The sequence below is a fragment of the Anser cygnoides genome, chromosome 4, assembly GCF_040182565.1.
Source record: "Anser cygnoides isolate HZ-2024a breed goose chromosome 4, Taihu_goose_T2T_genome, whole genome shotgun sequence".
NCBI classification, from domain to species: Eukaryota; Metazoa; Chordata; class Aves; order Anseriformes; family Anatidae; genus Anser; species Anser cygnoides.
The window spans coordinates 11,107,471-11,179,559 of record NC_089876.1 but is presented as its reverse complement, the minus strand read 5'-3'; the positions used below and the strand labels follow the sequence as shown (position 1 = coordinate 11,179,559).

At 37.3% G+C, this 72,089-nt stretch overlaps 2 protein-coding genes across 11 annotated transcripts; one reads left to right on the top strand and one right to left on the bottom strand.

Moving 5' to 3' along the window:
* Window positions 1-13,999: 13,999 nt before the first annotated feature.
* On the bottom strand, window positions 14,000-48,678 carry ACOX3 (acyl-CoA oxidase 3, pristanoyl). 10 transcript variants are annotated; one of them, XM_048046882.2, is made up of 20 exons: window positions 48,452-48,592; window positions 46,256-46,329; window positions 45,269-45,452; window positions 42,942-43,175; window positions 41,701-41,772; window positions 40,420-40,509; window positions 39,648-39,791; window positions 38,842-38,930; window positions 30,765-30,861; window positions 30,148-30,330; window positions 28,627-28,749; window positions 27,129-27,249; window positions 26,519-26,638; window positions 25,728-25,841; window positions 23,947-24,062; window positions 21,046-21,220; window positions 20,423-20,490; window positions 19,708-19,794; window positions 18,282-18,345; window positions 14,000-15,683 (listed from the first exon to the last, which is right to left on the bottom strand). In XM_048046882.2, exons 3-20 carry the CDS (start codon window positions 45,434-45,436, stop codon window positions 15,601-15,603), a joined length of 2,148 nt encoding a protein of 715 aa, XP_047902839.2. In that variant the 5' UTR covers window positions 45,437-45,452; window positions 46,256-46,329; window positions 48,452-48,592; the 3' UTR covers window positions 14,000-15,600. The 10 variants fall into 10 exon arrangements, with proteins under 10 accessions (XP_047902839.2, XP_047902864.2, XP_066851718.1 ...); XM_048046907.2 differs by having other exon boundaries at window positions 42,942-43,170; XM_066995617.1 differs by lacking the exon at window positions 48,452-48,592 and adding an exon at window positions 47,368-48,296.
* Window positions 48,662-66,219, top strand: TRMT44 (tRNA methyltransferase 44 homolog). Its single transcript, XM_013176796.3, has 11 exons — window positions 48,662-49,091; window positions 51,101-51,218; window positions 52,067-52,286; window positions 53,530-53,598; window positions 55,920-56,027; window positions 56,954-57,025; window positions 60,261-60,367; window positions 60,951-61,134; window positions 62,258-62,648; window positions 63,602-63,718; window positions 65,775-66,219. Exons 1-11 carry the CDS (start codon window positions 48,707-48,709, stop codon window positions 66,005-66,007), a joined length of 2,004 nt encoding a protein of 667 aa, XP_013032250.3. The 5' UTR covers window positions 48,662-48,706; the 3' UTR covers window positions 66,008-66,219.
* Window positions 66,220-72,089: the final 5,870 nt, after the last annotated feature.

Below are 72,089 nucleotides of genomic sequence, written 5' to 3'. Positions count from 1 at the left end.
CATGGTGAAGCTTTATCACCAAGTGTTATCTTTTCATTGAATTAGTGGAAGAAATTGCAAGTTGATTTGACTCCTCTTTTCTCATTTTCTTTATATCTCTTTCCTTCCTTTGCCTGCCAAGGATGTAAAATTGCTGGTGACAAAAAGCAACTGCAACATCAGTTTCTCACTTACTCTAGTTCTAGGAATAAAGGCCATGCCTGATGCTGTCCTGCACCTCCTGCCTGCCCATTCACCCCAGCTGCTGCAAGTCGGTCCATTTTAATGCTTCTCTGCATTTAATAATCCTTTGCCAATTCTTAAGTGCTCAAGCAACACATTACTTTACAGGTGATCAGTGAAAATCACAAAATATCAGACTGAGGCTGTTCCAGATTTTCTGAAATACATGGAAAGTTTCTAGTCTAGAGGAAACGGATCATTCTTCAAACTGCAGTAGCTCTTGCAGACCCTGGTGGGAAGCGTAGCCTCACAGGAGATGTGATGCATTTACACAGCTGATGGCACTCCTCCTGCCAGGCTTCAGCCTGAGCATGGGGCCTGTTGGGAGAGTCTTCCTCGCTGCTGCCTGGGATATTCCTGATCTCTGACACACCAAACACTTAATTTTAGGCACTGATACTGGCTCTTTCCAGTGTCTCTGGATCTTTCCAGAGATCGCTCTGGATCTTTCCTTCTGGTCTTTCCTCTGCCATTTTTGGTTCCATTTTATATGTCCAGGCAGATGAGATGGTTCACCTTTTTGCTCAGATTTGGAATGCTGTTTCAAAAAGGGTGCTCCGCTAAGACAGCACCATCTCATTCCGATTTATAATAGATACATATATATTATAAAAGCACATTTACATGCTTATAATACTTATCTTTGTGCTTTTGCATATTATACTTTTTCCACCCATAGTTGTGCTAAGAGGTTTTGAGTAACATAACTACACTGAGTTAGATTAACACTTCAAAAATAAAGTCAGAATGAGCATTGGCATGTTCAAAAGGTGCAATGGACAGTGTAGGTTGGGACAGTAAACAGCTGTCCTATTTAAAGCAGATCCCATGCTACGGCTATGTCAAGGAAATATTTTTGTCTTGCTCTGTGAAATGGCTAAAAGGTTTTTGGGACCCTTTAAGTATATACAGTCCAAGGAGATAAACAGGACAACAGAAAAAAGAGCTCTTCAAAATTCAAGGAATTGTAGCATGCAGCAACGGTAATTTGGCACAGAGCTTGTACAATAGATTTCATTTTTTCTTAACAGAATTATAATTGAAAACTGACTTAGCCTCTTAAATAAACCAGTGACAGCTGGGAAAATCAGCAGATTGGCCCTTTGTGCCTGTTTATAGTAGATTTTGGCAGCGAGATAGTTGATGCAGTCTCTATAGGACACAGCCATTATGTCTTCCAGATGTGCTTGACCTTTATCTTGGATAAAAAAACATCTTGCCATAGAAACTATCAATTTATATACTCCTAGCCCAAGTCATCAGCTACTTTAAGATGCTTGAAAAAGCCCTCTTGTGATGGTTATTCTTCCATTGCCATTCAGTACAGGTGTCTAGTGTACACGTGAGTATTTAGGTTTTCAAATGTGGGGATATAGTTTCAGCTCGATGTGCCAGCAGAGCTCCTAATATGAGGAAGATCTGTAATATGATAGGAGTTGTTCAGTGCTTACAGGATATTCAGGAAGTTCTTCCTTGGTTAACTACTCACTGTGGGTGGAAGGAGAAAGAAAAATTGCGACAGCTTCTTCATGTCTTGTCCTTTTAGTATTTACTTATGTGTACAGGATGATGCTACTGTTCTGTCTGCCTCTTTGGGGAAACTATATCAAAGGCAGTTTCCAGCAAAGAGTTAAGGTACAGACAGCTGAATGCTACCATGCCAGGGAAGCTGCACTGAGGCATACGCAGTGTAGCTGAGGTGGCATGGGCACCACCTCATAGCTATTGACTCCAGGGGACTTCAGCAGGAATCCCACCAATGCCAAGCCTGCACCACTTTAAATGTCCTACTGGTAAAACCCCAGAGCCAGGAAACAAAGAAAAGGAGCCTTGAATTGAAAGAGGATTTTCAGTATATTCATTTTCAATTAGAGAGGGACAGGTTGAGAGGGTCACATCATAGAATCACAGAATGGCTCGGGTTGGAAGAGAGGACCTGCTGTGTTGGGAAATAAAACAAGGCAAAGTGTTAATTAAGTGGTTTGCACTCACTGCCACATGTCCATGTCTCTGGAATGGTAGCTGAAAAACCATGGTGCCCTGCTCCTACTGGAGAGTCCCATGGTTGTTCTGGCATCTGAGTAGCTTGGTTAACCTTATGGTGAATGAAATTCTTGCCTTTCCTTCTCATATAGGCCAGATGTGAGAATTCCTAAGGCAGAATACATGTTCAAAAACAAGAAAACAGAGTGAAACACTACTCTGAAGAGTCATGCAACCTGGTGAGGACATCCCAGACACCCTCATTGCAGCACTGCAGATATTCTACCACCCCCATATTCCCAGTGTAGTAGATCATAAATCTTTAGACTAACCAAATCTAGCTCTGCTTCCTAATGCAGGACCTAAGCATGTGTGGCAAGCTGGTTATGCACTCAGAGATGCCTACGGACGGCACCTATAACATTTTACTGCAGTCCTTCCACCATCACACGAGCCGTATCTCTTGGCCTCCTGTGATCAGACAGACTCAGAGATGTGTATCCAAGGCATAAAGCTCCCCCAGGGCCACCTCATTACATTAATTTGAATACAGATGCCTTGTGTTGGGAATTTGAAGGTCTGGAGCGGGCATGACAGGTTGGACTACAGTTATGGCAGAAGAAACCTGGCTTAACAAAGTAGAGCCAGGCTGCATGAGTGAGTGACCCACCGGTACGGCCCACAGATGGCAAATGTGGTTGTGACCCTTCCGTCTACAAGGCTCTGGGAGCTTATACAAAGCTAGAGTATAGAAATGCTGAGGAGAAAAGACAAGAGAGGGGCTGAGCAGCTTGCACTCGTGTCCACATTTTACCCAGAGATAAAGTTTTTTGAGATCTTGTGACACGAGAGTAGGCCAGTTTCAAAGGAGTAGGAGGATTCTGGAATGCAGTGTCTGGAAGACCACGTAACAGTGTTTCTGCAACTGATTTTCTGAGGAGTTGTTTGTGGGAAATAAGAAAAGAAAAAAACACATTGTAATTGTTCAAATTGGACCAAAATTGCATGCAAAACAGAAATCTTGCTTTTCAGCCTCCGTGGCTGTCTTCTGGCTTTTCTACTGAGACTAAAATGCTAGCTGGCAGCAGATGGACAGTGGTTTATCTGATGTTTTTTCCTGGAGATCGGAATATTTTTAGGCGAGGTGATAGGCAAGGCAGAGCCCTGCTCCATCGTACTAAGCCACTGGTGTAATGTCCTCGGAGGGCATGACTTACATTTGCAAAGTGGCAGCTCTGAGCAGGGCTTGCTCTCTGTATGTAGCAGAGCCCCCCCCAAGGATGAATTCTGTCTGTAAATCCTTGTTTCTTTCACAGTTGAGGAGGATGTAATGGTACACATGCTGACCTATCTATGTTTAAAACTTTAATCATTTCACAGTATCTTTAAATCAGGAGGGAAATCAGGAAAGTCATGAAAGCAGAAGGGCAGAGTATACTTAATCAAAATAATGATAATATTAATATAACCAAAAATAAAATTAACTTTCACAATGTGGGAGGAGAAAACAGCTGTGTCAGCTGTTGCACTGCTGTGTAAACAATTCAGAACAATTATAAAGCTGCTTCTGGTCATACTGCAGCACAAATAAGATTTTTTTTTTTTCATTTTTTTTCCCCATACTTTTTTCCTCTGTTTTCAGAAGCCCTCCTCCCAAATCACAGGCTCTTTCGGTAATTTGGTAACATTTGGTGAAATGTGTTTGCAGAGTGATGTGCAGACACTTCAGCCTGAGCCTCCGCAGATGTTGTTATTGTCTGGACCACTGGGGTGGGCAGGTGCAGCCACAGCATGCTGCCAGGGATGCTGCTCTCAGGCCATGTCTCAGCTTTGTGCTTGGGCTGAGGAAAACCACAGACTGCCTTCTCCGTACCCTTTCTGACTCTTCCAAAATCCATAATGTGGCTGCTCAGAATTAGCTTGTATATATGATTTTTGCCAGCTTTAACCAGTTTGAGAACAAAGAAACGACATTTCCCAAACTGTAAAATCCACCTGTAAGAGTCCATGGACACTGCCTAGCTGAAAACTTGGCTCTGGGACTAATGCCTGAATACAGATTATTCAGCACTTTTTAATTTTATTATTTTATATTATATTATTTTATTTTATTTTATTTATTTTATTTTATTTTATTTTATTTTATTTTATTTTTTATTTTATTTTATTTTATTTTATTTTATTTTATTTTATTTTTAATTTTTGTTTTGTCCTACTTTTGTTTTGTTTTGCTTTGTTGTTTAACTGTTGACTTGCTTGCTTTGCCACTCACAAGCACTGTAACATGTAAGAGACATCGCAACGTTTTTACTGGTGTATTTTTTACGGGTGTATTTTGACATTTTTTGTACATTTTGCAATGTACACTATTACTGGTGTACATTGCAGTGAAATTCATATACTTAGTAAGGAAGGCTTTTAGAATGAGTTTGCCTTTGAAGTGTGGAAATGGTAAAATGTAATTATTTACAATTAAATGTGCTTAAGTAATTAGGTGTGAATGCATTGAAATGAAGTTTGCATGAAAACTTCGAGCTTTTATAAGCATTCAGAATTTACATAGCTATATGTTAATCCACAGACATTATATAGTTTCTCGTAGCAACCGGAGAACAACAAATGATTTCCCTGGGTTATTTAGGCATACCTCTGCTATTAGGTCCTCTGATTTTTAATTAAAATAAAATAGCTCATTTCTGAGCCCTATCCATCTTGAGGTATTTAAAACTGTAATATCTTCTGTAGGATGCATTTGTAACTGTAATTCCCCTCTGTGACTTTATTACTTAAAAGTAAAACAGCAACTTTGTTGCACAAATGAGATTATTTGAATATTTTTCATAAACTTAAAATGTAAAATATGCTTGCAGTTCTGCTGCAGTTCTTGAATGTAATAAGAGAATTTCCTCTCCTATTTTTTATAGTATAATTCTTGAGATAATAATCTTGTTAACCTTCATTCTAATTTACAAGTAATATTCCATATCACAAATTGCTCCTTATTATCTCTCTGCCATTCATAATGCTTTTATAAGGAGTTAAATACTGTGCTAATGTTGTGACTCCTTGTTAAAAAAATATCTGATTCAAATCTACACACATACCTAGCTTTACACTTTCACTTCTGGCTGAATTCTGACAAGAAGAAATAACAGCCAGAGGGGAAACTGGCTAAGCCATTTTTGTACAAGCACTTAAAAATTGCTTACTTTTTTGTCTGTACACACATGCATGGATTGAGTTCTGTAAACGTGAGTGTGCGTCCATGTGTGTATGAAATCTGTATCTTTAAAGTAAAAATGTTGCGACATGCTGAAACAAACCACTGAATTTTTAGATGTTTTCAGAGAATAATATTATTCCAGGTGTTGCCTAGATACATATGGAAGCAAAGAATAACTGAAAAAAAAAAATGCCACAGATGCAATTACTTAAAGTAGCGGTTTAAAGAGAGACTTCCATTGTGGATGAAAACCTACTGTCAGATGGTCTGTTCCCTATGCCCAAGCTCTCAATCATTATTTTTTTAAGGAGTTTTCTGCAAAAACTGTTGACTTTACTCTCTCCCACATGTTAAAACTTAGTCTTTTCTGTACCCATTATTTCTTTTTGTCTGGCCTTGATAAAAGCAGCTCTGTCCACATCATTTCCATGCCAAATACAAGAGATTATCTGTACGTTCTCTTAGCACAGGAGCTTGGCACTCTTCCTTGTTCTCTGTGTCTTCCCTCTGTCTTCTGCACTAGATTAAACATATGTTCTTGGTCTTCACTCTCAAGACTCCTCATAGCCTAACCCTAATCTTGAAATCTTTCATCCACTGATAATATACTTACTCAAACATGATGCCATCCTTGTTGACAAGTTCTGGCTAACTATTTTCTCATAAACTTCCTTTCAAATCAGGAATTCTCATAAAATTTCCAGAGAAATCTCCCAGTATCTTCTTTTCCATCTCACATTTAAACTACCCTGACACTGAGTTTATAAAAAAATAAAAAATAAAAAAAGGCCAAAATAGGCAACTGGAACACTAAAATTGCTGTGTATATTGCTATCCCGTACTGACACTTATCTGCTCGTAATTAATTATTTCTTGTCTTCTTTTTAAATTGCAAGGGTTTGAAGATAAGGGAGCCTATATTTGTGAGAGCTTTGTACAGTACTTAGGATGGTGGGATCCTGGCCTGTGACCTCATCTCCCAAGCATTCCAGCAAGTCCTCTCCTCCAAGAATCCCACAAAAACATGTGAGGAAAAAAAACTAGGTTTCTAGAATAACAACCATGCTTGCTTGTTCCAGAATGTTAATTAGAATTTAACATTGAATCTATATTTGAGAATATGTCAGATTTAAGGAGTAACACAGATATAATTAATGCTGTCTTGAAGAACAGTTGAGCAGATGACATCTTGAGTCACCATAAGACTTATGGTGTAGGAACACCTATGTATGAGTCTGTACAGGACCTTTTAATAGTTTTTGTCCATCCATTATCTTATACCTGAATTAGAATTTGAATACAGAAACATTCTGGTCATTCTGAGGCAACGTGATGGTACTGAGACGTGGTATGACACACCCCATTACTAACGACAATGCTACCATGTCCCTCCCAGACAAAACAAACACTAATCCATCATGTTCTAAGCTGAAATCTCAGGAATGTACCTATTTGCAGAAGTTTTTGCTCTTGAACCTCAACTGGAGTAAAACTTTGCATGATTCTTTTTCAACTTTGAGCTTTCTTAGGTCAAAAAGAAAAAAATCAAGAAAGTTTTTTTTATTATTTTTCTCTAAATGTCTAATATCTTGTTTTGTGAGATTAGTTTGTGAATCAAGATTTGGATAATATTATTATGGGAGAAGTCAAGCAAACAGAAAGATGACTCAAACAGTTTAGTGCCAGGACTATTTCTTAACACACCGGAAAATCATCCTCTGGTTGCATATAGAATCCTCCCACAATGAACAGGGAGCCTGGCAACAGAAGTAAAACTGCACATTGCCCAAATTTTGCTGCAGAATTGGACTCACAGTGGAAGTATAATAAGAAGAAACCAGAAAAACATACACTGTCTGAGGACAAGAAACCATGACATGGCTAAGTAATGCTGTGCCTATTTTGTTGCTTGTCAAAACAGACAACCTAGTAGACAGAAAGGCAAAATTTTCTTTAATTCTTCCTCCCCCCTTCCTTCTCTCCTTCCTTCCCTCCCTACCAAACAAATCAACCAACCAACCAACCCCCCCAAAACCCCACAAATGAACCCCTAAATCCAAAAGTGAGCCAAAACCAGAGGGAAATAGCCTTAACTCATGCTCTCCCTGTCACCATGATGGACTACGTAGGCTAAGAGTGCAGAACAAGGGAGGACAGCACTGCTGCAGCTGGTGACTGTCGCTGGGCCACCCTGAGTGAGACTAAAAGGTGGCTCTGACTGCGTCCATACAGACGGATCATGCCTTGCATGAGCCACACTTGGCGCAAGAGACAATTGGGAAAACAAAGAAACAAACAAAAAAACAACAAAAAAAACTGTTTCCATCCGCTGTATTGCGTAGCTCAACTGAAGGAGTGCTTCTGCATTGAATGAAGAACTGGACTTCTTGTTGCTCAGTGTCTTATGCACTTCAATGTTTCGTCTATGTTCTTGTCAAAAATCAGATGGTGGTACCCTCCCTCAAGTGGTTAAGGAAGTCTTCCTACAGAAGTACTGTGTGAAAATTGCACTGCCACTGCCCCATGCTGCTAGCTGTGGGGTTTATGGAATAACAGCGTGGCTATGGATAAATAGCTTTGGACTGGAACAGAATATACAGTCTCTCTGAAGTTGGAACACATCCTTTCAACAAGAACTTGTAAAGAGATCAAAACAAGCACAAAAACCCAATTCCACCCTATATGTGTCAAAAATAAATTTACAAGTGGGAATACTCCCCAGGAGATATGTTTTTCCTGGCTCCTGCATCATGCTAGTAAAATACAGCCAGCACTCAGTTTTGAACTTTTCAAACAGTCATCATTGATAAACTAGATGGAAAAGCCAAGAGTTTGTGTGGGCTTAAAAAAAAATCATTATTTAATGACACTCAGAGAAGTACATTTGGGGAGGGCAGTTCAAATGGCACCAGCTGTTCTGAAAAGGAGATTTAAAAGATCTTTGTACAGCATATAACAGAACTATAGACCATTGTTTGGTTGTCCCAAATAATGTGTGTATAAGCACACACTTTCCTTCAAAGTAAACCATTTCCTTAAATCTCTCCCTAGTGATTGGACACAAATTAGATTTGTTTTGACATTCAACATTTTGTTCCAGTTTTGGACAAGCCAATAATACTGTAATCGCATCATATTTTAATCTCCTCTTTGACATGCTAAACATTGAGTTCCTCCAGTTTCCTGTTGTACCACACTTTTCTCCAGCTTTGAAGTCAATATTGTTGCTTTTTTTTTTTTTTTGCATCCTTTGCTAGTTTTTGAAAGGAGGAAGGAGTTGTCTGGAATCTGGTATCTGTGAGCACGGACAGACACAAAATGGCCCTCTTCCACCCTATTCTCCTAAGTTAAGCACATCTAAAAAGGGTTACATGAGTCTTTGTTACCACATCACGCTGGGTGATCACACACTAAGTTGCCTGTCTGCCTCGACCGCCTTAAGTTTCTCTTATAAATCTTTGTCTTCCACACTAGTTTCCATTCCCCAGGCAGGCCTGCATTTTTATGGGGTGAACTCTTGATGTGTTCAGGCAAGAAAAAACTTCCATTATGTCAAGGATGTTAGGATCTTTTGTCTTCTTACTCTTCTTCTGACACTCCTGTAACCTTTGAAAAATTGTAAAACACATCCTTCTCTCCCAAATACATCAAAGCAGGTCAGTTGTTGATGAGAGCAATCAGTTAATGTGGAGGGAAAAACATTCACCTTATCTCAGCCCCATCTGACTTAGAATGACAAAACACTTCTCTAGCCCTATATTTCTGAAGGAGCTCTTTGCATAGTAGAAATCAGGAAAAAAGACTGGTTTAAACTTAATAGCTATTTCAGACTATGCTGTATGTCAAGTCTGTTTTCAGCTCTATTTACCAGTCCACCAATTCTGCACATTTTAATAAAAGAGATTTTGCAATTATTTCCAGCTCACTTGTGAAAATAATGAGCACTGGCAGGTCTAGCATTATCCCTAATAACATCCCTAAAGCAACACAATAATTTCTTCACTGATAGCTTTCTAAGATCTTGTCAGTTTAGCAAATGCTTAATCCAATTCATGTATGTGCTACTGATAGATAGAATGCTGAATTTTTATAACACAACTGAACGTAACGCTAACTATAGTGTCTTAGACATGTGTGTGCACATTGTGTGTCACATATACTAAAAAGAAATAAAGAGTTTGGGAACACCTGGGAACTCCTCCAAGAATGAAATCATGTTAGTCTGAAAAAGCCTATTTTCTATGAACCTTTTCATTGATATTTATGGTACTGCTATATGCTACTTATTTTCTTAATTGAATTCTGTTTCAGATTTTACATTATTTTGCTTATGATAGCATCACATTCTCCACTTTTTTGTCCTTTTGAAATATTGATATCATATTCCGCAAACTCTAGTGGAATTTTGTTGATACGCTTAAATGTAACAGAAATCAGTAGGCCACTGATCCTCCTAGTCAAGTCTTCACAATCTTTTGTTGCTGGTTGCATTGGTCTGCTGATTTTGAAGTGTTCACCATAGCACACGTCGCTCAACATCCTCCCTCATTACTACTGGACTGGAAAGTACTCCACCACATCCCAGTGACAAAAGCATGTAAGCACAGTGCAGAATCACTTGAGTTCTTTTTTGCCCTTTTTGACTCATTATTAACAATTATATATATATATATTTATATAGCTCATTTTTGCTATAGGGAATGATGTCTGCATATAAATTCCTGTTTTGAATCTGACATTTTACAAAGATATTATTACATTGTTAAAAGGTTTCATGCGCCATTGCTAATGTACAGGCTGCCCCCAAACAGCTCACAGAGGTGGCAGGTTCAGTGTGCACTATATATTGGGAGGCATGCTAGTAGTAAGTTGCTGCTCTCTGGATGCCTTAGAAGGTGTCCTGGCCTATGGATCACCTGCTGAAAGCACGAGGCATGGCTCTATCACAGTCTGACCAAAGTAGAGCTCCATGTTGGTCCTTACACGGGCTATTTCAAACTCCTGCTTCTCTCTCTGCGGCAAATACACTGCAAGAAATTGCCCCTTTCAATGGAATTACCATTATCGATTGAGGCATTTTCTCTTCAAAGAACTTACTATTTAAAGATTTCTTTGCATAAAAGGAGGAATAGAAATGGGCATTTTAGGATTTGGCAAACCACGAGTTTTTAGCAAAGCTGTGAAAGCAGAGAAGATGAAAACCAGGTGACACGAGTTGGGGAGGGCACTCTGCAGGAGGATGGAAGAGCACAGGCAGACTGGGGGTGATCGACCACTGGCACTGTGTCTTTGGAGGCTTCTGCAAATCCCAGCAGATGCTGGGTACTGACGTCTACCATGGTCAATTTGCTGCAGGAAATCCACTGGAAATTGTTCCAGACACATACTCGCTGGACTGTTCTTTGACACGGTGAAAGAAGTTGTGATGGAAGTGGCATTTACTCAAGACAGATTCATGCTGAGGGCAGACCGAACAAGTGCAACCAGACTGCAAAACTTACGGAGAGAAAATGGCAAGGTGACCAGCAAAACTGTTGCTTTCAGCAAAAAATACATTCATCCCTTGTTCTGCCTCTGAAAAGAAAAGATGTGAAGTGCTCTGCTTGCATTTGATAAACCAGTGACCTGACTTGCTTGGGGAAGGGTGAAGCTTTGTGCTTCTGTTCCCACTGACAGCATTGCAGGCTGCCTGCTGTGCTCGCAGCTGACCCTCCCTGGCTGGAGCTGTCTGTCTCTGATTATGCTGTCACAAGGCTGTCTCATGTGGCGAGCTCCCCTCTGCTTATGGTGCTCCTTAGGCCAGTGAACCGAGCTAAAATGATCTGGAGCCTTACTCTGACCTCAGGCTAATGAGAATTGGGAACAACAAAACAGTACCAAGACCCGTGGAGTTATAATGCTCCGAGAGGAAACACGGGCCCTGGGATGTTCACGTTGTTGCATCTGAGAGGGAACGGTCACGCTGACAGCAGTGTGTGCTAGCATTAAATCACCACTCAGGTCTGAAAACACATTATGTCAGTAAGGAAAATACATGAATAAAAGCAAACAGAAGAGAAACTTGCTACATTGCAGAATGCATGGTAAAACATTTATTACAGTGGGAAAGAGGCTTACAGACAGAAATGGAAGAGCATGAGTCTACGGCTCTATGCAGAAAACAGGCACCTCTGGGAAAGCCATATCCCCAGATCTGAAGCTGTAAAGCTGGTAGGACTTCCATCTGACACCCTGATCCTTTCTTCTGACACCATCGCTCCTACCAAAGGTGATGTGAAATATCCACGTATGTATCTTGCCACACCAACAAGGGAAGTGTGTACATTCAGCGTCCTCATGCACAGGAACAATTTGATTTTTTTTTTTTCCTGATACAAAAAAGCCTTTTTGCTTTAATTGACTCACATCAGCAGAAATATCACATCACAGAGGACAGCAGTTTGAAATACCCTTGGTGGGGAGGCAGCATGACCAAGTCACAAGGAAGAAAAATGCCACTACCCAGGAGACAAGCCGCCCTGGGCACAGGGAAACCTTGTCGATCAGGGATCTTGCAGGCGTCTACTTGAATTCAAGTTTCTGGTGACAGACTTAGCTGCCTTCATGTGGCAGCTCGAAAGGACAGATTCCCATGGCCAAATTGTTTTGGGCTGAAGCTATTTGACAGCCTTTGACCCAGCTCCCTGCCCAAGCTAAAATGTCACATCCAACCTTATTTGGCTTTTGAACTGGGAAGGAAATGACTTTTCTGTTCAGCCAGAAGTCTCTTTTATTTAATGTCCTGTGAAGAGGAACAAACTGCATATAACAATGACATCTTGTGGTAAGTGTTGAATTATTGACCTATGATTTAGTAGAGAACTGGATGCCAAATTTCATTACATCTTTCTCCCTCCATGCTACTCTGCACACAACTTCTGCCCCTCTGACATACTGGATATAGAAGACCTCTAGAACCTCTGGCTTGTTGCTGACTTCAGAGGAAAATGATATTTCGCTTATTTGGTTGTGTTGTGTTGTTCTGGCTTAATATACAGACCAGAAGTTCATAGTGGTAACTGATTAAAGAACACTTATCCAGATATTCATGCAGAAAATATTAAGGCTTTGGTAATCATTGAGTGCAGAGTGCCTTGGAGCCACAGAGTGAGCCTGCTGCACTGTGGCTTTGCACTGTGTGTGAGAGTAAATGGACATAGCCTTTGCTGGCAGCACAGAAAGCCCAACAGCTGCCGAACACCAGGCAGAATTTGCAGAGTCTTGGTGAGCTGCCACCATCACCCCCTGGATGGGGTACAGAGATGTTGGGTGTTACAAACTCCCCACGGTCCCCCATACACCTGCTTCGTTTTTACTTATTTCAGCTTTGGCACTTTGTCATCCAAGGTGTGGTAAAATGTGCAGGTGGCCAACTCCTCCCGTGAATGTATGGATATTCAAAGATCCCACAAAGCTCTAAACTTGGAGCAAGCCGCATGAAAGACTTGCACAGTTCATATTAGCATCCATAAGCATGACATTTTACTGAGTATCCAATTCTGCCTGTCCAGAATCATATTCTTGCTGGCAGACTCTGCAGTGCTTGCTTTAGTCAAAGTTAGGAGGTTTTCAGTACAAACAGCACACTTCCCTGTCAGTTTGTAGTCCTTATCAGCACGGAGGGGCTCAGCTTTTATCAGGGATTTTGGATGTTGACTTAATAGTAGTCATAAATAAGATTAGCTGGAACTGTTTAGGGATATATTTCTACAGAAGTGATAGGATTATGTTTTTCCTGTCATGTTTGGTAGATAACTTTGGGGCTCAGCGTGTCTTCAGTTCAGTTCTAATGCAACACAGCTGATTTTTCAGGAGTGGGTTTTTTTAATGAAAAAAAAATGTGCAAAACACTCTTTTTCTTCTGGGCTGCAAAGGTCTCACAAATAAACTTCTAGTCTATACACAAGATTTAAATACAGCTCTGTTATGTTTCTTCTTCCCAGATGTGGATAGAGGCAGGAAAAGACTGCATCGCTCACAAAGAGCTGAGAGGTGACGGTGAAATCCCACACGTGTAAGACAGTAAGACATAACGTTGCTGTGATCAGTTGGTAGTAGTGAATGTGGAGTGGCAGATCAGTGCTGCTGCTTGCTCCATTTTGTGCAGCAGGGCATCTCTTCTCCCTTTTGCCCCTTTTGATACCAGAAATCCTGATGTTCACACCGGATATAAGGCACAATACGCTCTACCTACTACCATCAGGTCTGCACAAATGCAAGTAGTAGACAGCTGCTGGATTTCCCAGTGACACAAAAAATAGATGAAGATAATCATATGACTCCATAATTCTATACAATCTAATCTAGCTGTAGTGATCTAATATGTTCTATGGGATGATACCACCTATTGGACATCCTTAAAAGAAACAAAACAGTTCAAAGAAAATAAATACTTAATACTGATCTGTTTTTCAGCAAAGATGGCTAAACTTTTGACTGTTTCATACAGATCAATAGCTAGAAAAAGATCTTGTGTTGGGACATCCTGAACTGCGGTATTCATTAGAGAAGAATAAAGAACTGAGACAGAAGAAGAAAGAATAGTTCCAATGGAACTACACAAAATATATTTTTTTATTTGTTTTTTACTAAAGTATGTTGAGGGTGATCTTCTTATAGTTGCCCATGAATTGCTCTTAAAGCCTTAAAAAAATCTGTTTGGGAAATAAAGGTAAATAAATGTACCTTGAGGTCCTCTGAGAGATCTTGACACTGCCCTTTCACTGCATCCTCCAGCAATGAAATGTTTCCTGAACTCTGTGAGATTTGCATGGAACGGTAGAAGCCTCTACAGAACTACTTGATCATATTGTACCAGTCTGTGAAGACTTACTTTCAAATATTGACATTGCAGCTATTGAGGAAATTGTAAAACTCCACAAAGACAAGGGTCTGATTCCGCTCAAGTGGAATTCAACACTCAGGTATTGAATTCACATTCATTTAATAGCCTGAGTCAAAAATTATCCATAATTAGCCATAAATACTCAACTTTTGAACTGATAAATAATCTCTTTGGCTTGAAATGATTGTTCATAACAAAAAAAAAAGAAACAAGATTTAGGCGTAACAGTACTTCAGTTCATAGACACAATAAAGGAAAAATTAGTTTTTAACAACATATCTGAAACAAAATATTCTGAATTTTCAAAGCTCTGTTAGTCTTTTCCATTTCTGAAGAAAAATGACAGTTAAAAACATTTGACAGTTAATATAGCTGAAAGTGAAAAATACTAATACATTTAATAATGCCTATCACTGTTGTATGTACTTTTAATTCTTTATTTATAATAATTCGAATATGTTCTGACCTAAAACAGTGCAATTTCTGTGCATCAACATATACAAGACTTGATACTAGTTATGCAGCAGCGAAAATGTTATAATCAACAATGAAAATATATACAAGACTTTTGAGTTTGTACTACTACATCAAAAAAAGATGCATGAATCATGTTTGATTTGTCGTATGTACAGATATACACACAATTCAAAGGCAGATTATCTAAAAACCCAATCCTCTTCTTGCATTGGAAGAGCAATTAAGCAGTTTAACACAGAGGTGCATGAAGTAAATCAGAAGAGCTTCATGGTTGTCAGGAATGAATCCTATCTCTTATTGCAGGTTTACCACTGCTGATGTTCATGTCTTTTTCCTTTTCTTCTTCCGATTCTCTTTTATTTTGCTAATATTATCCTAGAACCTTGAAAAAAATAATTTGTTCGGTTTGTTCATATGCCCTGGAGGAAATGTTTTTTAACTATTTAACTTCTGTAATATGCCAGTGGTCAAGAGAGCAATTGGAACACTTCATTTACAGAAACTCTGCAAAGCAACGATCATTATGAACCTTCATTCTTTGTATTTAACTGAGTAAATATGAATAGTGTGCAGATGTGTTGCTCCCACTCCTGTCATTATTATGTTAAGAGTCCTTGAGACCAAGTTGGACCTGATTTCAAAGTTATTTTAAAACTTGGCACTTCTATATGAAAATCTTTCTTTTCAGTGTTTGACATATGGTCTCATTTCCTCCTGATGTTTGAAATATGGTATCCATCTCAGGCCTATCCGGCCTTTTACAAGTTGTTTGGTTTACAATCTTGACCTCAGCCTGCCTGTAACAGGTTTATTAATACAGAATTCTGCCCACCACGAAGGTCTGTTCAGAGCTTTGTTGCCTTGAAGGATCTCTGACCACATATTCTTGTATAACTGAAAAGAAAAAAGAAAAAAAATTACACAGAAAATAAAACCAGGAAAATTTCTACAAGATAAATTACCAAACTTACTGGTTGAAACAAGTCTGTGACTGAATTTTTAGGTAATGAATGTGAACAATTATGTAGATGTAAGAATAAATACAAAGACGAAGCTCAACATTTCAAAGTACTCTTAACATCAAATATCCATACAAATCATTTAGACCATCTTTGGCATAAGAACAGGGAAATAGTAATCTTTATGATTTTTTTGTTTTATATTTTACAGTAGTTGTATTACGAAAGGTAGAAATTTGGAAGCAAGCTAATTAAGCTAATCTTTGCTCTGTCCAAACCTGAAGACTGTCGGAAAGCTCTCATGCATGTCTGTTTTCACCTTTATTTCAACACATTTCTGAACAGTACTGCAACTTCTCTCCCAGATGTGCACTGTTCAGTCCGAGCATAAGAAAGTTCTCTCTTATAAGCAGATTGTTAATTTGTCACTCTTCATCAATTTGCAATTTAATGTGGAACAGTTAAAAAAGGTACATGAGAAGTAAATTCTGTAGAAGTGTAAGTTCAGAAACATTTGGCAGCTCATAATTAACTTAAGCTTAAACCTTTAAATAACATTATAGAAAGGTGAGGAGGGCTGTATCTTCAGCAGTAGAGCTGAATACAGCACAATACCATATTAATTTAGTATAACAGCGGTCTCATACAAAGTGAAAAGCCTTTCATCCACATCAAAAGAAGGCTTGACCCTATATATTTGTGGTGATTTAAATAAATACTGACATAAATCCTCTGAGTATTAAATATATTTTCACCTTGATTATGTTAACTATTTCACCCATTCCAAGCTTGGCTTAACATTGTCTAACAATTTTTAATTAACCTTGAAATAAACAGAGAGATAACTTCACATACTTAAACTGAGATTTTCAAAGTTTCTTTTAAATAAAACCTGAAATCTTAATCATTGCTTAAAGCTGCCCATAATAGATTTGGAAGCTTTTCTTCTGCTTATGAACTGTGGCTTGTGGTGAAAGCCACTCCACTTCAGTGCACCATAGGTAATCCTGAATTAAATTCATTTTCCTGTTATGCTTGGACAATCTATTCTGTATCATACTGTAATTTGTACTAAAATGATTGCATTGGTTTTGTTAAGTTGCAAAGATGGCACTGAACAAAGAATTAAATATAGACAGTCAGGAGACAGGGAGCTTTAAGTATTTTCTCTGAGTGCGGGATTGGCAGACTTTTTCAAACTAGAGTTGAAAATATATGCACAAGTTATAAACCACAGACTTTGAGGCAGTTCAGAAAACCTCCCTGAATTCTGTAGAACATGGGTTAGATATCACTGCTTGAAATTACTTTCCCAATATAACTCAATCATTTTAGAAAAAACTTAGCAAGCATTTAGTATACTAGGAAGTCAGTAGGGTTTACAGTCCTAATCTGCTTGTCTCACATTGTTCAAGGTCTGTACTGCAACTGATGCTGTGGGTTGTCTGATGGTTTCCAAAGTCTTAATTGCAGGGCTCTTGAGCTGAAGATACAAAGTTGCTGGAATAAACTGACATCATTCTTTTGTGATAGATTTTCTAAACAAAGGAAATTCTGTAAGAAGGGTGTAAACTGCATTGATTTCAGTGATGTATATGGAAATAAATCAGTTCCAAATTCCCAATATTCATCCTTAATAAGTCTACATGGCTTCTGTATTTGTGTGAGTAATCAATCCAAACTTCTTGTTAGAGTGCACAAAATAACCCAGGTTATTATAATAATAAATAACCCCAGGTTATAGCCAAATCCACCACATGACAGTTTTATCAGCTAGTGATAAGCAATCTCCAGCTGACTGGTAGAAAGGGAGTAGTATTCTAGGAACAGATCACTGTGTACTAGCCATGTATTCTTGGCTATGGCATCCACTGTCAGCTTCTGTTAGAGACAGAATATTGGGTACCAATGGGCTTTTGGCCAATACAGATATTTTTACAGTCTTAGAGATGATGTTCCTTCCCTTAGAATTACATTGGGAGGTTCCCTCCCATAACCTCTTTCATTAATTTAAGCCTCAAAAATCCACGGGAAGGAAAACAAAGCTTCCTATCACAATTACGGTCCTCTTGTTGAGGTGGCTTGATACATAGAGCAAGCCCTTCCTCCTTTATTTGTAGAGACTGTGTTACCAAAGTAATCATTCTGTGAGGTCAGCGTCTCTTTAGAAACATCTGGGCTGCCTTCTGTATTGCTTGATCACCATGGGAACGATGGACAACTTGAGACATAAAGACACAGACAAAGAATATTGAAAAGCATTGAGTACACTTGACTCAGCAATCCTGTCAAACTTCCTGGCACTCTCCCCAGGCTCTAGTGATTCTCTGCAGGGTCTCTCCACACTAAACCAAACTGCTGTATTGTGACACCAATCTCCACGTAATAGTTATCCCACAGCTTGGCTCTGCTGAGTAGGGCTGGCCAGTAAGCAAGAATTTTTGGTTTACTGAGGCTTTGGAATGAAATACAGCTCCTTAAATACGCCAAGAAAAAAAAAATAAAAGAAAAAAAATCAGAGAGGAACCATGACCTAGTAAAGCCAAATCCATGGTGCACCCACATCCTGCATCCTGCTTGTAGGTCTGGTGACACCTCTGAAAGGATATAGCAGATATAGGTGGATATATAATTTGTATTATATATATAATATATATAAATAATAATATATTCATTTAAGCAAGGAGAGGTGCTCACAAAACACTGTCCCTCACATTTGTATTGAGATCACTGAGACCCCTTGGGTAATGCTGTACCTTGTACTGGTTAGCAAGGGACCCAAACTGCTACATACTGCTTGGTACAACACTTGGGAAGCACTTCATGACAGGTTGTTCCTACATGCTCAAAGCAGAGTAGAAAGGTAAGAGTAAGGAGGAGATGCTGGCTTCTACGAATCTATCATAAATGAAGTAAACAAAACCAGAGTTTCGTAACAACTTATCTGTCACCTTGTGACAATTGCTGCATATATTCTACAATTCTAACAATCCTTAACCTTTGGGGCTTGTGTTTCCTAGGCTATGAATTATGTAAACACACACACTTACATTGAAAGGTTTCTAGGAGCTATGATTAAGTGGGATTTTTAATTATTCCGAGATTGCTAGATGAAAGACAGTGTAAAAGTACTTGGTGAGAATTATTGACTACACAACTGCCAAGGGTTAGAAACATACTGAGTAGATGAATTAATCTACTGAATGAATTAATCTAATTGCGGTGTGTGCCAAACTCCCCTGATTTACTAGGAGAATGATGGGAAACTTGAGCGTCAACTTCCTCGACCCTCCCATATATGCAAGAAATTCCAAACAGAGCTAATTTTGGCGTCAAAATGTGCTGGCTCTAATTGTACCTTGGAATATGTGACTTGTTGCTGGATGTATGATGCACTGCTGGTGATATCATACCAATTTATTTTTGTCTTGAAAAATACTTACATATTTGAATTTTCAATTTTCCTTTCTCCTATTAAAATTAGTATTTTATGAAAAATTAAGAGAAGGAACTGATTTCTACACCATTTATAGGTACATCACACAAAACTGGGAGTTAAGTGAATACCAATAAATGCAGCACAATCTTATAAAAAGTCCTAGGCAGAATACATCTTACTAGCTCTCTGAGGTATTAAGCTATATACTAAAGATATTTTACTTCCTAATTAATCTTAGAAGATGGTACAACTTTTTTTTTTTTTTTCCAGTTCAGCAGCACAGGTCCCCAAAAGAGCAAATTCAAACAATACTGTAAACCTTTCCGACTGAAGTGTATCTCCAGCAAATAAATTCAAAACGTCATGCTTTGCTGATGTCAATTTAACTAATATAATTTCTGCTAACAAAGGGTCATCTTTTCTTGCTTAGCTGTGAAGTGTTTTGAATATGTTACGGCTATTTACAGGACACATCATTCTTAGTGATTAGACTCACTAGTACTAAAACAGGTTTTCTTACCTCACCACTAGCTTTACCAATGGGAGAGTTGAGAATGAAGTCAGGAGGAGCAAAGACATCAACAAGGGCGACTGCATCATCTTTCAACTGTTTAAAAAAAAAAGACATACATTTGGCAACTTCTGCAGTTGTCTATGGCTATCAGTGAACTACAGAACAGCATAAAGATTATTTTCATAAAGTACCAGTTAGTGGTAACTTAATAGAAAAAATAATAGTGTAATTGCCAAAAAGAGACTGTATTCTAAAACATATTTCAACCAAGATCATACTGTTTATACACATAAAAACATAGAATTTAGAACTTTAAAGACATAACTTCTAAATTCTTCTTCTAAATTTTATTTACCTGGGAAAAATATGACCCACTCTGAAAAGCTTTTGTGCTGAGAAAAACAATTCATGAGCTAACACAGTAATGAATTAAGTAGCAGTGCATTACAGTATTTTGATGTCTTTCCAATGAAGACTGCAAGACCACAGGTAAAGAGATCATTATTTTGTAAGTTATACCATTTCTCATTTTCTGGTAAATAAGCTAGGACTAGATTCCGGGTCAATGAGTTACTACTCTCTTTACATCAAGTTATTCGGAAACTACTGAGGCAATGTCCTGCTAATTTATCCCTTCAAGTATGGAATATATGCCACATCTCTTTTTTAGTATCTATATACTATATTTTTTAAACACAACAAATAATATTGATTTGCTTACCCTGTAGCAAAGCTCCAGAATAGCATTCTGAATAAATCTACCAGCTTGTTCACCTGAAACATAGCCACCTGCAAATACATTCACAACAAAATGATCAAAGAAACTTAAAGCGGTTAAGATTACACTGATAAAATCCTTTTAGTAAGGAGTTAAAAATCCTTTTAAAAATCCTAAAAATTCTTTTAGTAAGGAGTTTATCAGTTCAGTATTCAAGAGACCAAATGCTCCTAAGTAATTGGATTGACTGTCATTTATTAATGAGCTGACTGCAAAACCATTAGGCTAAGACACTGGGAGACTTTTGCATGAACAGGCATCTACTATAACATCTGGCTTCCTATCCTGCTGTCTCCCCCAAGCACTGGGCCACATCAAAACTTGTGAATCCTCCATCACCTCAGAGCTAAGAGAGAGTCTTCTGGGTTAATTTGTAGCTTCAGATCCATGCTCCTGAAAATTTTGTCCAGAATGAACGTTCTACGTTACAAAGGCAGTAAGAAAATGCTGTAATCATGGCGTCCCTCCCCCTGCTAAAATAAAACTTAGGAAAAAAATCCCTAACCTTTAGGTTAGGGCTTTTATAAAGTGACATGTATAATATGTAGTCAGGGAGCTGATCTCACCTTGGTAGAGCACAGCCAGATGTTTACTTAAAGACCAGAGTCCATACAGAGCACTGAGATTCTTAAGCACTGTCTGCAGAGCAGATGGTACGTTGGGATCATGAGTGTAGTCATGGTATCTTTGTAAGACTGTTTGTTCAATAAAAGCAATGGCTAGTGATCGACAGTAGTACACCTTAGGAAAGAGAAGAGAAGGATATTGAGTAATGAAATACAAGGAAAAAATCCTCAGCTGCTGCAAAATGGCATTGCTGTGGTGATGTCAGTGCAGAACTGTTTAGATCTGCTGTTGCAGCTTGAGATTAAAGAAAGTCTAAGAAGAAACTCTAGGAGAAAAAACTCTACAATGTCTTTGCAAAGGTTAGTTATAAAAGACTTCATGAAATGCCCCTTTAGAAATAAGATCCTGATTTTCTACTGTGTTCCACTTTGAGTAGTCTCTTATACCAATCTAAAGGGAGCACAGATTGTATACCTAAAATATACACTGACTTGGCAGTGCATGTTGCACCGAGACTGTATGGGAGCAAGTAGTTACATTAGACAGAAGACCAAGCAAAATCAGGACTGCTAACTTCAGGGTCATTAATAAACCCATTTAACTCTAAAACGATAAAGGATGGTTTACATTTATTTAATATTATGCAGAATTTTATAACGAGGATAAAAATGTCAAAGTTGTTCAGTAACCTACTGAAAACTTACTACAGTCCATTCAAATAATAAAATCTGATCGTGTTAGCATGAGTCTATTCAGTGCAACATGCTTTGAAAGAACTACCCAACTAATCCTTGCCAACTATGAGATCAGAAAGGCAAAAGTCACCACTTAATAGTCACTGTTAGTATGGAATATGAAACTTTAAGTGATTGTACTCATACAGAAAGGCTTGTCAACTTTTTTGTACTTCACCTTTGCTGTATGATGGTGCATATATGTCCTGTCATCAAACAGACTGCTGGCTGAAAACATTTTAGTTGGTGAACAGAACAGGAACATAGAACTGTAATGGCTGATTTGTTGCACTGATGTAAACTGATGTTTGCTCTTATCCCATTTGTTGAATTTGTTTCATTTAGAATTAGTTGATTAGTTTTCCTTCTTTAAAAAATACTTTTATCATCTTTGCTTTTAAATCGATTGTAGGATTTAAAAAAGGCATATTCCAAAGATCACTGCATCTCTACTGATAACTGTACAGTGACATACTTATGACCAAGCTCGGATACAAGTATAAATTGCAAAATCGCTACTATCTGCAGGTTTAGGGATGACTTCCCCCTTAATAGATAGACTTTTTAATATCAGAATATTGAAATGTCAATTCTTTAGTCAGAATGACATAGGTTTCAATATCCCAAATGCAATATTAACAATTAATTCCCTATTCTTCTCTCCTATAAATTCTATTTCCTTCTTTACCTTTGCTTGCAATTCTGTATTGTTTCTATCAAGCTCCTGGCTGAAAAGAAATGGACCTTCTTGCTTCCTGAAGTTGGTAAACTTCCAACCAGTGTGAGACATCATAGACAAGTAATATAAAGTACTTTCTCCTTTCTGCCTTGGGACCTAAGTTAGGAATCTCTTCCAGATTTCCCATAGCAAGAAAAAATACTATATATTTGTCAGCCAGTGGGCTGACAGAGAAGTGTTTCTTCATGCCCAGAAAGTTTTAAATCAAACGTATTAAAGCACAGCTTGTAAATCATTTTCAGATACTTTTGAGGCATGTCATTTAAAATAAGAAATCCCTCTGTTCTGAAGATGAATTGTAGGGAGAAAAGAAAACCTAATGACCTGAGGTATATCAAAGCCTATCTCAAAAGCAGCTGTGTGCCTAAATTTCTTTAAATTTTAGCATACTGAAGAGAAGTGAGGTGAGTAATCTTAATGCCGCTGTGCAAACTATCCTCTCTGGCCCTGGCACAAGCCTCCCAGGAGCTGGCCAGCTGACAAGCAATCAGATTCAAATTTCTGAAACTTATCTTGCATTCAACTGGAGGGTAATTCTCATTCTGAATTTCACCCTGACGAGCACCTCTAATAGACTGCTTCTAGAGTAAAAAGAGGAAAGTTTTCCTCTCCTCTACCAGTGGTTTTACATAGACCATCCCTTGTTGAAGCCAGACTGGATCTTTCTAGGTGAAGAGTTGAATTTTCCTTCCTGCTGCTTTTTAACGAGCTTTGCAGATAAGGTAAACCACATTGCCCATCTTCAGGGAACAGATCTCCTTCCTCGGTGACAAATGACAAGTCTTATTTTCTTGGATACAAGCCAGTTTCTCATGAAGGTACCAGAAGAATTTGGGGAGCATGGGGATATAAACCAAAATTTGGAGTTAAGCCATTACTAGCTGTTAGAACTCTCTGGTGAGAGAGTGGATCTGCTATTTGTAGATTGTCAACGTTTCCTTTTCAGGTTCCAATGCTTTCAGTCTGGTATCTTTCATGAGTACTTTGCACTATAGAAACTGGAGATGGAAAAGACCTATTAGGTCATCTAGTCTACCTATCTGCCAGAGCAAGATTCTTTCCTACAGTATGTATTTGGCCAAAAGAGCAGATGGAGATGTAATAATCAGATGCCACAGTAGATTTAATAGTAGCAGATTTAGTTTTCAGAAGTTGTGATAACAAACTTATATCCACCATCCAGCACATGCCTGCAACTTTTCTGAAAGGAAATATATCCTGGAAGACTTCTGTTGATGATAATCGTCCTCCTTCAATCATGTTCAATACGATTCATATGGACAGGAATTACATATTATAAGTTATATGACTCGCTGCTTTTTGCTTAAGGAAATTGTACGTCCTGAGACAAGAAGATAAAACTAAAATGATCTGGCAAACCTGGATGAAAATAAGTAAACAAAATAAGAAAGCTAAATAAGCATTACCTGACAGTTGTTTTTTGCCTCAAAATCACTTTGCCCTGACTGCTTCTCCTTTCTCAGCTTTAGGTCACTTTCTCGGAGCAGGTAGCAAACCAGCCACTTATATGCTGCTAAAGGAACTGTGGAAAAGAGAAGAAGTCACATGCAGATTCTACTGCAGTCTAGGTGTTTTTTTTGTTATTTACCTAAGATGAAAAGTGAAGATGTTAATTGATCCATTAACATAACACTTTGCCCATTATTGTAGCTGCAGTAAATAAATGCTGGGTAAAATAGATTAAAACGATACAGTGAAGACCTACTGTACCTGACCATGCACTAGTTCCACCTGTTCCCAAGTTAAAAGACAAGATATGTCTACAGCTCAATTTAGATGCAAGCATTTTCTGATTCGATCAAATTTTTTACCTTGCTATACTCTCTCCCATATTAAGACCTAGGTCTATAAGATACTCATTCTCTTCTGAAAATACAAGAACAGAAGAAGGCACACAATCTGTGGGCCCACCCCCTTCGCAGGTGTGATGTTACACGCTTGCAAAACACATGATTTCTAACATTGCAAAGGTGGCCAAATGTAATTGTATGTGAATGTACTACTTTGTACGCTTGTGTTACATTTTTTACAGCAGCCTGGAACTATTAAGGGGAAAAGTACTTCAGCATAAAGTCCTTGTAATAAATCCTGACAGCATGTGTGTTAGCTGAAGATTTTATGTAGGATATTATCTAGGCAATTATGAGGGTTCACATGCTGCCTAGGCACCTGTTTTAAAATCCCAGCTTCTAACAGAATGCAACAATAAACAGATTCATATATTTTTTAAACTGTAATCTGGTTCAGTGGGAAACACAAGAGAAAATGTTTTAAGGTATCAGTTTGTGCTCTGCTGGACTTCACAAGCTGGAGACATACAACAAAGAAGAAAGCATGCAGTCATTCTGAATTAATCTTTTTCTTATAAGCCTTTATATTTTGAGTTTCTTCATATTTTCCCCATATCTATTATGGTACCATATTGATACTCTGCATCACTACCTAAAGCACAGTTTTTCTGCAATCATTTGAGCACTGAAGTGGTTACTGAATTTTAGGAACCAATATTATTGTCCCTTATGCATTAAGACTGGAGTTTCTTAATCTAGTATGTTCTCAGTTTCACAAATCCACTTTTGCTCGTTTCCTTGTCGTTATCTCATTATCTCTTCATTTCTCTGTTAATTTTTGCCTCTAAGGGCCAATCTAGGCTCACAGTGATACAGAAGTGGGAACAGCATGTCATGTCATACTTGATTATAGTACAGTAAGCCAGGAAAACTGCAGGGAGTTTTCTTTCACCATTACTCTTTTTCCTCCATGCACTCCGAAGCAATTGTCAAGAGTGTACACACTTAAAGCCCTTCCCAACAGATTTCTAAATCATGTGTATCTTTTCCTAAAATAAGAAATTTTAAAATTCCAAGGTACTAACAATCCGTTACCCTCACAACAGTTTCACTTGAAAACAATGATGCAGTGGCAAAAAAAAAAAAAGATTATAAATTATACTTTAGAAGAATGAAAATGGAAGAAAAACAACTGATGCTATCTTTGATTCCAAAATTAAGGCTGGGGATAAAAAAGCATTATTTTGAAATGAAAACTGAAATGCATTTAATACAAAGAAAGTCAGCAAATAGCAATGTGAAAAATATGTAATAAATAGCGGAGAGTGAATCTCCGATCTCTAGATCTGGAAAGAATTTAAGATTCTAGAATGAGTTTAACAACAACAAAAGTCTACCTGAGGAGTCCATGCAGTCTTCAACACTAATGGCTGTGAATTTCCAGCCAAGGATGTGATAGTAGTCTTGCAAGAAGTTTATTGTTCCAAGAGGGGATTCAAAAGGCACTTTATCTGAAATACCAAAGAAAATAAAACTGATTTATGAGAAGATAAATTAGACTCTTTGGAACTAAAAGCCTATTACAAAGCCATGCATACCCTTGAAAGGCCAGATGCAATTAGGACATAATATTTATTTTATTATGGCCTAGTCCAGCCAAATGAGATGGCCGACAAGTGCTGAAAAAAATGACATCACTGCCTATAAGTCCCATAAGATTCAACTCCTATTGCTGAGTTTTCCAGCTGGTGAAAATTACTGCTAGAAAACTGAAACAAAATCATCTGTCTGAAGAACTACACCATGTACCGATGAAGAAGACTGCTACCAAGTTAGGTGGTATGAACTGTTTTAAGCATAATGAACAGAGCATACCCAGACTTAGAATGACTTCAGGAGTAGTTCCATTGAACTAACCTGCACTTCTCAGGGAGTAGAATACTTCTTAACATGATTAAGAATGGCAAAACGTCTAGTTAGCTACTGCAAGACACATGAAAAAGTATATTTCTTGCAGCAAGTATCTGTGTATTTGTGAATGTATCATATGATGGAGTCTGTAGCACATTATTTATGCTCTACAGAATGAGTAAATGACTATCAGTTGCATTCAGTATGAAATTACCTCCTAATTCCATTACCTACTCACTGCTGGGTCCAACGCATGATGCCACAATAAAAAACTTACCTCTTATGCAATTCATCCAGCTCATTAAGTAGTTGCTGGTTTGTTGAAGCAGGACGTTGTTATCTCCCTCATATGTGCAGTTTGGATCATTGTCATTTCGGATTTCACCCAGACGATTCACTTAAAAAGAACAAGTGAACACGTTAATGCATCAAAATGCAATGCATCAAAAGGAAGCTAAGAGGGATTAAATAATTATACTGTAAAAAAATTTAAGAGTTGTCTGTTCCTGTATATACAGGTATTCTTACAAACGTGTCAGCTTGAAAGTTCACTTGTTAGCTTGTGAAAATGTATACTGTGAAGACTTTAGAGAAGTGTGACATTCAACTTAGAAGAGGAACTTTCCTCTATAAAATCTGCATCTTTACTTCTGGAATTGAGACTGAAAAAGACAGTCTTATTTTGTCCAAATGCTGCTGCAGATACTGCGCAGGTTTAGTTCTTTTTATGTGGTATCAGGAATAAAATTTTAAAATATGAATGTGAGGAAAAATCCCTTTCTAAATATATTCCTAAAATTCGGATACCATGATGCAACAACAGTTAAAGTACATGTGAATATAATCATTTTATTTCTTATTAGTGCATGCAATAGTTTGTGACTTACTTGCAAGGTAACCATGTCCTCCACAAGCTTCTCGACACTCCTGGGCTGCCTGCTGAGCAGTCCAAGAAGACAGTGGTTTGCTGGCAGCACATAAGGCATGAATCTCACGTCCCAAATCAGCCTTGTAAAAACAAGCTACAAGTTAGTAATCATTTGCACGCAAAGTAGGTTTGTGACCAATTAAAGCCATAGCTAAGTGTACTGCTTTTGAAGAAGAAAAAGACTAACCTGAAATACATACATACAAGTTTCTGAGATCTATGTAAGCGCAGAACCGTTTTTTTTTTTTTTTTGCTGTTCCTCCCCCAAAACAAAAAACAAACAAAACAAAACCACACAAAACAAAACAAAAAACTGCCATAAAAACCTTAGATACTAGCATTCTTATAGGGAACAGGAAAATTTTGTGCCAGGTAATGGATACTGAGTATATGGCTCTGCATTGACACTAATGCTGTTGGCCTTCCCTTGAAAGTGTGCTTGGAACTTCCACACTACATAGATTTTCTAGAGATGTTGGGTTAATACCACCAAAATTGTTTGAGAGCAATTCCCCATTTTTTTTATTTTTTTTTTTCAGATCTCTCATACACCAAAAGAAGTTCATAAGGATTACATTCTTCACACTGTTAACAGGCAGATTTTTCTGTTACAATCTGAGTTTTGCCTAAGATTAGTGACTGCACTGGAGACCTCTAGAGATAAAATAACAGATCAAATAATCAAACAGACTCTTCTGTGGTTTGTGCAAAGAGGATAAATTACAATACCCAGCCACTAGCACAGAAATCTATCACAGGCTTTATTTTAACTGGAAAAAACTGAATGTTTAAGTGAGATCTGAGCAATATGTAGCCACTGTGTAGGCCCTTACAGTAAAAAATGTCAAGATTTAAATATATATATATATATATATATATATATTCATATGCAATTTATAAAAAAAAACATACTGCAGTTATTTTGGCTGAGAATCAGTCCTTGCAGAGACTGATAGATCAAACTACTTTATAAAGGGGTAACTTCTGACGGTCTGTGAGTAGTTGAGAAATTCAGCATTAAAACTCAAAAATATTAACGTTTTTCTCCAAAAGCATATTTCCTAATGCATGAATATGAATTGCAAACTCAAGCCAGACTTGCACAGTTTGTGCAGTAATTAAGAATAGCATCATTTTGGAAAGTGTTTGATATATGCCTCCTGCAACATCATTTTTATAACAGTCATGAACTGAATTTACATTATCATATACTTATGATAAACAATTTGCAAGGGGACATAGTCTTAAATCCCAGTGAAACCAATAAAACTTTAACCACTCCATTAAAACTCATTCGGGAGCTTTTCCAAATGCAACTTTATTCATCCATATTTCTGAGACATTGCTCTATCATTCATGATCGTAAGACAGCCTACTTCTAAGTAGGTCCTTCACTTAACAATTTCCAGTCTGTTGAAGTAACAACGCAGCTAAGAGGAAATGTGCAGATATCTCACCTGCCTCTGACTCCTTTGCTTTGTCAATAAGCCTGCAAAAAATTCTACGAAGTTCTCAAACAGTGATTTGGAGAAATAATCTAAGACATACGCAGCAGCCAAATAAGGAAGAAGACGCCATTGCTGGAATAAAAATTAAATAGATTTGATTGAAAACTGATATACACTTTATAGTTATATATATATATATATAAACTATCCTATAATTTTGAAAAAAAAAAACATTATTTTTCATTTTGTTCAAATTGGAGATGTATGTGAAGTTATGGTGACGAGAAGTTAGCAATAATCATTTATAAACATATAGTTACACTGTTTCAGTCCATGGATTTTATGAATTTGTGATAAACATCCTGTTAGGCCAGTGCAGAAGTTCACTGCAGCTTTGGGGACCAATGACATATTTTTGCTCCATGTTTACACGATATCTGGCATACCACAGTCCACCACCATGGCAGAGGATGTAACTGTTCCACTTGCTTGTTCATTGCTGAACGTTAAATTAGTAGTGCTCTTTGCATTTTGTGAGGAAAAAAAAGAAAGGAAAAAAAAAAAACAGGTCTGCAAAGAAGAGAAAAAGCATCTTTATATGCAAATCAGATGGAAGCCCATGAAGGAGAAGGGAAACTAATTAAAGAAGCTTTTGTAGTGGAGAAAGAAGGGAATGAAGGTTCAGCAAGCAAAGCCTACAGAATAAGCTGAACCTGAACAAAATAGAGGTTCACAAAGTAGTGGGAAGTAGAACCAGGCTTATTTAGATGAGGTGGAAAGAAGGTAGCTTTTGCTAGAGTTTGTTGAAACACATGAAAACTTACAAAATTGCAAGATTAAATGCAAGCCTGGAAAAAAGGCACCTACTTTGCAAGGACAGAATGGGTGGGTTTGTTATTCTAGCACTTCTTATGTAACAACCTTTCTCATTCAACTGGTCTGAGTTTTCACTATTTTCTAGTTTACCATAACTACTCATTTTATTTTTTCAGACCAAAAGGTTATTTTTCATCTGCATATTCTGTGGAAATAAAGGTTGGCTATATTCCTCTCAAAATTAGTGCTGGCTTGAGGTTCGCTACAATGATTATCACTGATTTGTATACTTTTAAAGAATAAGGTCTAAAAAAGAGAAAATGAGGATAATAGCAAAAGATACACTGACATTTTTTATGCTAGTTTCTTCATCAGTACTTCTCTGTGCACACAGAAGACAGCCTTTCACTGAAACGGTTACTATTTTAGAAGACACATGGTTCTAGGTACTTCAGAGAGACACAAATATATTTATTTATTTATTTATTTATTTCGCTAGTCCAAGAACTTATCTCAAAACTCTGATCAAGCCAAGAGAAGTGCTAAGAGGTCTTAAGCTGCGATGAACACCCAAAACTGCACTGGATCTACACCTCAGATGAGAAAGACAACTTTAATTTCACTAATTTCTGTGTCACTATTTTGATTTGCAGTAGCTTTGAATCTGAGTGTCACTACATAAAAGTTTATAGATGCAAAGTCCAAAGTTTTTACCTGTGTTTGGTATTCAAGAACAGGTATTTCCTCTTCATCAGTTGGTCCAAACTGATGGCGAGTTGCTGAGAAGCGAATGGCTATTGATAAGGCAAGCTTTAAATTGGTCGCAGAAACTGCTGTGATCAGAATTCTGCCGATGGACAAAGATCCAAGAGATGCACTAAAACGCTCTTTAACATCCTAAACGGATAAAAGACACAGAGTAAATGGAGGAGGCTAACGTTTCATTTGCCTACCCCATAAAGATACAACTCTGGAGCATGATCAGAAGCCCAGAGGGCTGGACAGTTTTATTTACTGATACAGACAGTTAAGGTGTTCAGAAAAGATCCAAAGCAGTTTCTTTAAAATACTTTGGGACTGATGAGGTACCTCAAAAAGCAAGAAGTCAGTAAAATCAATAAGGTGAATTTAGACATCACTGAAAGACAATTAGAAAAATCAGCATTCATGTTGACACTGTGTCAACAATCATTGAGGTCAAGGTATCTAGTGCTTACCAACATATGAGGCTCATGCTCTCTCTCTTAACCTACTTGTAGCTTTGTATACTTACATTACTATATTAATAGAAAAAAAAACAGAAACAAAAACAAAAAAACTTTGATTCATACCTTGAAAGAACTTGAGTATTTCCCCTCAGCTGTGACATCTCCAGCTATATTCAGTATGTTTTCTTTAGGTATCCTGACGTTGTGAAACATGGCAAACCTGGTCAAACAAACACACAAGTAATGTAAAATCTACCTTGATATCATGCATATATCAGTGAACCCATCAAGCCAGGTAGGTAATTTTTAGCTAGTATGTATTCATACTCAGGCCAGTAAAGGAAATTCAGTATGAGAGATTATTTGCTGTCACTCTTCAATTTGTTTTTCAAAAATTAAGGTGATGCTTAAAAAACAAACCCTCAGGGTACCCTTTGAGCAACTCCATAAGAAAATAAGTAAAAAACAAACAAAAAAAAACCAAACTAACAGAAGGAAGAGCAATATATTCTCTTGGAGAAGAGGGACAGCTTTCTGTGTAGTTACAGAGGTACAGCTTTCTGTGTAGAGACCTTATACAGAGTCAGTGCAATAGACACTTTCAGCGACAGACCATATACCTCTCTGTCTGCATGAACTCAGGGAAGTGAGTTAGCTTGGTATCTCAGTTATCAAAAAGCTTGGGAAGATGAACAATTCAATTCTCTTCTCCTGCTAGAATCAGGCTGGGCCATTCTGATTCCAAAGAATTCCTTGCCACTGATAATTCTACAAAACCAAATGTCTTACTGGTGTACTGAGGGGTTGCTCATTGCAGTCTGGAGATGTAAATGCATTGGAATAGGGGGACACTTTATTTGTATGAGTCTAAAATATAGATCCGTGAGGGTCTTCCATGTTTCTTTAATACAAATGAGTACACAGCTGAATTAGTGCACTAAGAAGGAGCAGAAACGAGAACCTTCCTTTGCTTGAACTCATACTAGGACTGCTATTCCCTGGAATGTGGCATCTTAAGAAGGAATGACTGACATTGTCTTTTCTAAATTGTGGCACCTTAGCAGCAATAAAGAAGGAAGCTGTTAGAATAGGCAGACTGTCCTAAATATTCATATTCTTCAGGAAGAAAGTGTATGAACTGTTTCACCAAAACGGGCAGTACAACTTGGCTCGATAGGGGTAGTATCTGCTCAACTCACAAATATCTCAGTATCTAATAGCACTTGAAAAGCTGCATATGTAATCAAAGCAAATTCCTTTTGCCTGCCAATACAGGCTGATCTACTTAATAAGGCCCATGAGAGCCAGGTCTTTCACATTAATAAATTACATAAGGGCTGCATTGCTGCATGTGCTTTAAAATTACGAGTTGTTTCCAAGGAAACATATCTGCATACTGAATTTATTCAGCCTTAGAGATACAGGCTATTTTCAAACTTAGCCACAGAGAAAAGCAGGCTATCCTAACCAAGAACCAGCTGCTTACTGGCCTTATACATGTGCTTTATTAAGTGTGAGTTTCAGTGAGACAACACTACATAATAGAACCAAATTCAGAATTTCCAAAAATCTCATATACATCTTTGTTTGTATTTCGTCTTATCACTGAAAACAAAAAATCTCATTCCAAAAAGATCTTTTGGCTAAATTCACTTTCTCTGCTCCCTGTACACCAAATAAAATTAATCACATTTAAGAATGTATAGCAACCCTATTATTTTTAAGCAATAGCACGCACACTAGATAGAATCTGAACTTTTTAAAAATTATTACTCATTACTTTAATTACAAGAGAGTGTGTATGGCAAGGTTTAGGTCCCTGTGAGGCAGACACTAACTGCTGCAGAATACTTGCTTGATATATCTGCCGGTCACAGTAGCTAATCATTGCCATTTCTTACAAGCCATTAGAACAAATGAGAATTTTAAGGAAGAATTTGAGTGATGAAAGGCAGCCTTGCAGATTTTTCTAAAGGATCCCTCCCAAGCAGGAAAATATGCATGGAAGAATGCAATGAAGTATCATTTAGAAAAGCTACTGAATGGTGATAAAAACTGGACTCGTGAGCCAGGTTACAGGAAAAGTTGACTTAACAAAGATATGATACACTCTTTGGGCACAGTTTTCGAAGAAATTTCAAAAGGCTCCAACTCTTGGGACTTCTCTTTGCAAATATATATCTGGAGTATGTTTAGACCTGTGTATGATGACGGCAAGATTCACAGTAGCATTAACGATGAAGACGATAAATTGTCCTTTACAGTTTTACACTGTAGTGATTAGTTCAATTCATTCAGCAAAGCTGTGCAATTGTAGAAAGTCATTATATTGATGTGTGCTTGAAGCTCTGTATCTACTAACATATACATCTTCCATGTAAAAATAACCTCCTTTTAGGAAATGGAAGCCTACTAATATTGAACATGTTGCAGACGTGTGCCAAACAAAACAGCTAGCAAAATAACCTGAACAGTTTTACTCCATTTCTCCAATTGTAATATAAACCCAAAAAGCTAAACCTAGAGCAAGTCTTTATGGAAAGAGAAGATCTTGTAGAAAGTTTTGTTATAATACGTCAGCCATAAGTATAAGGTAGGTAGTTCTGCACCTTATAAAGTGTTACCTAGAATTATTTTGATTAAAAAGTATACCTTCTTATAATCGCTATTTTTCATAGCTAGTGAACAAGAATACTAAATTTCCAGTCATTATATAACAACCTATTTTCTTATTGTGAACATTGATTCAAATAATGCACACTGAGTTTTTAAAAGTTCAGATTTTTTTTTTCAGGTTTTAAAAGTTCAGATTTCTTTCCTTGATATTGGCCATTAAATATACTTTATTTCCTTATTTTTCTGTAAGCTGCTATCAAAATAGAGGCATGTAAAATGGCAAAAACTTTAAGAAGCCAATGAGAGAGATAGAATTAGCAATTAAAAAATCCACAGAAAGCTCCCGTGTGTTAAGAAATATGATATATTGCTTATAAGCACCAATGCCGAAAATAAAAGCAGAACCTTACAGGATCTGGGAGTTAGCCGACGTTACAAAATGACTGCCAACTGCTGTTATGCTCCTTCTCCAAGAATTTTGCTATTTGAAATTATGAGACATGCTTGCCAATTTGAACTTGATATCGGAACATATTAAAAATAAATAATAAGCTTTAATGAAGTCAATGATCACACGGACCACATCTGTCAACGCATTTAGGAGAAAATCTCCTTAAATAATTGAAGAAAAGTAGAAATATCTTACGATAATGGAACTGTATATACAGCCATGGGGATATCAAGTACCAGCAAGTTTGGAAAATGTCTATGTTTCACATGGTGATGACAAGACCATAGGTTTGAAAACTACCCTAATTAGGGACTCTTCTGCACAGCAATTAGCGTGTCTGAGATTAAGACTTCTCTGCAAAAAAGACAGATAGCTGCCACTTTAAATATGTTTCATAGAGCTCTAAAGAAATGTGGAATTTTACAGAATCTAGTACACAGGTAAAACAACTGTATTTCATACACTTCTACCAAGATTAGCTGAGCAGAGTGAAGCACTATTCCAATAGTAACATTTTTGTTTGGGTTCTTTGGCCAGTGGTTTAGGGAACATTTCAAGCAGAGTTAATCTTACTGACTTTAAATCATGCAAAAGTAATTCATCTGGTGTGCAGTAATGCTGATAAAAAAGAAAAAAAAAAAAGAGCAGCTGGAAAAGCCATGAGCTCCTTTTGCCAGTGCTAAATTAATAAGCTGTTACCTATGGTACAAATAGCTCAAATATGCTTTCGTGAATTTCAGACCCACAAAAATGCCTGTCCTGCCAGCTTTTATTACTGACTATGTTAGAGATGGTGCAGTGACAGTTCCGTCAATCCTTTTAGCCAGAAACAGAAAGCAGGTGAATGGTATTGGAAATCTGCAAGTCAAGTGATCTCACGGCTGTTTATGAGACACAGTAAACCTTGGGAAGAATAACATTTAAGAGGTTTGGTGAAAAACTTGTAGAAGAGAAAGAAAACAGCCACGTATTCCAGACTGAAACTCACAGAAAGGTTAAAGTTGAGAAAAGTTACAGAGAGGATGGGAAAAACTGAAACACAGTATTTTAGCTCCAGTATCTAGTAACAAGACTAATCTAAGAATGCAGGTCTGTAGAAGAAATGCTCAACAGCAGTAGTAAAACAACAGAGGCCTCCTAATCCTATCTTAATGGACTTCATGGAGACACAAAAACCCACTCACCCCACAGTTCTTATAGGTTAAGTGCCAGTCTGGCAAGGAGTTCCGGATGGTTAGACCCCTGCAAAAGTCAAGAGCAGACACAGCTCTGCTAAGGAAAAAAAAAGGCTGTCTGAAATGTACTACAGATGTGAGGCCCTGTTTCTGCAGGTGATAAAACAACTTCGTGACCAGATCTGAATCCACCTTTCCCCATTAGTACCATCACTGCCTGTCATTGTGACAGGCATCGCAATGCACTGGCTGTGGCTATGCAGTTTTGAGGTACTTGCAAGTGACAAAAATGAGAAGGGGATAAGGCATTTCTCTTTAGCAATGTGACCACATCTTAGTGATGTGCGCAGCACTGAATGTATCCATACGTCTCACCTTGACCATAGAAACTAAGTGGAGAGGGTGAAACAGGGAAATATCAGTGAAGCCACTGGAAAATCACTGTTTTGACTTAAATTGCAATATACAAGACATGTCTTAAAAAATATTCCTCACAATGACTAACAGTAGAATATTCAGGTAACTTAAGTTCATGTACAGGTATTTTAACAATTATTTGTATTTTATAGCTGCTTCATCTGTTCTCTTGTTTGTGGCTCTGGTCAGTGGCTCAAAGACAATAAAAACCTCAAACAAGCACGAGCTTGTTATTTCTAGATAAGCACAACTGATCTCTATGCTTGCTTTCTTATTTACACCCCTATACTGTCACTTTCCCTGTACTGGAACAGCCTCTACTGTGGCCTTGCAGTGAACCAGACCTGACAAATGATCTACTTGAAAACAGACTTTTTTTTTGGTGAGATTAGTTTTCAGACAGTTCCTGTTCCCTAGTTGAGTCCACTGCACAGCACAAATGTTCATCCCAGCACAATGAAGAAGGCTGTGTGAGAGTAGAAACAACCAACCAAAGGAGCATAGCGTGCAACTTATCTTCAGCAACTACTGCTTTGGATTGTAAAATGAAGCTCCAAGAGACTACTTAGGCTCCAACAGTGTACTTCAGCTCCAGCCTTCCAACTGAAATAACTGCAAATATTGGGAAATCTAAGTAAGATTTAAGGGCATAAATTCTGGGAAACAAAAATCCTTTGAAGGACTAGGCTTTCATTTGGTCTACACTTAAATTAGCAGTAGCAGAATATTAATGAATTACTGTCACTGAAACTGAAATACTAACAAACACACAATAAATTAACTGATAAATAAATTAGCCAAACATTTAAATGACATAATACAAAGGACTTGAATCTGTATGATGTGTGACATCTCTAGTATGCAAGGAATTGCAGGGAGGGCTTTCAGAACCCGCAGTCTCTTTCCAGGAGGGCTTCTTTTACATCACTTACTACTTTTCTGCCCAGCAAATCCCCTTTACCCATTTCCTCTTGGGTGTTGTGTTTGTTTTTTGGTATCCAGAACACTGAATCTAGCCTTGTTGTTAGGGAACACACTGAATGTCGCAGCAGGTTGTATGTGCAGAGAGATCACATGCATTTAATTGTATATGAAAGGTTGTTAAAACTGCTAGTAAAAACCCTTCAGTTTTCTGAAGTCCATCATTAAATTAGATACCACTAACAATTCCTCTTCACCCAGAAGGCCCTTATTTCCCCTATAACAATTCAGTTCAAATAAACAGCTTTCTCTTTGGCAGTGGTTTGCTGTGTTGTTGATAGCTTCATTTCACTAGTACTTCCCTTATCATAGGTTTTGTCTGCTCAACAGACCGTATACACGCTATCAATGTATACAGCTGAACGAACTCCGAGCACGTTTTATAAAGACAGGCATGTTCAGCACTATTTAAGAAACACAATTAAAACTAATTTTCAAACTCTTTCCTACATAGATTCAGCTAAGTATGTTTTCTTTTTCTGAATTGGGAAAGAAGCAGTTTACAGCTAGTTACAAACGAACATGAAATTGTTTCACCACTGATTTGGTGGCAATCATTTACTGATGTGCACTGCATAATGGGAAAGTTTGGTAATGTTACATTAACCATGGTAGACAAAAACATATTAAAAGGGGGGGGGGGGGGGAACGATAGAAATGCCCATCAACAATTACCAAAGCTCTTGCCTTATGTTCCTCCTTATGTTCCTCTCCTGCACCTCCCATGCATGTTATCGAAAAGCCCCTGGATCCTAAATACCCTTTTTTTTTTTTTGTGCTTGTTTTTTTTCCCTGATATTTCAATTTTGGGACCACAGTGAACAGCGTATTTCACAGAGTGCTAGAGTACTAGCAACAGGTGGACATTTTTGTATTATAAAAATAAAGACTGAAGCACTTGCATCCCCTAGTGGCAGCCCGATTTATTTTTTGGTAACAAAACATAAAGAGTCTAAATTTACCTTAAGAAAAAATGTAGTTCTATCTTTAATCACGTATGTATTTATTACACTAAATTTTGTGAATGACAAAAACAAAGGAAAATAATTTAAAATAATTTAAAGTGATTTTTTTTAAGGGGTAGCTGAAGTTACAAAGATTTGCAAAAAGCATGATTTTAGGACGTTCTAGTTAAGAAGCTATAGGAATTACTTGGAAAGACAGACTGTGAAGGAGCAGGTTAGTCAGTTGAATTCACACTGCAAAAATTCCCACATTACTTCTGCAATTCTTACTTTACAATTTTTTGCAATTCTTACCTCTTACATTACACTTTGCATTAACATGAATCAGTCAAACTTCAGCCAAAGGACAGAGGAGATTAATTTTCTACAACCAAAAGGGACTGCTACAATCACCTTCTCTGTTCTCTTACATAGCATAAATCAATTACAATATCCAAGCAAACCAGATTTTTTCTCCATGCCCTACATATATGCTTGCGAGTTTAGATCTGTATACCCACGTCGAAAAGACATATCATAAACTTCTCCAAGTACAGGAACAAAATCTGACATCTCTATCAGTTTCCTTGTACTCTGATCTTCACTCTGACCATTTATCCTAAGCGTAACTCCACAAAAATATATCTGATTTACTTAAATGCCCATGGTAGTTGAACCAGACTTCACACGTACATACAAAAAAACTGGCAAAGTATGAGGTAGAGACTAACGCTTTTAATAAAAGCATAATGGGATCTAATGCTTTTTAGATGAACATATATACAGATTATATGCCAAATTTTCATTTCGTTCTTTTCCTTCCTCATGTTGTGCTTAAAACAATGCTGCTCATTAAGAATGAGCAGCAGAATTTGACTATTTCTACTGAAATATGAAGCTGAATTACATTTGGAATACTCAAGCCCATGTTGCTGTGCCATCTGGTGGCTACAAGTTTGTAATGCAGATGCAGGCAAATAAAATCCCAACAAAAACTCCCAAAGCTCTTTTCCATGCCTCTTCTCACATCTGTCCTCTATAAAACTTCATTTGCTGTATGCTATTTTTTTCTTTCATCCATGTCTTTACGCAACAGAGCATCAATGAGAATTATGTACATACACAGTCAGTGCCATTATTGACACTACTGGTTATTTGGGATATTAGGAAGAAGCTGGTAAAGACAAAAACTACAGAACAACTACGTCTTGCTGGAAAGCCAGTCAAAACCATTACATTACAAAGAAGGATACCTTATGAGATCTACATTTTGCTTACTGCAATGGCACACTATGTAGGACAACAATTGAACAATAAACAAACTGAATCAACAGAAAGAAGTAAATTGGAGGCATAAAGAAGTGACACCCACTAACACACCCTTTACTATTTCAGGTTTATTGTCTTTAAACAGAGCTATAAAAATATTTTTTTTATAAAAATTGCTCTTTTATTTATTTATTTATTATTTTATTTTTTAAGTAACAACAAATTAAAGCCACTAGAAACCTCAGGTCTTTCACTACCTCAGAAGTACAGAGAATTGACACAGGATATTTGCACCACTACACATGATATAATGTAGAATGTTTCTTCATTCAAATGGATGGACTTACCCATTATCCAGACCATTCTGCCCAAGTTTCTTTCCTATGTCACCTACCATGACACCTGGCATAGGTAGGAGAGTTTTTGTATCTCGAATCTGCACAGAAGAGGAAGGAAACATTAGTTCAATTGTGGGACAATTAGAATTCTTGGTTGGACTCTTCAAACAGTGAAAACATTCCCAACCTGTATTCTGTCATTAGTACTAAAGAAAGCCCTCTGATTTTCCAAGCACGTAATCATGGATATAACTCATACTTACATATCCTTTCATTCAGGACATAGGTCCCATAATGAAAATTACTTAAGCTAATAACAGTACTTTGTTAAATAAGCCTTAACACAGATCAAACTAGCACTGAAACCTCCTTTGGGTGCACACACACAGCAGGAATCAACCTAACTTCAGTGTAACAATCAGCTTTGAGATATTCCCTGATTTTGTAGTAAATTCTGTTCAGTCTGCAAACAGTCTGTTTTATTATGTACTACTTTTCACCATAAGTCTCATCCAAGACTTCCAGGACTTCATACAGCATAGGTTATTTCTAATTATATAGGTTGTGTGATAATCTTTAGGCTTCTTAACTCTTCTGCATTTTCCAGCTGCAGAAAACTGACATAAAATTGTCTGTACAACCACCACAAAAATACAGTGAACATTTAAAGATAAAAAACACTTTTTACAATTGCTATAAATGCTGAAGGCATTAATTAAAGTACTGGTCAGACATAAGAAACAGTATTAACAGAAAATCTTTAACACCCCTCACCCACACAGAAAGACAAAAGATTAGCAATATTCCTATCCTACCTGTACAATAAATGAATGTAATCCTTGGCATTGTCCATCAGGAGTATAGAGTTGGGCATACACAACTGCATGGGTGGCATGTTTCCCCATATTACCAACCCAGAACTTTGCAGCTTCAAAGTCAGGTGTATTGATGACAAATTCCTGTAGCCAGCAAAAAAAGGAGCAAAATGATTAAAATGATAAAAGCTATTTAATTCTTTTTCACGGACAAGATAATGTTTTGAAAATATCCATTAACTGCCAATATTTCATTCTGTACTGCGCTCCAACAGCTGAGATCTCTCTTACAGTGTTCAACTTTGGAGAGAATTCATGTGGCTAGGAAAACTTTAAGGAGAAAAAGTTCATGACTTGACTGTAAGGCCTAAATTTCAGCCTTTAAATTGCTCATTAAAGCAGTTAAAAAGGCAAAGCAAAGTGATGGACTTTGAAGCATTTCCTAGATCTTGGGTTAAGGTGAGCTGAGTCCACTGTGGGCTGAAACCTGTGCAGGGACCACCTCCTTCTTGTGCATTTTTCTATGGAGAGGAAGGCTGGCTAACAGTGTGAAAGCACATTTTCCAGTTTGGACAACTAAGGGACCACGAGTAGGATCTATTCTCTAGAATACACATATCCCAAAATGCAGACATAGCTTCAACATTCAGATTTTTGATTACAAGTACTGTGTTTTCTGGATGTAAGAAGAAAAAAAGAATGTAAAAGATGTGAAGAAGTCTAACCTTAGATTAACAGTGTTAAGTATTATTCCTGTGCATTAAGGACTAACCTGAGTGCTACGATCAAATGTGGCAGTGGTCCGTATGCCTTTGGTATTAGTTCCATGGCTAAGTTCAGTCAGAGCAAAACATCCAAAAATCTAAATAAAGAGATAAAAGGCACAATTCAAGACTAGTTTATTAGAGTAATTAAAACCATAAGATGATTGCAATTTCAGCTCTTGGATAGTAACTTGCAATTGCAAGGAAACCAATCAGATATAATCCTAAGGCTACGAAATCTACCTGCAGTAGGGTATAAGATTTTTTTCCTTTCCCGATGGCTGATTTATTCAGACAGGTACAGATTGTTACATCCACTGACTGACAGTTTTCAGCTGTCTGGGCTGAGAGAACTCTTTTATGATGAAAATGGGTGAATCATATGAATATATGCATACACTTGATTCTCCATCAGTATTTGGGAACACCAGCTGTTTGAGGTCACACCGAAATGTGCATATTGCACCCTTTTACCCTAGACTGGTTTGGCCTGTAGTATGTACTCTTAGGTACCAAACCTTTGAAAAACAAGTGAAAACAAAAAATGTAGCAGTATATTGCTGTGCCTATTGCTGAGACATAAAAAAATTTCAGAAGATTCGATAAGCAAGAAGGTGAATGGTTGACAAAGAAACAAGATAAAAAATGATAGAGATACAAAAGAAGCACGATGCTCAGTTTGAGTGCACTCAGGAGTATGTATCTTGCACAATCAATGAGGGTGAGGCAATGAGTGAATGCTGAGCAGGAGAAACTGTTCAGGATTGGCTCTTTCCGTATCAGGTAGGCTGCACTTACTGTACAGAGCACTTGGTCCTGGGTCTCCTTTGGAATCTCTGTGGTGTTTCTGTGGCATTAAGAGATTATTATTTTCTGGTTTATAGCATTTTCTATGGAATATTTACAGCATCATGCCAAGGGCTTGTGCTGCACAGTTTATGATGTAGATGTGGAAGTGTCTGAGAGTTCAAAATTTGCTACCATACTGTTAAAAGACACTGGACAAAATTAAAATTAATGTAGTGTCACCAATATTGCCTTTTTGGGAGAAGTTTGCAAACTTTGACTGCATGTTAACTTGGACAGTCTAATACAGACTCAGGAACTGGCATGACAACTAGCAGTGAGAACAGTCAAGGCTCAGTGCTTGAATGTGCTCCTTGGTCTTCTTTTACTTTGCTATTTAGAAGTACCTAGGTACCTAAGTAGATCAGAAATAACAGAAAGGTGCAGGTAATGCCATGGTTCTGACAATGCCCAGTTCTCACAAGCTATTCAGAAAAATTTACCTCCATGTTAAAAACTTTTTTCAGTAAGTCTGCAAACCTCATTGAAGCACTCAAAATTGTACCTGCAAATACCTGTAAAAACAAAGAATAATGAATGAAATCAGTAATCCCATGATAGAAAACACTAATATATATGCAATAGTGACATCCATTAAAGAGACCATGGAAAGGTAGGTTACACAGTAAACTACTACTTAGACTATACCTTGAGGAGGTAAGTCAAGAATTGATCTTGTCATGGACCCTTTGCAGAGGACTGAACACTCTCTAAGAGAAAACACTGAGTAGTGAGACCAAAGACTAAATGGCCCATTGCTGCAATATTTTCAAGACAGGATCAACTTTTCACAGTTTGAACCTGTTCAAGCCTTCCCTGCAAACTCTCATAAATGCTTAATGAGCTCACTTTGCACTTTTACATGTGGATATCTCCTTGAATAAAGCAAAATTTTCAGAATATTCTAGCTTGTTTCACAGCAAATGGTTTGGGAACTGAAGGTAGCTGCTTCAGACCCACATAAGATTACTGTTTTTAAATCTACCTTCAGTTTTTCTAAAGGGATGTTCACATAACAAAACTCCAGACCTTCCCTGCAATGAGTAATAATTTATTAATTCAGCAAATATTATTTGACCACCTATCATAGAACGGCTCGGGTGGAAGGGACCTTAAAGATCATCTAGTTCCAATCCCCCTGCCATGGGCAGGGACACCTCCCACTAGATCAGGTAGTGGGAAGTTACCTATGTTAAGTATTCTTTCTTAAGTATTCGTTCTGAAAGACTCATCCAAGGGGGAACTGATGAACAGAAGCCCAGCCACTGATGTTGGTAATAACCTCTACACTGATTTCCATTCCTTCTGGATTCTGCCCTGAATCAACACACCAGGGCACGAGGCAAGGAAGTTTCTGATACTTGTACATGGAGCTGTAGAAGTTCTTTTGGCTGTGTAGGACACAAAAGATGGAACTGTAGGCATCAAAATACCTTTCTGTAGCTGTGCCCATACTGCTTCACCTTTACTCTCCAGGTAGGATTCCAACAGAGATGGGGCTAAATGACAAAGATCTACCAATGTTATCCCACAGTTCTGTGATTCTTCCAAACAGTTAAACTGAATTTAATTTTTGAAAACAATGGACTGGGAAAAAATATTGCTTTAATACAATAGCAGAAAACAACAGAATTATGGTATTATGAGATACTTAAATTCAAATATATTTTTGAACTGTACTTACACCGCAATGTAAGAAATACTGGAGACACGGAGACCAATCATACATTCCTATGCAGATAACCATATTAAATATCTTTAATGGGTTCTCTATGATCTCTTGCTGAGTAAGAAAGTCATACTCAAAGAGTCTTTTACAGCGCAGGAACGTCAGCTCCTGATACTTCTCACGGCTCAAATCTTCTCCAGGATGATGTGCGAAGACAGGATCATTTTCTAGAGCAGAGAAGATTCTGTTCTTGAGGGGGGAAAAATGACATGAGAATGTTAACACAAAAGCATTAACAAAACAAGTTAATGTTCTTCTAGGATAATACTAGGCCTCAAACTACAATAGTTTGATAGATTCAAGTTTATAAAGGCAAAATCCCACAGAATTAAAAATATATCAAAATTATCTGTCATTATATATACAGTTCATGCAGCTGAATTTTACAAAAGCTCCTTTGTCATGAAGTAGCAAGTGTGGGACTGATTCATTCTGAATGTAAGAAAATGGTTTGTTAAAAGTTACTTGCTTTTTATAGCCACTTCATTATTTCACTATGAAGCTGATGGCAGGACTCTAAAGAGCAAGGGCTCTCAATCTGAGAACAAAGGCAAAACTCCAGGGGTAGCATAGAGTTAAAAATACGCTGTAACGGTAAAGGCATTAGGCTACCACAACTGTTCTGTTCCCAGGTGAAAGCAGAAGTGTACTCCATTTGATATCTAGATGTGCACATCTTTTAAAGTTTTTAAAAGATTTTTTTTTTTTTCTCCCCTTAGTTAAAACCGCAGAATCATAGAAGTGTTTGGGTTGGAAATGACCTTAAAGATCATTTACTTCCAAACCCCCGGCCTTAGGAAGGGACACTTCCCACCAGACCAGGTTGCTCCAGCCTGGCCTTGAGCATTTCCAGGGATGGGGCATCCACAGCTTCTCCGGGCAGCCTGTTCCTGTGCCTCATCACCCCCATAGCGAAAAACGTCTTCCTAATCTGTATCCATTTTTAGTTTAAAAACATTACTCCTTGTGCTACCACTACATGCTCTAAAGAGCATGTAAGAAAGTTCTCCAGCTTTCTTGTAGGCCCCTTCAGGTACCAAAAGGCTGCTCTAAGGTCTCCCCGGAGCCTTCTCTTCTCCAGGCTCAACAACCCCAGCTCCCTCAGCCTTTCTTCATAGCAGAGGTGCTTCAGCCCTCTGATCATCCTCATGGCCCTCCCCTGGTCCCAAACCAATAGCTCCATGTCCTTCTTGTGCTGGGGGCCTCACAGCAGAATGCAGTACTCCAGGTGGGGTCTAACGAGAATGCTATGCTACAGCATTTTTTTCACCTCAAATCTCTGTCTTGATGATATCCGCATCTTCTTAAACATATTTCGTGTGATTTAGAAAAAAAATAATAAAGTGCCTTAGGCAAAATCTTAAAAAAAAAAAAAAAGTCCTTTTCTCCTCTCTGAAGAGAATGTTGCAGTACAAAGGAAAACAAAAACAAAAACAGACAATTTCCCATGCTCCTCTTTCAAAGTTAGGGTTATTTTCTCTCTATGAACAGTATGATTTGCTCAGTTTTGAAACTCTCAGATGCAGAGCACTTTTTTTTTTTTTTGCATATGCTTTTAAGTATATCAGTTAGATACAGAACAGGACATTTTTGATTTCTTTGATCTTCCTTCTAAGATTTTAATACCTACAGTACACCTTCAATATTAGCTTAAGTCCACATAAATCTACACCACCATCAAAAAAGGCAGTTGTCGCCTCCTACATCTTCTACATCATGCATTCCCACACCACTTTTTGAGCTGCAATTAATCTTTTTTTTTTTTTTTTTTTTTGGTAGGCCGAGCTTTCAGCCAAGTAGGCAAGCTGAAGTGTCCAACACATGCCACACAAACATTAATACAAGCACAGAAGACAGTATGAACTTACGTCAGGTCAAAGAATGGCAGAAATACCATGTGGCATAAACTTATGTGAGGTTAAACTAATTGTAAAGCCATGGGATACACGATTTAATGCCTATCATAAAGGAAACTGATAAAATATAGCTCTTAGTTTGGAATGGGCAATGAAGCCCTGTAATGTAGCATTTGTCTTTTTTCACTGTATTGATGATTAGTAATGAAATAAGCCTTAGTTGATAGTAAAGTAGGTTACTTAAAAATTCAGTTCTGCTCTGAAAATTGCACGTGCAACAATAATTTCATGCAAAAATAATTTCATGCTCCGTAAGTACAGAGCTCCATTAGTACATCAAATACTTGGTGCTTGAGAATCACATGTGATTCTACTGAAAAGACATGTACAAAATTAAAACATGCTTACTGTTCTTGCTAAATTTACCTTAAGCTGGATGATATTCTCGCCATCCAGAAACACTGCCATCTCCTTCCAGTTGAAGGAAGCTTTCTTTCGATATTTGCAGAGCGGCCCCTTGGGGAAATCTGGTAGCAAAGTATTCCAGGAACTTTGGTTGCCATCCGCTTCTTTCAGATTCACTGTGGATGCCATTGATAGCTAAACTGTTCTGCACCAAACAAGAAAATATACATCATGAACTGAGGCACTGCAGATGTCTAACTTTTAATAATATAAAGAAATCAAAAGGGTTGTTAATTTAGCCTGTTCAAATGTGTGAATACAGCAGTGCAGAGCAAACTAAAAGACTGGCTGTACATTTTTCTAATTCAACTGACATGGTACAAGCTAAGGAAAAATCAAATTTAATCAAATTTTTTGATCAAATGTAAATGAATTACATGGCCTTTGTTATTAAAATATGACCTGCACATTTTAATATGACCAAAATATGAAACAGGGACAGCATTGGTGAATATTGCATATTAAGAGAGGTTATTAGATAAAAGATCTAGGGAAGAAAATTGCATGTTCTAAATAACATAATGTGAATGATTAAGCCACTTCTCTTCTATCTGAAATGCAAAATAAAAAAATATAAAAGCACCCAAACGTGAAGAACAAAACAAAATCCTGTTCAAATACAGCAGATACCAATACTATCTCCACATTACTAGTTAACATTCAAGCAATTCTTATGTAAATGTCATGTTGGTTATGCATTAAGGCTTATTATTGCGTAAGTGAAGTAATAAGCTGTTGTTCACGCATAAACAACACAAGTCAGAAGACTTAAGGGAAATGGTAGGAACTCTGCCCTTATCTTCCACTGGTTGAATATATGAATGAGTAACCATGCAATAAAGTCATGTACACCACTGCAAGAAACAAACTCCTGTAAATTCTGCACATTTGCAACTCCTTTGTCTGATTGAAATAAGGCAAGCCATTATGAAAGCAGAATTCCCAAACCTCCAGAATACTTAGCGTAGTCCTTTGTTAAAGAATTAACTCATGACCATCTACTTTCACACATCTGCAAAGTTCTGGAGAAAACAAAAACAAAAACAAGAACAACAAAACAAACAAAAAAAAAAAACCACTGACATTGTGTTTCTGTTTCAAACTTAGCTAGAAGATCTATTTTGGAATACAAACTAAGTTCTCATGCTTTTAAAAAAACAGGTAGAATTTTCTTCATTGTCTAAAGACAGAAACCGTACAAAGACCGTAAACCCTCCTAAACCTGCTTCCAAATGGTTTTGTAATATTCTAATACAAAAAAATACTGCTTTTGCCCTTCCTTGTATTTTGCCAAAATGTTTCTTAAGGCCTGAAGTACTGAATAGTGCATGTTAATTTTTTGAAACAGAAAATTTATTATTTTCCTCTTAATCTTTTTCCTTAATTGATTTTTATTGAGAATAGTCTGTGAAATAAAGTTTTTTCTTCTAACTTATATTTTTCAAAGTCTATATGATTTCTAGGTATGTCAGATGCCACTATATAAACTGGAAGAACTTTTAGATCAGTGTAGGAATGTTACAGCTGAATTTTTCAGGTGCTAGGCTAACATATATTGATTGATTTTAAAATGAAGTTTAGTAATTTCATTTCCAAAATTGGTTGAATAAATCCTGTTTACTAAGACAGGTAACAAAATTTAAATTTGAAAAGTTAAATTTGAAAAGTTAAATTGGAATCTTCCAAGAGGAAGATTCATCATTATTTTCTCAGGAAACAAGGACTTTTCTCCAGCTGGAATTCTTCCTTTATTTGGCAAAAGATGGTGTACTTAAATTCATTAAATAAGAATAAATTTGGGGGACTGAAACTGGTGGTAAGATCAAATGCACTAGTATTTGGCTAATGTCAAGCAGTTTAATTAAGTGAACAGAAAGAACTCCAAAATTATTGCCATAATGGACATTTGACTTAATTAGCTAAAAGCCCAGTCAGTTACCTGGGGTACTAGGAAACGGGGAGCAGGAAAGGTGGAGTGGATAGATTACCGTAGATAACAGTACTGTAAAAGTACAAAGCAAGTATCTGATCAGGTCAGCATGGAATGATATGGTGCCTACCACAGTTCCTACTCATTTAATATTGTCCAGAACTGGGCTAGCTCTCACAGATCCACTTGGCTATGTATACTATATATGCTAACAGTTCCAGGAAGGAGCAGTTCCTTGCAGTACTGAGCAACTGGTTTGGAAAGGACAAAAAGAGAAAAATAAAACCCAAACCCCAGGCACCGAGAAACAGCATTTAAACCTGAAGCCATACCAACAGACATTACCCTTCTACTGGCAAACAAAAGTGAACTGTAAAGCATTTAAATTAGGCTGAAGTTCAAGGCTTCTAGCTCAGAACAGAGAAAAAATGACATCAAAATACTGCAGATATTTAAATATGTGTGTGTGTAAACATTATTTACATTGTCAATCAACGAGACTGTTCAAATAACAAAACCTAAGCATTCATGAAAAGCATTCTTGCATAGCAAAACAAACAAACAAAAAAGCATTTCCCTCTCTGCTTTCCTACAGTGCTTTGATTTAGTTTCGTTCCAAGCAACAACTTCAAAATTAACTAGAAATCAAACCAGGTATTTATTTACACCAAGAGAATGGCAGTCAAAGGACAGCCCCAAGGTGCTATTTCCATCCTTGAACAACTGTATTCCACTGCCAGTTTGAAATCTGCATACGGATGTGGCACAAAACAACAACGCAGATTATTTTTAACTCTCTGAGAATTGCTGCTTATATAAGTGCTGAGTTAATTTATTTTTTATTTATTTTTAATGTGGAAGGTGCTCCTGCTGGTAATTCAAGTTCATGACTTCACAACCCCCTTTGAGGTTTCAGTTGCACAACCTCTCTTTGAATTGCCTAAATTAAGCATAGACGGCTCGTTTCTGGTCGGAAACCAAAAAAATGACTACACGAGATACCACATTTTACTACAAAAGCGTGCTGACATTTGCTTCTTTGAGCTGGAGGGGTCAGATAGTGGGTCACCTACGGGGTTACAGCCCTAAAACCCCGAGCAGCTTTCCCAGTAAGGAGTTTCTACACCGAGGTACGGCAGTCAGCGCAACTTTGGCCTTTAAAAGCCGTAAACACTTTAAAAATCCTTCAGCCTTGCTGCTGGGACCAGAGGTACCTCACACCGTGCTGTTTCAGGGAGGACTCGCAGCAGTTGGCGCCCGCTCCCCACGCTGCAGGCTGCTAGGAGCCGCTTCCCTCCCGGCTCGGCAGCCTCCCGGCACCACAAATATTCGGGTTTGCAACCCTTACAGGCGAGAAGACGATGAACGGCCGCTCTATTTACCGTCGCCGTCCCCGCCTCAGGAACTGACGGGAGTAGGACGCGCCCCGTCCCGCCTCTTTCCCCCCCCACCCTCGCCAGCAGGCGGCCATGGGGCCGGTGGGAACGGTGGCGGTGCGAGATGGCGGCGCCGCGCTGCCCGGCGGCTTCTGGGCGGCGGTGCGCGTCTGGCTGGAGAAGCCGCAGGTGGCCAACAGGCGGCTGTGCGGCGCCGCCATCGATGCGGAGGGGACGGTGCTGCTCGGGGAAGGCGAGGAAGGGTTTCCCCGCCTCACCGCCGTGCCGGGAGGAGGGAGAGAAGAGAGGGCTGCGGAGCTGGGCCGGCTGTGGAGGGAGGTGAGCGGGCACCTGCCGCCCTCCCTCACGGCCCGGGGCCGGCGGGGCTCCGAGCTCCGCGCCGTGCTGAGGACGCTACTGCCCCGGGCGCGGCCCGCCGGGCCCCCTGCCCCTCCGGCGAAGGAGCTGGTGGTACAAGGTGAGCCCCCAGCCCTGGGCACCCCCTCTGTTTGACTGGGGAGGTTAGGGCCTGAGGGAGGGGGGAGAAAATGGCTCATCGTCCCGTCTTCCTTAGGGAGGCAGGAAGGACTGTGCGTCGTGCGGGCTCCTCTCAGAAGCTTCCCGCACAGAAACACTGCTTGTTAATGACAGCCTTCAAGGAGTGACTGTAGCCTTTGAAAATGCAGCTAGTTTTTAAAACTACATAGACAGTTCTTGCATCAGGCTCGTCACGTCCAAATTGCATGTGTCAATTTGCATGCTGTTGGTTTTGCCTCAAGATGAAGCGTGGCTTTTTTTTTTTTTTTTTTAAAGGTACTTGCACTCTGTGGTGGAACCACACTGCAGGAAATCCTGCTAGGACTTAGAGTGGTCTTACTGTGTAAAATTCCTTCTCTGTATCTATGAAGCCTTCAAAAAAGTATATGTTTTAGGTTTGTTTTCTTTTGACGTTGTAAGGTGATGTTCCTGAGCCACGCCTGGGAAGCTTATGTGTAGGAAAAAGCCTAGAAGGTTTTTTTTTTTTTTTTATTAATATGTTTAAAATAGAAAGAGATACTGGAACACTGAGAGGGGTTTGACAAAGGATAGGCTGAGAAAGCTAGACTTAATGTTTGCTCTATTGCTAATCATTCTTTCTCATCTCACTCAAAAATTTTGGAGTCCACAGGTATTTTGGTTTCTTTGTCAATGTAATATTTTCATAGTTCGGAGATTTGCATTTGTCAGTTTTGATGTTAAGTGAAGGATCAGTTTCAGATAGGGAACTTATGTTATTCTAAAGAAATCCCCTTGGATAAGTATTGGATAAGAGTTTTTTTAACTAGTGCATAAATTAATAATGCATACATATGTGCCATATAGAATAGAGTAAATCCTTTTAGAGTAAGTTTATAGGAAGGATATAGGGAGTAAATTAAGATGGTAAAAAGTAGTAGCATGTGAGTACTAGATTGTATCATGCCTCTTGTGTTTCACTGCAGTCTCATTTGTTTTTATTTGTAAGTTGTTTCAAAAGGATGTATTCTCTCCCTCTCTGTTTTCCTTTGCGTAGGAGTTAACTGATACATGCATGAGTACTGTTAGAAAATGTAACATGTTAAAAGTTGCAGTATATCTTCTTGAAATATTTTAGAAGCACTGAAGGGCATGGCCAGCTGTTACTCTGCTCATCTCAACTTTTCCAAAATCTGTGGTGTTTGGAACTTGAGCATAAGCATTTTATTCCATAGGTGACAGATATTAAGATCAGTAGGGTGGCTGCTGAACATAACTTAGTAGTATACGCGCCTTTACCTAAAAACAGGTCTTCTCAGGAGGTCTCCTTTCAGAGATACAATATACTTAATTTACGTATAGATAGTGTTTGTATGTTGTTATTTTTCACATGGCTACATCCAGGAGCTCTAATTGGGAAATCTGGATGGCGCTAAAACTGAAGAGCAGCTATACTTAATAATTTCAGAGTAGATCCTGTGTTTGAACACAGCAAAAGTGATACTGATATTATTATGGAATACTTCATAATACTGCTCTGATTGCTTATCTAATGTAAGGTTGAGTATGTAAGTCTCCATTAACTTGAAATGTGCATCCCAGATCTACAGATTACTGTGTAATAGGGGAAAGCAGCAGTTTTATTCTAGTATTCTAGTTCTATTCTAGTATTTATACTAGAAAATCTCAGTGTCTGTAGATTTTCAGATGTTTATGTTTATAGATTGTGAATAGTCTCGCTGATCGGCTTTATATCTTTTGGAAAACAACAGGCAGTGGAGTGCGAAGAGTAGATCTGCTTCTCAGTGTGCCTGATGTCTGAAATTATTAAACTGTTTGAATTCTCAAAATTCATCATTGTCCTTGATCTTGCCTCATTAGTATACACTTAATGTAGTAAGAAAACAAAAGTGTTGTGGTTTTTTTTTGGTGCTAACCAGGATGATTTGTACCATGGAATAATAACATGTCACTATTTACATATCTTTTCAGATGTTTACAATGGAACTGTGACCTTTCTGCCTTTGGAGAAAAACAAGGAAGGAAAATACCAGATTAAAAAGTGCAATATTTATCAAATTCAGCTTACTCGCATAAAAGATAAAGAATGGTAAGTGAGAGTGGAAGGAAACCCGAGTTATTGTAAGAATCGCATCATGGTTTAGTGTTGGTGTCCAGGTGATTTGGTTTTTATAATTTGTGTGATTAGCAAGTGGCATTACTGGTGTGATCTCAGTGCATAGTGTTCAGTTAAAAACAATACGTAAAATACCAAAATCAACACAAAACAAATCTATTTCAACTTCAAATGTAATACATTGACTGCACATGTATGTGGTATGTGAATCCTCATCAGTAGGAGATGACAATGTCTGTGGTGGAGGTCAGGTTCTGTGGGTGTTAGTAAGGTTGAAAGATGAAAAGGAATTGCTCTTTGGAACCTGCCAAGCTTCAGTCATTAAAATGTGTGGACACCTTGGTCCTGAGCGTTGAAGATGTAGTTGTTCATGCTGACAGCTTACATAACTAACAAAATCTAAATAAATTTAGAGATCGGGAAATAGTGAAATGTACCAACTGATAATATATTTTGCTCCTAATTTTGGTTTGTTTTCATGAGGTACCCACTGGTTAGCATTTGGAATATTGTGGTAAATCAGGTTGTTTATCATATGTGAGTTTTCGGTCATTGTAGTAAATCTAGCATAGACTCTCATATGGTGTTTGAATTAGGAGATAATGAGCTGTCTAACAAAATCTAGGAAAGACTGTTTTATTATTCAGTGACTTTGCTTTTATTTTCCTTTTGTTTGTGCGTTATGTGTTTACTTATTCCTCAGAGTACTCATATGACTTTTTTGATCTTCCAATTTTTTTTCCACTTTATTATTTTCTCTACTCTTGAGTTAGTGAGGTGTGAATACACTGCATGTCATCAACGTTTATTTTATTTTTAAGGTCTGTGTCTATTGTAGCTCCCTCTTCAGAAGATTGGTTCTCAGATGGAATTACATACCCCAAACTAGCATGGCTTGGAAATGAACTTTTGCCCAAACTGGCTAAGTGGTCTGTGGAGCAAAAGCACAGTGAGTTTAGAAGTACACTCTCACTCATTTCTATAGCAAAGTACAGCAAGGTTTATCAAGAACTTAAAGAAAAATACAAGGAGATGGTAAAGGTAAGTTTAGCAATAAATGTAGTAATAACATGCTTTCCTGCCGTTGTTTTTTGTTTCTGTTATTTGTTTCCTGAAACTGCTTCTTCCAATTTTTTTAAATAAAGGAATCAGTTTAATTAAAAATTATGCAGTATAGTTCGTTGGATTGTTTTTTAGTCTTTACTGCATATGTGGAGAAAAAAGTAGTTTTTATAGTGTTTGGAAGAACTGAACTGGAAAATTTTGAGCCAAATTCACACTAAATATCTGGTGGTGTTAGACATGTTCCACAATGTTTGCCTTCAAAAAAGAAATAAGCGGTAGGTCAGTGGATGGAAATACTAAATCATCCACACAACAAAGCGTAAGTATAGCATGTCCTTCTACAAAGCATCAAAGAGTCAGAAAGCAACACTGGTTAAATGTCTATGGCTGTATTTACATTTAGATGCATTAATATGCCTTTCTGAGTCAGAGCAGCAATGTTTTAGTCCTGGGGACTCCTAAAAATGACAATGACCATCTTGTATGATGTAATGGGTATTACATCATACATGTAATACATAATTATGCAACAAACTTAAGATACAGCCAAGGAAATGGGTAAATGCTTTTGTAAAACATTGTGGAAATGTTGAAAGTTTTCCCTCTTGATGTTTCTGCACTAATAAAAAGGTATGTGTGACAGGTGTGTTTGAATTGTGGGTGAGGTAGTGGGTTTGTTTTTTTAGCTCCGCAGTAGTTTTGTAGCGTTGAACGTTTTAATCTGTCTCAATTTTTTGCTTAGAAAATAGGGATTATACTTTCTCTGTATTTCTGCTTCATGTTTTGATTCTTCTGTTGTGCCAGGATAGTTCTGTCTCATATGTTTGGAAAATAAATTTATGAATACTGTAATTAACAATGATGCACTTAACAGGAGGAATAATATTTTTGCTCTGAGAATTAGAATAAGCAAAAGGATGCCTGCCCTATTGCAGACCAGATGCAGCAGGTTACTTGCGAGGTGTGCATATGGAGCTGTAATGTTCTTGGAAACTCTATTGACCGAAAGCAGACGTCCTTTATACCAATATACTTCTGTGTGATTTACAAAATCTTAGTCTTTGTTTACATTTTTTGTGTATATTTTTACTCAATTCAAAACGCATGAAGTGTAGAAGTCTATTGAAGAAGAGTATCCAGATCATTCTGAGCTCTCTTTGCAGTATTTTAAGATGGCACAGAAAGTAATAGTTTTTCTTTTTTTTCTTTTCTCCTGAAGGTATGGCCAGAAGTAACAGATCCTGAGAAGTTTGTATATGAAGATGTTGCTATTGCTACTTACTTGCTGGTAAGTTTTTTATTAGTGTTTTCAAGCATAACTTGAACACAAAGTGGAATTTGTGGCTCAAAGTCTATTCAAATTGAGCTTGTATTAGGATCTTCTTTGGTAGTACCCTCAATGGCCTTTCAGGGATTTATATACAGTAACTGATTACAAAAAGTAAGCATTTTATAACAGAATTTGAAAAAACAAAACAAAAAACCCTTTAATATGACATATCAAGGGGGGGGGGAAGAAAAGCTCTTTTTTATACTGTGGCATACCACAAAAAATAAGCACAGTAACAAAATTAAAATTAGAGGAACATTAACACTTTTTTGAAGACTTGCAGTCTTCTGTCATAGGATTTTTATGTCACACAGGCAAGCTGTAGTTTTTTTTGTTTTAAAGTGGTTAGAACAAAAAGCACTAACGTACCAAAGAAATAATGATTAGACTGTCCAGTTTGGAGATGAGAAGCTACTGTCACTATGTAGGCACATCAATATTTTGACTGCTATCTAGAGTGCAGTAAGAGTATATCTACCTAGAAGTATAATGCAGACACCTGTTGCATCTCCTCTAAATCAGTATTTGTAAACAAGTTAACTCACTTACAGATCTCATTGAGGACTATTTTAGTTTACTAATTGTTTGCTTAAACTTAGAACCTCAGTTCCTTACCCCATAAAAATTTTTAAGATTGTCTGAGGAAGCCTAACTGACACAGGCTGCTCTCAAAACCTTGAATATAATATTGATGTGACAGAAGATACTTTGCTGGATAAATGATCATCATGACATTGGCTTGTGGAAAGAGCTATATAATAGACTTTTATCATTTTTACCACCATGACATTAGTAGTAGTTGTTGAATGTTGAAAATTAAGTCATGTACATGAGGAATTATAATAGTTGTAGCCCCAGGAAAATTCTGTAATGACACTGCTGAAGAAGCTGTGCATAAAAAATTGCAAGACAGTGTTTGTTTACAGTCATAATGTTTTTTAGTTGAAGTAGAAGTAACTTTCCGAAAGTTATTAAGGTGATCCAATAACTGGCTTGTATAAATGAAAGCTTAATATATTGATAACCTAACCTCCATAACCATAATCAGATATGAATATATAATAACTCATTACTTAGAAATGTTAAATGAGTGATAAAAGGTCCAGTGTTAAATTAATATGGATTTACAGTACTTAAATTGATATGATGAGAGGAGGGGTCATCTGACCCCTTTATTATACTCTGCAGTCATATAAACGTTGCTTACTGTCTAGACACATTACCAGAGAAGTACCTGTTCAGTTTGAATTATAAGAAACTCATCAAGGGATGGAGGATGGGTGTGATCTGAGTAGGAGGCGATTAGAGTTTTCTGGGTTAGTCTGGAGTGCAGAAGTGCAATGATTGCTACATTTAAAAATATAAACACAACCATATAATCTTATGGTTTATCTGGAACTTCTTTTTCTCTGTCTAAACTGACAAAATAACAAGTAGCAATGTTACAAATACTAATTTTTGTGGTTAAATATTCTTGACAATTTGTGTTATTCGTGGGGAAAATAAGAATCGAGAAGCTACAGAGGACACTCTCATTGAGCAAAAAAGAGTTTGACAGGAGTAAAAGGAGACTAATCCGTATGCTGCAAATATCCTATTATTAAGATTAGCAATTTCCAAATTGCGTAACTATGTAGGACTAACTACTTATGTACAGAGCACGGGCTAGAACTGGGCTAAAAGCTTTGGGGTCCACTTCAGCTGATTCAGAATTTGGGGCAGCTGACTCTTGCAAAGTAAATTACAATTTCTTGCCTAGGCTATAAAAAGTGATGTTGCAGTTCATAGCCAATCGATTACAAAGGACATTTTGCTTTTTATTTTCATCTCTGCACCCAATTCTTTCTTTTATACAGTGGATATAAAGCCTTCTGTAGTGTCACATGCAGAGATACTGTTGGAAATTTAATTGCTGTTTCCTCATGTTAATCTCTTGTGCCATTTATTTCAGCAGCTTATTTTTACATTTATGCTTTCCCTAGCCCAGCCTATATTAATTTCAACTTCAGGCACTCAGAAATGAGTGGAGGATGCTTAGCACTTGGAAAATGCTCGATACTTTGAAACATAATCTTACTCCTTCTATTAGCAGTTTGAATATATTGTGTGGTTTTTTTCTTTTCCTTCTCAAGTTGCTTTCTCTTTGAGTGCTGTGGCTGTCTTCTGTCACTTCTTCATTGTCTCCGAGCATTCTGCTTTCATTTCGTACGTCTTTTTACTGCTTTCTGACAGGGAAACTTGAGAGTGTAAGCCTAAAATGTTTTCTTTTCTTGTCTTAGATTCTCTGGGAAGAAGAGAGAAAGGAAAAAGGATTGGCCAAGAAACAGTCATTTGTAGATCTTGGATGTGGAAACGGTCTACTGGTTCATATTCTAAGCAATGAAGGGGTAAATAGAGTGCATTTTAAAACAAACAGACAAAAGATATCTTCATTATTCTTGTTTTGCTGTCCTTTGGCAGGCAAATAGTCAAAATTCAGTTAATTCTTGTCATTAGAACAAGACTTTGTTACTCTTCAGTTATCAAAAAAAAAAAAAAGCAGAGCTTTAGAAACCTTTTATTATTAATTTTTTTTAAGTGAAATTGATTATCCTGAAGGCTATTTATTTTTCTGAGGTAAGAAACTAAAAGAGAAAAGAAAAAGTAATTATATGATTTAGTCACATCGTAGATTTATTAAAAAGGAATGGGTAATGTTAACATAAATATTCTTATTTGCAGTAGCCTTTAGATTAGATGTTTTTCATAAAGTTAGTTTTATCAAAACTGAAATCTATTCATCAAGGACTGAAAATGGATTTCTATATCTTTTAAAGCAATTCTAGGATTTTTTTATTTTGGAAAGGCCTAACAACATACTGTGCTTTTGGAAGTGAAAATGTGGCAACGGCAAAATTCAATCTCTTGAGGCATAGTTTTTGAAAAGAAAACAGCAAAAAAAGGTCACTGAGAGTCAAGAAAAGTTGGGTCAGTCAGTTTCAGAAAATGTTATTTGTTATTTCTTCCACTTCTGGGAAGATACCATAAAAGTTGAGAGCCAGATTTTCAAGAGCAATTTAAATAGGTATGCCCAGATCAATTATCAATGTAGTTATATCTGTAATGTATCCTTTTCTTTCCAGTCTCTTGTAGGAGGGAAACAAGGATTAGAAGTATTCAATTTATTTGTGAAATGATGAAGCTGTGTTTCATTACGTGTCCAAATTTTAGTGTGACTGAAGTAGTGTATGCTAATATGTACATTTAGTCAGCTTGTTTGAGAATTTCTAATAAAATTGGTACTTACAAATGATACTTTGTTCAAATATTTCAGCACTCTGGTAGAGGAATTGATGTGAGGAGAAGAAAAATATGGGACATGTATGGACCAGAAACTCATTTAGAGGTATTACGCAAATGTATGTCAATCTCATTCATTTGTAACATTATTCATTTGTTCATTGCTTCAGACTGTGTTGATGCAAATGTAATTAAAAACACTGGGTTACTGACAATTGTCTAAAGCAATGTGTGGGTTTGTTATGCTGCCATTCATGTCCTAAAGGATTATAAAGTATGATGTAGAGGGGATTAATACAGCAATGCTATATCATGTGCTTGCTTTTTTGCAATGTACTTTGTTTTTCAGCTGAGAACACTAGCATGATTTTTTATTGCTTGTGCAGACATGCACATTATGAAACAATCCTTGATCTTTATGGAAGTTCAATAGTGAGCAGCTTTATTTGCACTTTCTGTACATCAAAAAAGATGTTAGTTTCCAAAGTTGTGAGTATTTTATTCATGAATTAATAACAGAATCACTCTGAAAGTGATTCTGATCTTATAGTGCTCTGTACTCTTTTGGGACAATATTGTTGAACCTCAAAGGAGCCAATTCCTCTGCTGTTCTGACTTCGTGGTAAGTCGTTGCAGTAACAGCCTTCAAAAAAATGGACAGAAAAATGAGTCTGAAAGAGGGATTGTATTTCAAGTTCTCCATTCTTGTTTTTATGAGGACAGGAACAATCTGAGCACAGGCACATTTGCTTCAACTCTATCTGGTTTTCGTTTGCTCGTTTAAGTGTGGCAGTGATGAACAATTGCCCTTTGGTGGTGAAGTGTTCCTGGTTTCTTGTTCTCGAGACTCCTGGAGTTTCTCACCTTATTCCCTCAAAAATTGTCAGCTTCCAATACACTAAAATACTTTTCTGTCCATAGCTATTCTCTAGTAGGTTTGGTTGAAAGTCAGTTCAACAAATCTTTAAATGCTAGCAACTTAACTTTACATCAACAAAAGAGCAGCATCTTTCCTGGTTGGGAGGTGGAACAGTCATGTTGTGCAGCCTTCTCTCTGCCACCCTGCCATTTTACGTATAGACTGCCAAAACTTTCAGATTCCTTTCTTGCAGTCTGCAATCAGATCTTCTTGAAAGGCTTCAAGAAACAATCCAAAACATGAAGCTTTAGTACTCCTTCATTCCTATTGTGCTATATCAAGTCACTTGAGATCATACCAAACAGCACTTTCTCTTTTTCCTTCATGTAACATACTCCTTTTTCTGCCCCTTTTTTTTGTATTGTGGAAATCTTTGAATTTTGTATGTCTGTTTCATTTTAGAGTCTCACTATTTACAGTTCCTCAAATTTCTTTGCTCACAGGGAAGCTTCTGAGCATCAGCTGTCACTCTGCAGCATGAGGCAACAACAAAAAAAAAAACTTTTTTTTTTTTTTACTTTTTATAAAACATAGTTCACACAGAACACTTGAAAAAGCCAGACAAACTGTAAAAATATCCAAAATACGTATAGAAGGAAACTATAAATTTATTTGGGAGGGAGTTGGATAACAATCAGGAAGGATGATTATGCAAGGTTCCCATAGCCACAGGAGCCACAGAAGGAGAAAGCACCTGCTCACAGCCTTTTGTTACCATCAGAAGTTAATTTTGTTTTGATCTTAATTTAAAGCGTGAGTTGCAGCATGGATATTGGCATTTGTGACATTCAATGCCAATACTAACGATATAAATGAATGTAAGAGGTGGCACTCTGGATCACCAAACTGCTGTCAGATATAGCAAATACAAATGTGATTATGGGTTACTGTCAAAATGTGGAGTATAACACTGGTAATTCACGGTATGCCTAAATTGAATAATCAAAACTGAAATACAATGTAAGAGTAACTTGCTTAACCATAAGAAAACACTTATCAAGCAGTTGTTTTAATATATGCCAACCTTGCAAAAGGAAATTTGTTACGTATCTGGAAATCTATATACATAAGTAAAAATTGAGAGGGATTTGGTACTTCAAGTAGATGATTATATACCATATTGATACTTAAAACACCTAAAACAATGCTTTCTGAAGAGGACAGTTGGGATGGAATTAGAGCTAGTCTGAGAACAATTGGGATGGAATTAGAGCTAGTCTGAGATTTCTGAAATTCCCTATTAGCTTTTTTGAATTCTTTTACAGATAACTGTTTTGCATATATGTGTGAATTTGGCATACATGCTATATATAAAATGAGAGTAAAGGAATCATTTTCAGAATTATTATTAAAGTTATCTAGAGACTTGAATTTGAAACAGGACTGTCTATTCTTCAAATCCGTTCAGTAATTATTGTCAGATTTTTACGTGTTTTTAGAGAAGAACATATTCTTCCATAGTATAAGGAACTTCAAGTATTTTCTTTGCTGAACTTATTTCCTAGGCAGGAACATATTGAGTGTGTGACAAAGACAAATGTTAAAGGCACTCTGGAACTTTTAAAATTTAGCCTGTATGAGCTGTTCGTGCTGTTTGTTTGTTTGTTTTTGTTTCTTTTGTGTTTTGTTTTTAAAGAATATGAGAATAGGGTATTCTTAAGAATGATAACTATCTGTGAGTCAGTATTGTGGTGGCAAGACTCATGTGCTGTCTCCTTATTCCATATGTAATGAAACAACGCAAGCAAAATGCTATAATAAAGTCTACCAATGAAGCCTTCTTTCTCTGACCTATTGCTTCCCTATTTCTACTCCTGATACTGCATGTATCATAGGGTAGCTCTGATACAACTTGGATGAGAACATTCTGGCAAGGTACACAAGAAAAAAAGTGTTGGGCTGGATTAGGTTGGTTATAAACAAATGGTAAGGTTGAAAAGTGGTGTTCTGTATACTTGGATTTAATTAAAGAAATGCCTGTGAAAGAAGAGAAGATAGCAATGAATCAGAACACAGCTTCCCTACTGTGTGAGACTGAGACATAGCAAATGAAGTGAGTCTCTGAAAAACTGGGCCCAGAAATACATGTGATAGGAGAATGGCAAGAAATCATAATCAATGTATAAGATTTGTTAACGTATACTTAGGATGTCAGATACCTTCATCAGACTTATCATTCCACTCTTTGTCTGACCAACATGTTGTGGGTTGCTGTTGCTAAATTAATTCTTTGTAGCAATAAAACATACTGCCTGGCAAAACTGTAAGCTGAGAATAATATTGACGGCTTCTGTGGGTTCTCATTCACCTTGTATTTTTCCTGTTGTAGGATTTTATATTGTTGTTTAGTGCTTTATTGGCAAATAAATCTAAAGAAACCTGTAATAAATCTTACTTCAACTTTTTTATTTTTTTTTTTTAGGAATCATCTATCATGCCGGGTGACAGTCATCTATTTCCAGATACTGATTGGCTGATAGGAAACCATTCAGATGAATTAACGCCATGGATACCTGTAATTGCAGCCAGGTACTTGGTGGAGGTGGGGAAACAGGGGGGAAGGAATAAAAACATAATTACCTATATGTGCTTGGTGAAAATTGCTGCTTTTGCAGCCACATCAGGTGTTCTTACAAGTTTTGCTTCTTGTGATGCCAATTGATTATTTTTACAAAATGTTTTTTTTGCTGTGGAAAAGCACAGTATTTATTTTCTCATGGAATTCAGTACAGCATTTTGCTTTTGAAGTTCAAACTGAATTTTGTATTTATTCCTTAGACATGAATCTAGTTTTTAAAAAAATTACTGTTAGTCCTACCTTTCTTTGAACTGTTCTGCTTATCACAACCAGCTGCAATAGTTTGATACCTAGAGATTTAGTCCTGCAGACTGTGTTGGTACAGTAGTTTGCTATAGCAAATACTTCATGAAACAGTGACTTTGATTATACTAATAAATTTTCTGAAGGAGGAACATATAAATTGTACTTTGTGAAGCTCTGTCACCTTCATAAAAATTTCCATCATTGCCTGTGTCTGGGCTATTTCTTAAATTTATGTGTGTTATCTGAAATAACTTTCCATTCAGCAGTTATCCATTATCCTTCCCACAGGTCTTCCTATTCGTGTAGCTACTTTGTGCTGCCATGTTGCTTCTTTGATTTCCATGGAAAATACAGCCGAAGACAAAGCAAGAAGACTCAGTACAGAGAATATCTTGATTTTGTTGTGGAAGTGGGATCTGTATGTGGTTTTCACGTGGAAGAAGACTGCCTTAGAATTCCATCAACAAAAAGGGTAATTTTGGACTCTGTAGGGCTTTTATCTTTACTTTTAAAGATGCTGTCTGAAGCGGGGCTTGTTTTTTTTTAAAAAAAAAAAAAGTAGGAGAAAAAAACCAACAACTTTTTGCTCAGGCAGCTAGTGAGAGGACACAGAATCACAGAGTGGCCGAGGTTGGAAGGAACCTCTGAAGATTATCTAGTCCAACCGCCCTGCCGAGCAGGATGAAGTGAGACAAAGGAGGATGGTTTTAAACTAAAAGAGGGGAGATTTATCTTAAATGTTAAGAGGAAATTCTTCACTCAGAGGGTAGTGAGGCACTGGAACAGGTTGCCCAGAGAAGCTGTGGATGCCCCATCCCTGGGGGTGTTCAAGGCCAGGCTGGATGGGGCTTTGAGAAATCTGATCTACTGGGTGGTGTCCCTGCCCATGGCAAGGGGATTGGAACTAGGTGATCTTTAAGGTCCCTTCCAATCCAAGCAGTTCTATGATTCTGTGATATTTCTTCATTATTGTTTTGTGAGATTGGAGCATAGTCAGTTGCATTGCTTCAGATAATATGCTTTGAAGATAGATTAAAAATACTCATGGGTTTCTTGGGTAATCTGCTATATTAAAGTTAACATCATAGGTTACAATCCTAAATACAAGAAAGAGTGAAAGGATTTATGGTTATTTATTATACTTGTCTGTAAGATGGAAAACTTTTACACTGTCTTTCTGCCTTTGTTTTTCCATCAGCCTATGTTGGTTAATTTTATTTAACTTTGCTGTTTTTCATGTCACATGGAATTCAAACTGAAATGTTTCTGGAGTAGAAAGTGGTGTTCAGCTCTAATTTTGTAAATAATCTGAGAGTCAGGAGCTCTCTCTTTGGCCTGTGCTTGTATGGCCAAAAAGATGGATTATGACTTGGTTACTTGATTTCTTCTGTAGCACCAGTATTTGAAACCTAAACTTAAAAATGCCCTGAGGCGTTAATGAGCATTGAGTTCTAGTGGATATCTCCTGTACTTTGGTTTAGAAGTCTCATAAAACATATGCTGTTTTATGTCTGGTTGGGGGGCTGTATGTAAGTATGGGACTCTGTTTAAATACTATGATACAAATAGTGATTTACCTATTTCTGCTAAGATAGGTGTGCCTTATTGGAAAAAACAGGACCTATCCAGCTACAGAATGTGCTTTGATTGACAATCAGATAACACGGTATATTCATAATCGTCAGACTTGTGCTGTGGTTACATGTGACAGAGGAGTTGGATTTAATCATAAAGATTGCTCTGATGATGTATGCAAAGAAGCAGCCTCAGAACTTCCTGAAAATGAAATGGAAACTGCTGGTAGAATTTGGATGCCTGGATTTCAACCCAGAGAAAAAGTAGAACAAATCAGAAATTGTGCTGCCCTGCCTCGAGATTTTGTAGATGATGTGGTTCTGAAAGTGGCAAATTTGCTATTAAATGCGGTCACCCAAAAATCATGTTCTAATACTCACGGTGGAAATATGAATACCTGGAATCAAGGAGGTGAGATTGTCTTTCTGGCAGCGCTTTCCGTTACCTTTTACCTTTGCTGGTGGAGGGTGTTTTTTCCAATGAATTTACATGTTTGTAAATTTAGTAAGTGAAATAAACTTTAGGAAATACCATGACCTGCAAAAAAAAAAAAAAGACACTTTGATTGCTACTATACAATGTTTTATTGCACTCTGGGGTGCAAATAAGGTGCATAAGTGTATTTTGAAACTTGTGTCTTTGCTTGTTTTTCTTTTACTCTATACTTGAGTACTACGGCAGAATCAACTTTAACAGAACTTCTCCCTGTTTCACAAAACATAACTCTGCATCTCAGTATCTAAGTTGGGGAGGATCTAAGTTTATTTTTGGATTGTGACAGAATAACTAGCTATAATTCTTGAATAAGTGCTCTGAAGTGCCATTTAATTACAACATGATCAGGAATTTTTAGTTGGCTTAGCATTAGAATGAAAAGGAATGGAAGTTGCAATTTATTTTATAGGCACTCAGTAAGTTTCATTTTTCTGCACCCATATTTATTATTTACTCACTGTAGTTTGTTATATGCTACAGGATATGCTATGTTATATGCAGTATATGCTATTGTTAAAGGAGAATGAGTCATTTTCTTTCTACTACATGCATGTAAACTTCCTACTATGTGCATGTAAACAGTGCTTAGCACAATGAGGATTACTGCAAAAAAAAAAAAAGCAGGGAAAGAAAATACGTCTTACTTTGGAAATTCTGACTTGAGACCTGTAGAATGAAAACTACCATTTTACAGACAATATACATATAAAATATACAGTTTATGTTTTTGATATTAGGAACACAAAGTTGTTACAGTACTTCTATATAATTCATAGATTCTGTTCATAATCGTTAATTTATACAAAAGTTAGGGTATTCAAGGATTTTAGGTATACACATTTTTATAGCTACACCATTATTTATTACAGAAAGCCTTTCCTTGAGAGAAGTAGCAGAACATTTAAATAAAGAGACTTTAAAGAGGCTGAAGAGTGAATATGGAGGCTTACAGACACTGCTCAAGAACAATCATCAGGTATTCGAAGGTAAGGAGTAGATAGGCATTATTTGTTTGGCCTATTGTAATATTAAGTTACTATTACAAGTTACTATTGTAGTGTGGAAAAATTAGTATTTTTCTCATTTGAGAAATTGAGAAAAATGAGCCCCTTCATTGCTCCGAGATACAGTTAGTAAAGCTTCCTTTTGAATAAGACTGGTAAGGCAATCAGCAAAGAGCTTTCCTAGATCATTTTTGTCTGAAAAGACAGCCCTTCAGTTAAAGTGGCTAATCTAATACTGTTGTTTGACTAGGGAGATTTTTTCCTTTTCTTGTAATGTATTGATGATTTACGGGGCAGTCAGATGCAGAGAAAGTTTGCTAAAGCGTTTAATCCAGACTTGGTCTGGCCTTACCAAGCCCTGTAGTATAAATGCTGATGACAGGATAAAACTAGCCTCCTGTAACTGTGAAGCTTGATGTATTTATATAGTCTGTGGTAGTATGGCTCAAAGAGCTCAGTAGCACAATTTTGTGGCTGGCTTGCTTTGTTCATAGCTGTGATGGTGGTGGGTTATTTGCTTTTTTTTTCTTCTCTCCACTCTTGTCCCCTCTTATAATGTGGTATGGGGGGTGTTTGTGTGTGTGTTTTTTTTTCTATGTTTGTTTTTAATTTGTCATGGATGTTATCTGCATGTTACCTCTGAAGAAAGACTAAGATTAAGACTACATCTTTCTCAGTAACTTGCATCGTGTGGAAAGTGCCTGGGACTTCAATAGAGACCAACATTTGATTGTTTTCTTCAGTAGTCTGTCATTGTAACAAGGGACTTCTGCTAGTGTGTGTTGTGGAAGGACCTTGCTCATGCCAAAGAGACCAGAGAAAAACATGGGTAGAGCTCTTACTTTCATCACAAATAGATGCATGCATTCACAAAAAAAAAACACAAGAGTAACTGATCTACGAGTTCTAATAATCTAATGAGATCTACTGATCTGCTTATTTTAAGTCTGAGAGAGATTTTAAAGCACTGAACCCACTTCTGGATTGGCCTTATATGAGTTTAGAGCTATTTCTGCGTCACAAGGAAACTTGGAAGGATAAATTCATCCAGGCTTGAATGTGTGATATTAAACTTTTGCCAGACTCAGTATTTTTTTTTGAACCATTTTTTTTTTCCAAAATGGTATCAGTTAACTATTCCAAGCTATAAGACTGTGATACAGAGTCATACTGAAGCAGAATATGAAAATAGAACATGGCAACTTAGAAGTGGCAGATTCTTCCCTCTTCACTTTCACCATTGTTTGTCATCTTTTTTTTTTTCTCTTACTAACTTTCTTTTATTTTATTTCCTTATACATTTAAGGAGTTGATAGAGGTTCAGAAGTTTGTGTATGCAGTTTTTGGTCCTAATTCATTAAATTAATTTACTTTTTCATTTTTATTTTTTTAAACAGTACTGAATCTTTGTTAACAAACCATCATGGCCAGCCATCCCATTTATATGAAGGATTAGACTTGTCATTTCTTTGGTGCAGTGCTCTTTTGTGCCAGTTGAACCATTGTCTTTGCATTGTCTTTGTCTTTGAACTCTTGTCTTTGCAAGAGCATTTCTGTGTAGTGACAGTATTAAAAGACTTAAACTAGTTTTTTGCTGGTAATTAGAGTTTGAATATAGAGTAATGAAATGTTGAACAAGGAAAGGATTATAGTTCATAAAGTTCAAACTTTTTTCAGAACTTGCAATCTAAATTCTGAGGATTTTGGTAGAAATTATCTTACCTGATATATTTAAAAAAAAAAAAAAACACATCTCTATGAACCCTCTATGAGGACAATAAAAAGGTGCCTCAAACTATTCAGCATGATGGTAAAACATCTCACAGGGCAATTGATCAATTTTTCTTTAGACCATCTCTATATTACTTCAGTTTGTTGTGCACATCTTTCTATTTCTGTACAAATGGTACATTTGGTTTTGCCTGAGTGATCCATTTGTAGAAAATGTTATTTGCTGACTGTCACTATGCATTTTTTCCAGTATGATTCCCATGGCTGTCTATTAACAGCTGCATTTTTGTTTGTTTTTAAATCTTAGTTCTAAATGGGAGAGTTCATATTCGTGACTGGAGAAAAAAGAAGCCATCAAGGAAAACTAAGCCTGAAGTAAAACGATGCCTTTCAGCTGAAGCATATAAAACACGTCTCTGTTGGTTTTTCATTCATCATCCGGATGGTTGTGCTTTGCCTACTGAATCTTGCCCATATGCTCATGGGACTGAGGAGCTAAGACAGTCTCAGACTATTAAAAAGAAAAAACATATACAGTGATAAAAATCTGCCACTTATGTTTAGGTTTGTGTGCATAACTGAATTTGACTGACTTTGGGACCACTTAGTGCATGAAGACCTGTAAAGTTTGGAGTTTTTTTTCTTATTCCTATGTATCTTATTTTTCTAGTTGGTTTACAAGTTCTCCTGTATTTTAATTCTTTTATTATTGACATGGAAAAGTTACAGTAAAATATATACATACTTTTGGATTTTGTTTATTTTCTTCAAAAGAATGGCTTGTCTGACATGCATTTGTGTAAGTGCAAAAGTTTACACTCTTCACAGTCCTTGATCACATCAAATGTACATGATGTATTTGCAAACCCTAACATTTAGTTGTTTTGTTCAATACTTTGCAGGATGATTTATGGTTTCTTGCTACTCAGTGTCTCTTGGGAGTAGAAGTGGATAGGCTTCACTCACTTCTGACTTGTGACAGCCTCTTTACTGTGGAGTAACACTAATTATTATCCTTCCTTTCTTGGCCAGAGCTAGTCCAACAAAATGATTGTTGGATTGAAGAATAACTTCCTGGGAAGTTAAATGGAGGTTAGAGAAATTGCATAGGAACTGATTACAGGACAAGTAGGTTTAGGACTACGGGTGACTAACGCATGTAAGAACTCTGTAAGAGCACAGGGACTCTGAATCACAAAGAATGGAAATAATTGAAGACCAAGCAAATGAACAGTGAAAGATGACACTGGAAAAGGGTTTCAAAAGTTTCAAAGCCACTTTATTTACTTCCTTTGCTTTCAGCCAACAGATTGCAAAGAACTCTCTGAAGTGTCATGTTCCTCTCTTCCATTTCTCTTCTGATCCTGGAAGAAGTGGCTCTTGGTAGATAACAGCTAACCTAGATTGGTTTTTAATTACATTTTTCTAATGAAAGGGGAATGAAATACATGTCTGACTCACTGAAGTCACAAATACACACGTGGTAAGACTAATGTATTAAATTTAAAACTAACTTTTCTTTTTCTTTGTGCAATGCTATGATAACTAGTATATTAGTATAGCACACTACTTCTATTGTATAGACCCAGTTCCCTAAACTCACCAACATAAAGCTCTGTCACAGATTCCTGATGGCTGTTCTTTCAGTTTGGCATCGCTGCAGGTGGCAAGCCATCCAACAAATCTGTACTTTCCTGTTCTTTGGAAAAATGGTAAGAGAACATTCTTCCCCCTCATTTTTGGGTAGAAATGTTAGCCTTGTATAATTTCAAATGTAAATCTCAAGGTAATTGCCAAAAGCTTTTAAAAAAGTTCTATTTTATATCAATGCTGTATCTTGTTGCTTTGTCTGTGATCCACCATCTTAGAATGGCATTAATATAATTGATTTTGGCAATAGATGAAAGCCAGTAGTGAGTAAGGATCAGTTTTATTCTTAATAAAAACCTGTTTACCCACAAGGCATTCAAGCATAAAATCTCAATCATTGATGTGACAGTGTCACTTTACTGCTAGGTTTGTTATCATCACTACCTATTAGTTAATTTAGCCTTATTTGAAACCTTTCATTGTAGAGGGGAAACGGTTGCTGTTGTAGATATTTCATGAGAGTGAGAGCATTAGAGAGACAGAAGAGTTGGATGACAGATTGTAATCATAGAAATACTGGGATCTAGAGATTTTGTAATTGCATCTGTAGAAGAGTTACAGTTTCAAATAGTCTACAGTTGAATATTCTAAATAGAATAAAAAAAATCTGAGTTCGCTTTCTGTCTTATACCTCAGTAAAGGACTGAATTTTTGTTTTTCATCAAGTCACTAAAACTGAAATGAAATCACAAGACAGTATTTTCCTTATGGAATGTCTGAATGTATCTTCAGGACAGTCTATTTTCTGGCACATTTCAAACCAGTTCAGTTTTCTGTGTTTGTATCATTTGCATTGTCTGTTTATGAAGTTACTGAGAGTTACTTCATGTTATGTTATTAGGTAGCCTGTAGCCCGTCGAGGAGTTCTTACAGCTTGTCTGACAGCAAATACAGGCCTCTAGGCATGCTTTGTAATAAAGTCATGCTGCTCATGAGTTTGGGGGCTTGTTTGTTCAGATTCAAAGTTGTAAATGATAATTAACACTTAAATGATCTTAAGGGCATGCATTTATGAGCTGAAGTCTAACTTTATCTAGCATATAAAATAAGCAAGAGCGAGCAGTCATCAGCTTTGCTGAAGGCATCATAATGGCAAATATTTCAAAGTCAAGAGAGATGAAAAAATCTGAGTCTTACCAAGTGACAGCTAGAACAACTGTTGGGACAGGTGTCCAATGAAGTATCTAAACGTTCAGCATCAACTAAAGTCAGACACTCGCACCTGCTCTATTATCTTTTGTTATTGCTGGTAACTTCAATTTGTATAACTGAAAGAATATTTTCATAGAAAAATTGTAATTACTTGGGAGTTGACCCAGAATATAATGCCATCATGTTACTACAAGGAATACCCTTCACAATCACCTTTACCTGTTGTAGTATCACGCTGAACATGTAAGGAGCATCTTTTTCCTTTGGTGTGTTGGTGCATTTCATCTTCTGGAGCTTGTTACAGCAGCATACATGGCAATGGTTTCATGACTGGTCTTTGTGTGTTGTGAGTAATTTTTAGTGAACACTGTTATTTGGACCTGCTGAGTTTTTGTGGTTCCTTCCTATTATAATTTAACGTTCATATTTTTCAGGTAGAAATACTTAACTGCTTTAGTGCTCAATTACCATCTTCCAACTGCTGCTTTAAGCCACTTCTAAGGGGCTGCTACTAAAATACTGCCGGATGAAATCTGCTTAGCAATGACAATCCACCTCTCCTCTTCCCTGTCCAGTTTTGTTATAACAGGTTTCAGCAGCTCAATATAGGTGAGTTTAGCTTCAGGTTACTTCGCAGTGGGAGCATTGTAGCAAATTTTTGTAACAGGAAAGATAGATGTTAATGTTTCAGATACCTGGGTCCATCTGCATTAGTTTTCCAGGTAGCTGCCCTGCCCATGTATGTGGTGCTTGTGCGTGCTCAAGGGCAAAGCGTTGGCTGCTGAAGCTGCGTACACCTGCCACGTTTTGGAAACACTGTCATCCAAGCTGCCAGTCAGTCCTGTTGTTTGACAGCTAGCCAGGCACCGTGTACAAAGACAAAACAATCTTCTCCCAAAAAGATTGCCCTGGATTTTGAGTGCTTTGGTGATTGTTTTGCTGTAGCAGCAATAAGGAAACTGCCTTCACAGCTAATTGATGTTGTGTGGGGGGTGTACACAGAGGTATGACAGCTGTGTATGACTGTCTTTTTCCTTCAAATTATAGGCTTCATGCAAGTATTTTTTTAATGCAGTGATTGAATGTGGAACTGAATGAGGAAGGGAAAATTGGCCTTTTCTCAGGGACAAAATATTGAGACAGTAGAGTTTTCATGGTGCCTATCTTTTGGCACTAAATCATACTTTTGTCTGTTTGTTTTCTCTGAATGTGCGACCTTCCCAGAGACAATGCTTTTACTCTGCAGCATCTGTGCTGTCTTCACTGGTCTTTGGTCCATCATGAATTACAGTACTGATATTGCTATCATCATCTCTGTTTTATTATGGAACAGTACAAGTTTAATCATTTTGGTCCTTTTTTTTGTCTTCTATTTTATTATTTATGTTTTCTCAGATTGTTTCAGAGACTTTACATCTTATAGTGAATCTTATCATATATTATCAATGATCTGAACATAATGACCCTTTCTGTTCAGTTTAGCTCAGCAGTCGTATCCTTACTTACATTTGGAATATAGGGAATACTCTCAGTGAGTGTAGTTTAATGTTTTAATGACCAGGTATTTTTGCCCTTTCATTTGGTGTTGTTTTAGTGTTTTGTCTCAAGGTTGTCTCTGATCTCACTTTTAACACTGAAAAATAGAATAGAGAAGCTTCATTAATGGCCTGTGGAAGTACCTTGGTGTGAATCATTGGCGTCAAGTGTTTTTGCGTCGGTGCTGTGCTGCTTTCCAGCATGGCCAGCAGGTGGAGAAACTGAAAAAGAAAGCTGCAGAGAAAGCTGCTCCTTGCAGCAACTTGCAGATACCCCGGCTCAGAAGGGCCTGGGATTGCTGCTTGCAGTGTTAGGGAGAGTAGGCTTGTGACTGCATTGCATTTTGTTAGATGTTTTAGGCAATTGGTTCCTTCATCATTCTTCCAGGGTATTCCTGTGTTCTGCTCTTCAAAATCTAACATGTATTTAATTGTCTCTATGATCTTTCTTCTGTGTAAATTTAATTGAAGTACATTACAGCTAAATGGTGTTATTTTCATAATTGTCCTGATCAGATGGAAGACACTAGGTTATTTCAAGTCATTTCTTGGCATCTGAAATGCAAATTGTTGTTAAGAAACTGTGTATGTAAGTAATGTTGCACTTTTTTTTTTTTTTTTCTTCTTCTGAAATACCATTTTCTTTTCTAAAAATGCCTGTGCTGTGCTAGGTCTTCTAGTGGATGGGAAAAGAAGGGCAGTTCTTACTGACCCTCCTCTACTAGTGAGTAAAAAGGTCCTGAATTGTGCTATGATCGCTCCTGATAAATAGATAGAAATGTCACAATGTTCCCTTTTCAAAGGCCTCTTGGAGTCTCCGTAGTGGCCAAAACAGGGAAATGCTGCACAATGATACAAATTACTGTCTCCTTAAGAATCCTTATGTGAAGAAGCATGTTTATGGTACAGTTAAGGGCTTTTGTGAATTCTTCCTTTTTTTTTTCATGTTAAGTCAACTTTACAAGGTAAATGAATGTTGTGATAGAAAAAGTTGTTTAAAAATATTTATGAACTTCATTCCCCCAAAAGAGTAGTATAAAACTCAATGAGTAGCTAACTACTAAATACCAGGTGTCTCATTAAAAATAATAGAAGTGCTGGTTTGATTACAGATGTTCAGCAAAAAAGGGTGATTAGCAGGGTGCTGGCTGAGCACAGCCAAAGTTACCTTGTTAATTGTGTCTCAGGCATGTAATTACTAGTAGCTCAACTTACTGCATAAGAGCTTGTCATCTTTCCTGCTCTTTGCTACATTTATTGATGTTTAACATCAATTTGCACCTGACACATAGCCTGTAAAGCTTATTTGTGTGGTGTCTGTCACTGATACACTCCTGTTTAAACACTGATGCTTTACCAGAAAAATGTTTATTTGGATTCGTAAAAAGGAGTTCCTTCAGTTTGTATTACCGTGGTTTCTTTCTGATACTGCTTCACATTGGCTTGGAAAGGGTTATAAAGAAAGAGCTTTGGGGAGAGTTATAAAGAAATTAGGAAGCATTAATGGTGATGATGGGAGTGAAAGAAAACGGATGGTGTTGATGTTGTAAGAACAGCCAACCGAGCAGTTGGCTTGTAGTCGGAGCAATAGGAGAAGGAACTTCTACTGACACCACTTTAGCAATACCTCAGAGAAAGATTAGAGAGATTCTAACTTTAAATACTTTAAGCCAATATAAATGCCACCTGATGGTCATTCAAGAAAGCTCCAGTTCTGATCTATCACATCGCTATCAATCTGGAGCCAGGTCCGTGGACAATACTTCAGTGCATCACACTGGAACCTGACCCTTGGTCATTGCTCTGCCCACAGGGCAGAGGTACCTCCGAAGCTGGAAGGGAAGTCCCACTGCTCCCATGCCTCATTTGTTTACAACCACCTTCTGGTGTAATGGAAAAAGGACAAATCACCTCTTTTCTCCACTGGGTCTGGAACCCAGATTGTATACCTTGCTGTGGTAAGCTTTACACATTGCTTTGTATGATACAACAAAACATATTATTAAGGCCCTGCAAAGGCAATGAGCTATTAATTTTTTTGAGATACAGGATCAAGCCTTAACACAAGTTCAGGTCCTTTTGAACACTTTTGCTGCCATTGCTCATCTATCACAGCACTCCACCTCTGCACTTCAGTAGATTATAGGCTTAACTTTGTAAAATCCAGACATATTTTGTAATTTTGTCAACAGGCAATCAGCTTTGGCTGGAAATACTATTCTTAAATGTGCGCACTTAATGGAAAATCGCTTTTTTGTTTGTTTCCTCTACAAATTATGATTGTC

Excerpts from the sequence above, each read along its gene's own strand:
- ACOX3 (XM_048046891.2), bottom strand. The coding sequence starts at position 45,436 with ATGGCATCCACAGTGAATCTGAAAGAAGCGGATGGCAACCAAAGTTCC. Across the intron at positions 19,795-20,422 it reads TTCTGGAGCTTTGCTACAGG|TTGAAAGATGATGCAGTCGC; the intron begins GTAAGCAAATCA and ends TTTTTTAAACAG. Across the intron at positions 15,684-18,281 it reads CATGGATTTGGCTTTACTAG|TTATACAAGAATATGTGGTC; the intron begins GTCATGGTTCCT and ends TTTTCTTTTCAG.
- TRMT44 (XM_013176796.3), top strand. The coding sequence starts at position 48,707 with ATGGGGCCGGTGGGAACGGTGGCGGTGCGAGATGGCGGCGCCGCGCTG. Across the intron at positions 61,135-62,257 it reads GAATTCCATCAACAAAAAGG|GTGTGCCTTATTGGAAAAAA; the intron begins GTAATTTTGGAC and ends CTGCTAAGATAG. Across the intron at positions 63,719-65,774 it reads CAATCATCAGGTATTCGAAG|TTCTAAATGGGAGAGTTCAT; the intron begins GTAAGGAGTAGA and ends TTTAAATCTTAG.